This window comes from Alosa pseudoharengus, unplaced genomic scaffold, assembly GCF_046254945.1.
Source record: "Alosa pseudoharengus isolate Yale_2024_CS ecotype anadromous, Long Island Sound unplaced genomic scaffold, YU_APseudo_1.1 YU_APseudo_1.1_scf_2, whole genome shotgun sequence".
Taxonomy (NCBI): Eukaryota; Metazoa; Chordata; class Actinopteri; order Clupeiformes; family Clupeidae; genus Alosa; species Alosa pseudoharengus.
The window spans coordinates 3620118-3690715 of NW_027468663.1; the positions used below are offsets into that span (position 1 = coordinate 3620118).

A 70598-nucleotide genomic window follows, 5' to 3' on the forward strand; every position below is an offset into this window, starting at 1 on the left:
AGTACTCTGCGGGGGCTGACGCCTCAGGCACAACACCCTGCGATCCCACAGCCCTCTCTTGGTCTCCGTGACGACAGACCACAGGACCTGCCGCTTAGCAGCCAGGATGATCCCCAAACCTGCGCCCCGAACCACCAGGTCCCAGGAGAGCCAGTCTCCTCCTCCCCGCAGCCCAAAGGGCAGAAAGGGGGGCCCCTGCCCCACAACCTGTGGACCCTCTCGCGGACCGGTAAGCGATCCAGGGCGCATAACCAGTTACGAAGGCTGCAAAGCCCTCCAATCCACAGCCAGAGAACCCGGCCTCCCCGGCGCCCTCACCCCAGGGCCCCTGGCGAGAGCCTCCTTATACAGAGCCCGGTGATCTAAGACCAGGCCATCCCGGAGACACCAAGTATTCCCCCTCACAAACCTGGCGACCTCTTCGTACTGACCCGGTCGGTCCCAGGACCACGGGACCCCAGGGTCCACAGGCCGCAGCTCCCGGAAGGGGAAACCCAGCCAGAACCTGGCAAGAAAGACCGCACGGTGGTCAAACACCTCGCAATCCGGGCCTGAAACGCCACATGCAAGGACAGGGCCTTGAGCGGGAGGTAGGGCACCTCCCTCCCCCCTCCGCCATGCTCCTATACATTTCGACCCGACTCACCATTTCGGTGCTACCCCCCCAAAGGAACGAGAACACGTCCCGCTCCAGCCTCCTCCCCACTACGAAGGGGACGGGGAACACGTAAGCAAGGTGGTTTAGCCGGGGGAGAATGTCGGCCTTCACAGCCAACACTCTCCCCAGCAGCGGGAGAGGCCGGGACCGCCAGCACCAACCTCCTCTCCACCCTATCCCTCAAACCGTCCCAGTTCCTCTGTGCCGACTCCTGGTGGTGAAAGTGCACCCCCAGGACCCGCAGACAGTCTGCCACCCGGAAACCGCCCGGGAAGGCCGTCCGCCCAGCCCACCTCCCAAACCCCATCACTGCGAACTTAGCGAGGTTCACCTTCGCCCCCGCCGCCCTCCCGTACTCCGCCAAAAGGGCCGTTACCACCCCAAAGCTGGCATCAGTATAGCGAATAGCGTCACGTCGTCTGCATACGCAGCCACCCTCGCCTCCCCCCCCCCGGGCAGGTGAACTCCAGCAAACCGCTGGGCACACCTGAGCACTGACAGCAGCGGCTCGAGGGAGAGGACGTAGAGCAAAGGCAAGAGGGGGCAGCCCTGACGGACCCCCCCTGCCTGCGGAACCACGGCCGACAAGTGGCCCCCCACCCTGACCATGCTACCAGCCTGGGAGTAGAGCAGCTGCATCCAAGAAATAAAGCGAGGGCCAAAACCCATACGGCCCAGAACATTAAAAAGAAAAACGTGGCTCACGCGGTCGAAAGCCTTCTCCTGGTCCAGGCTCAGGAGGGCCAGTGGGAGAGCACGCTGCTCAACCCAGCTGACCACATCCCTCACCAGGACCAGGTTCAGGGAGCCCATGCGGCCCCTCGCGCCACAGGTCTGGTCGGGGTGTATCACAGACCCCAACACCTCCCCCAAACGAAGCGTTAGAGTCTTGGCCAGAATCTTGTAATCGGCCATCAGCAGAGTGATCGGCCGCCAGTTGGCCAAATCCTCCCTGCTGCCTTTCTTATATAAAAGTGTGACCAAACCAGACCTGAGCGAAGGGGGCAGAACACCCGCCACCAAACTCTACTCAAACACCAGGAGGAGGTCCGGTCCCACCAAAAGCCAGAAGGCCGCATAAAACTCGACCGGGAGACCATCCCGCCCGGGCGCGCTGCCCCTTTTCAGGGACCGCATGGCCGCCCCCACCTCGTCCAGGTCCAGGGGCCGCTCCAGGGAGAGGGCCTCCGTCCCCGACAAGTGCCGGTCCAGTGCAGCCAAAAACCCCTCAGCTGCCTGCCCCTCACCACCCCGGTCCTGGAACAAGTCCGTATAAAACCGGCCAGCCTCCGCCAGGACCTGGCCCCGGTCTGTAATCAGGCCCGCCGGCCCCTATATATATATAAACTGATAAGAACAGATTTTTTTTATTTTTTTTATTAGATGAAGTCAAACTCAAACATTACATAATACCAGTGACATCACCAAAACCCTCCACCAAAATCACCTGCCTCTTGGGCAACTGTTTATTACATCATAAAGTGGTGACTCTCACCCTACCCCCACACCCAATAACACATGAGGAAGTCACTGGTATCATCCACACTGTCATACACACAGGAAGATTTTTTTTCGGTTGCAGCAAAACAAAAACGACCCCTCGGGCCACATGTAGTCAACACAGACATCACTACAGAAATCACATCATACATCACTAAGAAAAACAAAACCAAAACTAAAAAGAAACCCCATCCCTCACTGCCCCCCTGCCCCCACCCTCCCCCCCACCATGGAATCCCTCAACACCAAGTCCTCAGTCAAGCTCACCTGGAGGCATCGCCGCAGGCGCAACCCCATCCAATCCCAAACCTTCTGGGCCTCAGGGCACCCCCACAGAGCATGCCCCACCGTCTCCTCTGCCCCACAGCCCATAGGGCACAGGGGCGTACGACTCATCCCAAAACGATACATTCTCTCCCGCACCGGCAGGCGACCCAATGACCCCAACCACCCAATATCCCTCCCCTGCCCATCCACATAACTGGCGTGTATGATGCTCCACTGCACCTGCCTCTGCACCCCCGACCCGACAACAGGTGGAGGCACCCTCCTGTCCACCAGCCCCCTATACACCCGTCGATGGTCGACCACCACCTCACCATCCATCAACCAGGGCTCTGCCCTTAGGAGGCTCGCCACCCGGTGGTAGTGGGGCGGCTTCTCCCATGCCCAGGGGGTCCTGGCAGACAGGGCCAACAAAGACCTGAAGTCTAACCCCATCCAAAACCTGGCAAAAAATGCCGCCGGGTGCTCAAAAGCCCCCAGCACCAGCCTTGCATGGAATGCCACTGTCAAGGACAGCAGCTTAAGAGGGCCACTCGGCAGGCCCCGCCCCCACTACCCTCCGGCTGCAGCATTCTTGCCCGCTGCACCATGTCCATCCCACCTCCCCAAATGAAACGGAAAAGGGTCTAACACCACCCCCTGCCTTGGCGGAGGGGGCAAGACATATGCTAGGTAGTTTAGAGCTGGCATGAGGTCCATCTTGACCACCAGGCACCTACCCGTGATGGACAAGGCCCTCCCCTCCACCTTGCCAGCCGGGTCGTCCCCCTTCTTATACAATAATGTGACCCTCCCTGTCAACATCGACGCTGTCAAAGAACCCAGACGAACTAGCTCCCAAAACACCTCCATCAAATCCCCCTCCAACAAATTCCAGAAAACCTGGTAGAATTCAGAGGGGAGCCCGTCACACCACGGCGCCACCCCCCTGTTCAGGGAGCGCACCCCCGACCGGAACTCCTCTACTGCCAGCGGGGCCTCCAGCTGCTCCCGCTCCTCACCAGAAAGCGCCCGACTCAGGCACTCCAAAAAGATGGAATCCCTCGGCGCCGCCCTCCACCTCTCGGAGAAAAGGTCCCCATAATACCTCTCCACCTCCGCCCTCATCCCATCCACCGAAGTCACCACCCCCGACCCCACTTTAAGCCCCTCCATGTACCCCCTACCCTGCCGGTGCCGCACAGACTGAAAAAACCACCTGGAGGGCTTCTCATCCAGAGAGGCCCTACGGACACCTGCCAATAGCTTGCGGTGCCTGGCCTGCGCCTCAAAGTGCCCCCTCAGCTGCGCCTTGACACCCTCATACGCACCCCAGTCAAAACCAGAACCCCGCACATAGTCACCCCACATGCGCTGAAGCTGCTCCGACAAGGCCTGCACCTCCTCACGCCTGGCCCACGCCAAGCCCCTCTGCCAACCCTTCCCCAGAGCCATCACCCTCAATTGAACATCTTCCCACCAGGAACCCAAGTCATCATAAAGACTCCTCAAATTCCTCCACCCCCTATAGACACTCCGGAACCTAGCACAAAAAGCCTCATCCTGCAGAAACCCCCCCCCCCCCGCAAACCCACCCGAATGGCCGTGTGGTCAGATTGCCACATCGGCCAGTTCTCAACCACCGACTCACCAGAAAATAATCTATCCTGGAAGCCATCCCCCGCGAATTGCACCAAGTGTACCCCGGCCCCCCACCCCTCACCACCTTAAAAGCATCCACCAAAGAGAACCCACTGATCAGCCCGAGGAGCTCACGGCTACCCTCCCCACTCCTCCCCCTATCCACCGACACATTAAAATCCCCACCCAACACAATGCCCCTGCTCGTGTGTAAGAGAGGCTCCAGAGCAGCAAAAAAGTCTGCCTTCTCCTCCCGCCGTGAAGGCCCATAAACATTAATAAGCCTCAAGCCCACCCCTGCCCATACACAATCAACACACAGAATTCTCCCAGGCAAAATACATAGACTGGACTCAACAGTGAAATGTCCCCCTTTAACCCTTTCATGCCCGTGCCGAACATTCCATTTTTGGTGCTGGATGACCTCCTCACACAAAAAACCTTATTTCTTGAGTATAATACATACCATCAATGGGATATACATACCATTGTAATCAGAAGGATCAGTTCTATGAAATTATGTAAAATACATATGGTAATGTTGATATAGTAATAAACAGTATTTGAAAATCCTCTCCAAATGTATATCCACAATTTGTCAAAATGTAATTTCATTCACATAAAAATCAATTTTCATCATATTTCTCTACTAGATAGAGAAAAATATAGAGTGTATGAAATGTTCAGCAAGTTGTGGGCTATTTAACAAAAAGACTGTATTGGAATATCATTAACCTTTCAAAAGTTATGATAATTTTAGTGATCAGTGTAAAAAAATGCACAAAACGGGATTTAGAATGTTGACAGAATTCACATTCACTTTCTCACCAACAACATAAAAGTATGCATAAAAACTAATAATCAAGTCAGAAACAATGGTTTAGATGTATTTGGTCTATAAGAATAAACCATTTATTTGTATATGAGCAAATGCTACAGTCAATAAGAATGACATAAAAAAAAAACATACTGTACCTTACCAGTAATACAGGAAGTAAGTATACTGTATTCATTGAAGACCATTTCGGAAAAGAGACATGAAATACATTTGATTCAACAAATACAACTTCCTTATATAAATCAGTATAATATGACAATTATATAGATATATAAAATGTATTATTATTCATGAAAAGCTAGGAATACAATCAACATCACTCAAAACTCAATGTGTCCTAAACATTTGAAAGTGGATTACATACTTAGAACAAGCCTGTAGAGAATAAACACATACACACATATACACACAAACTCATACCCACACACTTACAGAGGAGGATAGGGAAAGGTGGGGTGGGGAACCTGAAGGTTGAACACAGAAGAGCTATGACTCATTACTAAACGCATCCCCTTTTGCAGAATGACAAATCTGACAGCAATTTGTTTATCAATAAAACAAATTCGCTTACCGTTACACTCCAGGGCCATACAAGCTACTTTAGTTTTATTATGTACGTTTTTTATAACAAGCTCCTGCTGTACAGGAATATGTACTTGATGGAAAGACGACAGAGTAGTAGTTGGAGCAGCTGAAGGTGAGGCTGAAATTTCAACGGAAATGCCTACCAGCTGTTGTGATAGATTTCCTCCAAATTCTTTCTGGTTGTAGCTACCAAACCTAGGTTCAACACCAGATTCTGCATTGCATTGTCAAACTTGAAATAACAAGAAGCTACTGACAACGGCAATGTCAATGGAGAAAAAGTGCTTTCTGGTATTCTGCGTTTTTTGGAGTACACAATATGTATTCATCATTTGGTCAATGTCATCATGTCCCCTGATCCCTGCCAAGACTTGGTTCCCCAGTAACAATGGATATTAGGGAGGGAAGTGAACCCCATGTTCAATCCCAGAAACCTGTGAAACTCTTCTGGGGTCTTTGTCCCATGCCCCTGCACTGTTTGCATACGACGGCCTACTAAGCACAAGCTCCCATTACTTCCGGTTGGTAAAACCACATATGCCTGGGACAACAATGTGAGTAAAAAAGAACATAACAAGTCTATTTCACACAGTGTTTTAGTCTGCACCATCCTACGCACGGCACATAAATCTATACCTTCTTCCTCCATCCCCTCATGGTCTTCAGCATTGTGAGTGCAAGCTCATGAGCAGTCAGCTACCTTTTCAGGCTTGCGAGAAGGTCTGTGTAGGTCTTGTCATCCTCCATCTGAAACAAGAGCGAAATCATACAAATACCTTTATTAATGTAAAAAATTAAATCACAAAACTACAGATTTGTGCATGTATGCTCACAAAAGAAGAGGTAGCCTAAACTATTGAAGCATCCTCAGAATATACTCGAAATATTTCTAAGTAGCCCTATGAAAAGTCATTGTATTACACATGGGTTTAGCTACCCTAAATCTGATTGCCTGGCTGGCATCAAGATAAAGACAGATTACATTTCACCTAGTAACAAACTGCTGAATGCAATAATGACATTTCTGACAGAATATGTGATTTCACATCATGTTTTCTATAACTACATATTGAGAGGAGTTGTGCTTCATCTATTTCAAGTCATGCCATCTTAGAAAGTGTTGAGACAAGCACTTCTGATGTTTGTCATTTAGAAGTTAGCAATCTAAAATAGTTCACTACAGACTGCACTGCAGATAACAACCGGAGGAAAGTTAATCACATTTCTGACAGAATATGTGATTTCACATCTTATTTTCTACAACTACATACTGAGAGGAGTAAAAATATCGCTCAACTTATTTCATGTCAGAACGTAACGCAACTTGAAACCGAAACGCGGCGCCCATTGATTTATTCAGCTTTGGTTTGCTATACTGTCTTGCCAATATAATGCTTACCTAACAAGCAAATTGGTACTAGAAAACAAACTTACCTACAGGTTATATACTAACAGGTTTTTAAATTAAACTGTCAAATGAAAATAACTGACATCAAAGGCAAACGATAATATTGCAAGCAGTTCAGAATTATACAGTTAGTTAAAGTTACGTGACGATGCACTAGCCCCCGCTAAGCCATAATGTTGACGCTGATGAGAAAGCATATTACTGTCAAATAACATGATTTAAGGACTTCAAATTAAGATGAACCATAACTAGAACCAATGTAAAAACAATATTACCTCAGTTTATCCAGCTGTGTGGTTTCCAGTCGAGGTAAACTCCAACTTAAGTGCAGGTGGCATCCGGCTGTCCACGTCAAATACACCGACTCAAGTGAAAATATTTTTTCAAGACTCATCTTCAAGTATCCAAAACATTTCGCGCCATAAACCCCTTAACCAATCATATCAAATTGAAGCTTATGTTGTCAGCATTACGGGGAAGATTTCAGAAATAGAATCAGTCATTGGACAGCTGAGATATTAGACGATTGGCCATCGTTACTTTTGTAACGAAATTAGAACGGTCGGGCTCGTAAGGGTTAAATAAAATCCCCACCCCATCCACATTGACCCTCCCCACCCCCCAAACAGAGTCCCCCACATCCCAATCCCTAGAAAACACAGTAACATCCCCCGCCTCCTCCACCCGCCGCTCAGCCTCCTCTGCGGTCCCCGGACCCTCCTGCGCCCTGGTCTTCTTTCCAGCCATGGCCTCCTCGCCTGCCCCCTGACCCAAGTCGCTCGGCCTCTTCATCCCCGACTTCCTCTCCTCCAGTTCAGTCTCCTCGGCCCAGGACTGTGCAGCGAGCTCTCCCGACAGGGGTGTCGCCAGGTCCTGAGTAGTCGGTGCACACGCCAGCTCCAGTTCAGGGCCCGCCTTCGGGAAACCCTGCAGCAGATCCGACTCCCCTTCATCCGCGGTACCGTCAGTCGCCTGCACAGCCGGGGGGCCGCCCACACCTTCCACATCAATGAGGAGCTCTGATTGTCTCACAGGTGCCCCAATCCTCCGCCAGCACCATGCTTCACTGCATCAGCAAAGGAAAGCCGGCCACGCTTTGGACACAAATGAAAGAGATGATCCGAAGCCCCACAAGTGCTGCACCTACGTGGGGCCGGGCATGTAGCTGGAGTATGCCCAGGCCCCCCGCAGTTCCGACACAGCATGGCACGTCACAAGCTGGCCTGGAAAAAACAGGTAGCCACGGTCGGGCCCAATGACAAAGGAACTCGGCGGGTACACTCTGCTACCATCAGCATTCTTCTTGAAAGTCACAAAAAAACGCCACTTACCGTTCAAAATCTTCCTCACATTCAGCACTTTCGGCCCCACCACCACTTTAGTGCAGAAACGCTCCAAAAACAACTTAATGTCCAGTTCATGAACCCAGGGATTGAACATGTGCACGGTAACAGGCACCTTCTCCTCGTCAAACAAAGGAAAAAGCTGAAGGCCTACCAGACTAGGATGGCTCCTCCTCTCCATGAACTCCTCGAGAAACCTGGCACTCCTCCGCCCCTCATGAAAGGAAATATAAAAAAATCCAGCGTTGGAGTTGTCCTGCAGACAGAAGACGTCTCCTCCCGTCACTTGGAACAAATTCCTCAAGATGTCATCACAAACGAAGATAACATTCACCCTCCTCCTTGTCTCCAGCGTGTTCTCCACAATCAAACAGACAGTATTCCTCAGCCGCATCCCGGGGGCCGGCCCAACAGCATCTTCCATCGACATTGCCTTCTCTGTCACAAAACCACAAAACCAAAAGGCCGAGAAGCGATACCCCACAACTGCACGGGGTCCGGCGGCCCCTCTAGCGACGCCCCCCGTGCTCACATGGTTACGGGGGGAGGCGGTGCCAGCAAAAGCCAACCGCCGCCTCCGCCGTAAAACGAAACACCATGACGCTTGACTTTGGACAGGCAGGTGCAGCTCCGCCGAAACAGAGCTTCCAAAAATACCGTAAACTCTGGGCAGTTCCCCTCCACGGAAATCTTTAGTAAAAGGCGAAAGATTTGTACGAGATGAAGAGACACCCGAGCGATGGCTGCCACAGGGCACGCTGGACGGAGAGCATGAACGGCGTCGGTCGTGGACATGAGGGTGACTCCAAGGCGTTGCCCAGTGGCAACAAGACAGCAGTATCAACATCTCCTTTAAATTTAAAAAAAAAAAAGAAAAAAAAAAAGAGTAAAAGGGCGGGAAAACCCAAAAGGGGCCGAAAAGGGAGGTGGAGCGGTTGGCCAAAAGACCTGGCGAGGACTCCTGCTGTGTCTGCTGTCTGTCTGTCTGTCAAGGAGGATTTCATCAGAGTCAGTCAGTCAGTTCCACTGGGTTGGTTCTTTTCTTCCACAGTCAAAGGGATGTGCACCGTTCCTGGAGTCACTGCAATACCGGGTCGATGCGTGGAGCGGACGGAGCAAGCCCCTCTTCCGTCTCCCTGTTCCAAAAATCAGATTAATATATGGTCCTCGGGTAGAGGACGTATCAGATATTAAACTGATAAGAACAGATTTTTTTCATGTTCGTTTATTGCATGACCCAGATTAAACAACCATACAAGTACGTCCCCCTTGGACGACCAAAAAATTACCAGAAAAGAAAACCATAACAGTACGTCCCCCGTGGACGACCAAAAAGTTACCAGAAAAGAAAAACAGATACAGATGTCCCCCTGGACGCCCAATCAGCTCAAAAACATTGTACAGATAAACACAGTCACAAAACCATAACACAAAATACATACAGTCATCAAAACCAGACAATCAGGCTGCAGGTCCTCGGAGCCAAACATTTCGCTGCCATGTGCTCCGTAGAGCCACAATGGTGGCACCTGGTTACTTTACAGTCCTCTCTAACATGCCCACATTCCCCACACTTCCAGCAACCCCCAGGCCTCCCAGGGACAAACAAGTAGCCCCTGTCTGGCCCCAAAGCGAAACACTGGGGAGGCGAAGCCCCAACTTTAAAGCGCACTTTAACCCTTACAAGCCCGACCGTTCTAATTTCGTTAAAATTTTAACGATGACCAATCATCTAATATCTCAGCTGTCCAATGACTGATTTTATTTCTTATATCTTCCCCGTAATGCTGACAACATAAGCTTCAATTTGATATGATTGGTTAAGGGGTTTATGGCGCGAAATGTTTTGGATACTTGAAGATGAGTCGTGAAAAAAACTTTTCACTTCAGTCGTACATTTTGACATGGACCGCCAGATGCCACCTGCACTTCGTTGGAGTTTACCTCGACTGGAAACCACACAGCTGGATAAACTGAGGTAATATATGTTTTTACATAGTTTCTAGTTATGGTTAATCTTAATTTGTAGTCATAAAATCATGTTATTTGACAGTAATATGCTTTCTCATCAGCGTCAACATTATGGCATAGCGGGGGCTAAGTGCATCGTCATGTAACTTTAGCTAGCTGCATTACTCTGAACTGCTTGCAGTATTCTCGTTTGCTTTTGATATCAGTTATTTTCATTTGACAATTTCATTTAAAAACCTGTTAGTATATAACCTGTAAGTAAGTTTGTTTTCTAGTACCAATTTGCTTGTTAGGTAAGCATTATATTGGCAAGTCAGTATAGCATACCAAAGCTGAATAAATCAATGGGCGCCGCGTTTCTAAGTTGCGTTCTCTTACATGAAATAAGTTGATCGATATTTTTACTCCTCTCAATATGTAGTTGTAGAAAACAAGATGTGAAATCACGGATTCTGTCAGAAATGTAGTGCTAATTAACTTATTGCCTCTCCTCGGGTTGTTACCTCGCTAGGCAGTTTGTAGCACTAGTGAACTGTTTTACCTTGCTAACTTCTAAATGACAAACATCAGACGTGCTTGTCATGATGGCATGACTTGATATTCTACTCTTCTCAATATGTAGTTATAGAAAACATGATGTGAAATCACATATGTCAGAAATGTCATTATTGCATTTCAGCAGTTAGTTACTAGGTGAAATGTAATCTGTCTTTATCTTAATGCCAGCCAGGCAATCAGATTTAGGGTAGCTAAACCCATGTGTAATAAAATGACTTTTCATACTTCTAAATATTTTTGAGTTACTCAGAATGCTTCAATAGTTTAGGCTACCTCTTCTTGTGTATGTATGTGCACACACACATGCATCTGTAGTTTTGTGATTTTATTTTTTAAATTAATAAAGGTATTACATTTGTATGATTTTACTGTTGTTTCAGATGGAGGATGACAAGACCTACACAGACCTCCTTGCAGGCCTGAAGAGGTAGCTGACTGCTGATGAGCTTGCGCTCACAATGTTGAAGGAAGAAGGTATAGATTTAGGTGGCGTGCGTAGGGTGGTGTAGACTGCCACTAAAACACTGTGAAATAGACTTGTTATGTTGTTTTTTATATGTTGTTGTCCCAGGCATATGTGGTTTTACCAACCAGAACGGGTGGGAGGTTGTGCTTAGTAGGCCGTCGTATGCAAACACACAGTACAGGGGCATGGGACGAAGAGACCCCAGAAGAGTTTCACAGTTTTCTGGGATTGATCATTGACATGGGACTTCACTTCCCTCCCTAATATCCATTGCTACTGGGGAACCAAGTTTCTGAAGGGATCAGGGAGCGTTGACCAAATGAGAAATACATATTGTGTACACTTGTTTTCCTAATATCATGCAGCCCTAATTTCAAGTTTGGCAATGCAGAATCTGGTGTTGAACCTAGGTTTGGTAGCTACAGCCAGAAAGACTTTGGAGAAAATCTATCACAACAGCTGGCAGGCATTTCCGTCAAAATTTCAGCCTCGCCTTCAGCTGCTCCAACTACTACTTTGTCGTCTTTTCATCAAGTACATATTCCTGTACAGCAGGAGCCAAAGAAAAATTGTTGGCTTTGTTATAAAAACAATACATAATAACACTAAAGTAGCTTGTATGGCCTGGAGTTTAGCGGTAGGTGACTTTATTTTTTTGGTAAACAAAATTGCTGTCAGATTTGGCATTCTACAGAAGGGGATGCGTTTCGTTATGAGTCATAGGTCTTCTGTGTTTAACCTTCAGGTTCCCCACCCCACCTTTCCCTATCCTCCTCTGTGTGTGTGTGTGTGTGTGAGAGAGTTTGTGTGTATATGTGGCAGGCTTGTTCTATGTAATCCACTTTCAAATGTTTAGAACACATTGATTTTTGAGTGTTGTTGAAGTTGATTGTATTCCTAGCTTTTCATAAATAATACATTTTATAGATGTATATCATTTTCATATTACACTAATTTATATAAGGAAGTTGTATCTGTTGAATCAAATGTACTTTATGTCTCTATTCAGAATTGATCTTCAATAAATATACAGTATACTTACTTCCTGTATTACTGGAAAGGTACATGTTTTTCTTTTATATATCATTATTATTGACTGTAGCATTTGCTTATATACAAATAAATGGTTTATTCTTATGGACCAAATAAATCTAAACCATTGTGTCTGACTTCATTATTAGTTTTTATGCAAACTTTTATGTTTTTGGTGAGAAACAGAATGTGAATTCTGTCAACATTCTAAATCCCGTTTCCTGCATTTTTTTACACTGATCACTAAATTTATCATAACTTTTGAAAGGTTAATGATATTCCAATTCAGTCTTTTTTGTTAAATAGCCCACAACTTGCTGAACATGTCATACACTCTATATTTTTCTCTATCTCGTATAGAAATATGATGAAAATTATTTTTTATGTGAATGAAATCAAATTGTAACAAATTTCGGTATACATTTGGAGAGGATTTTCAAAGACTGTTCATTACTGTATCAACATTACCATATGTATCTCATCATTTGATAGAACTGATCCTTCTGATTACAATGGTATGTATATCCTATTGATGGTATGTATTATACTCAAGTAATAAGGTTTTTTGGGCACGAAAGGGTTAAACCTCCTCCTTCCCGTCCAAAAACCCCTTGAATCAGTCACTTTAGCACCTTCTCTCACATCATGGCAATACCTCTTCAAAAAAGCAACAATATCTTCTTCTAACACAAAACGATTGAACATGTGCACAAAAACATGAGTCTCTGACGAAAAAAACACAAAATCCTTCAATAAATCCACATGCTTCTTCTCAAAAATCCTCTTCTTAGCCAGTTCAAAAAACATTTCAGTCCGAAAAGTAACGTCAAACGTACCTTGAGGCCGATACTCCTGCAGGCAAAGAACCTCCCGCACTCCTAAATCCAAAATCTCCAGCAAAACCTTGTCCGAAAAGCACTCCCTCTTCATGTCCTTCCTTCTGCTCACCGGAACCACAAAGCGAACCGTGTTCCTCAATCTCAATGGACCCAGAGTCCCCATCGCCTTCCCGTCGCGTGCGCGAGATGCTACACTTGATCTTAGCCAAAAGGCCGAGAAGCGATACCCCACAACTGCACGGGGTCCGGCGGCCCCTCTAGCGACGCCCCCCGCGCTCACATGGTTACGGGGGGAGGCGGGGCCAGCTAAAGCCGACCGCCGCCGCCGCCGCCGCAAAACAAAACACCACAACGCTTGACTTTGGACAGGCAGGTGCAGCTCCGCCGAAGCAGAGCTTCCAAAAATACCGTAAACTCGGGGCAGTTCCCCTCCGCGGAAATCTTAAGTAAAAGGCGAAAGATTTGTACGAGATGAAGAGAAACCCGAGCGATGGCTGCCACAGGGCACGCTGGTCGGAGAGCATGAACGGCGCCGGTCGTGGACATGAGGGTGACTCCAAGACGTTGCCCAGTGGCAACAAGACAGCAGTATCAACATCCCCTTTAACCCGTTTAAACCCAACGGTCACTATAGTGACCGTACAAAAAAATATGGCTCTTGTGCCTTTAAAACTGTTGCTGGATGAATTATCAATACATTTCTTCCAAAAATAGAAACCTGAAAGGGTCTCAGTTAAATATGTGCAGTGCCAAATGTGTAGTGTAATTTCTAACATGGCCAGAGCTGCTTATGTTTTGGTTGCACCCTGACCAGAAAATGTCCACCCAAAAGCTCCCAAACTAAAGCTTAGAAAAGTATGTTTATGTAAACATAGGACACAGATTTTTGGCACACATCATCTTTAAGGTGTCTAGTATGGAGGGATGCAATTGAAATATATGAACTTTGTTCAGCGTTCTCATAGCATGAGTGAACATGATGACGGTCACAATTGTGACCGTTGGGAAACAACATAGTCCGATTTTAGGGATTTTCGCACATTTCATTGTACAATCATCTAATTTCCACTAAATTCCATTCAAAGATGATATGGGGACATTGTCCCTGGTCTGTTCTTTACTTTTACATTTGTATCACATGGCATTTCTCAACATGGCCTCTAAAATTCTCTATTATATTCTAAGTGTGCCAATTATTACATAGAAAATCCATTATTCTATATTGAATATATATGGTCCTCGGGTAGAGGACGTATCAGATATTAAACTGATAAGAACAGATTCGTTTATTGACATAACTCAAATCAAATACAAATCATAAATATCACAAAAACCTCCACCAGACCACTATTCCCCATTACCGCAAAAACCTTGCCGACCACCTTATAGTCCGTGGAGAGGAGGGTGATGGGCCGCCAGTTCTCCAGCCTGGTCTCCTCCCCCTTTTTGAAGAGGAGGGTGACCAGGCCAGACCTCATAGAGGCCGTCAACTGGCCCGCCCCCAGACACTCCCCCACCACAGCCAACAACCCCTCCCCAAGTACATCCCAAAACGCCTGATAAAAGTCAGCCGTTAGGCCGTCCATCCCCGGTGACTTACCACCCTTCATAGACCTCACGGCCTCCGTAAGTTCCCGCAATGTGAAGTCCCCATCCATGAAACCCCTCTCCTCCTCCCCAAAACACCCCTCACCCGTGACACCAAACCCCTCACCCGCTCCCCATCCCCAATGCGCTCCGAAAACAAAGATTCATAAAATCCCGCCGCCACCTCTGCCATCCCCCGAGGGTCAGTGACCAACCCCTGCCCTCCCTCAAGCCCCCTCATCCATACCCTCCCCTGCCTAGCCCGTGCCGATTGGAAAAAGAATTTCGACGGCCGCTCGTCCTCCCTGGCCGCCACCCTGGCCTGGAGACCCAGCCGCTTCGCCCTACCCTCAAAAAATACCTTCATCTCGGCCTTCAGGGCACTGATCCTGACCCTGAAGGAGTCAACAAATGGTTGGGGAACCGCCATCTTGGCCGCCCACTCTCCACCAAACCCACCTCCACCTCCACCCCAATGGCGCAGTGGTCGGAGAACCAGACTGGCCACACCCGGAAGCCCCGAAGAGGCACTCCCCGGCGAAAAAACAAATAGTCAATCCTTGACCTCACCCCCCTCGAGTTTCCCCATGTATCCCCGCGCCCACCATCTCCTGCCACCCTAAAAGAATCCCGCAGCCCAAAATCAGCACACAAATCCCGCAACTCCCTCCCCTCCCATGAATTGATGTCCAACTGCACATTGAAATCCCCCCCACCACCACCACCCTATTCACCATCAACAAAGGCGCCAACCCTGCAAAAAAACCCACCCTGTCCCCCCGCACACTTGGCGCGTAAACACAAATAAAACAAAAATCCACCCCTCTATACTTACAATCCATATAAAAAACCCTCCCTGGTTCCACACTCACCTCCACCTCCACCACAAAATCATAAGACCCCAACAAAATCCCCACACCATCAGAATGCACATCCCCCACCCCCCATCCCGAAGGCCCCTTCCCCCACCTCTTCTGGAAAACCCCAATGTCCCCACGATCCCGTAAATGGCATTCCTGCAGGAAAAACACATCACAGTTCAAAGTCCCCAGGTAAGCAAACACAGCTCCCCTCTTCCCACCATCCCGCATCCCCCTAACATTCAAAGAAACAAAATTCATTCAAAAGAAAAACAAAACCCAAACCCAACCACCCCAGCCCCTCCCTCCTCCCACACCCCCACATGCAAACAGCACAAAACCCACACCAACATGTCAGTATTACAAACAAACCCCCCCATCAGATCACTTTCCCCTGTTGTCCCCCTGGGCCCCCACGTCCACGCCCAGAAGCCGACCCGGCACCCACATTGCCTTTAGTTGCAGGTAGTAACCCGCCCTTACCAGCAGGGGGGGGGCGGCCTGCCCAACACGTCAGTCTTGGTGGACAGCGGGACACCCACCAGCCCTCCACACGTCGGCGCAAGCACCCCACTCCGGTCACCTGTAGACGGTGCATCCACAAGGGCCTCCGAAGCCCCAGCCGTCACCTCACCCTGCCTCTCCGCACCAAACACTGGAGACCCCGGCGAGCTGGCATCGCCAGAGACTGAACGGGGCAAGGACGGGCCGGGGACCGCCGCCACCAGCGACGCCAAAGCCTGGAGCTGCGAGCTCGGCATCTCCGCCACCTCCACCACATCTTCCAGACCCACCTCCGATGAACGCTGAGAACAGGGCCCACCATCAGCCCCGCCCTCAGCCACCACCTTTTTCGAGCACCCGGCCTCCTCGTCCTCGACCGCCGATGACTGCCACTTGAGCACCCGTGCCTCATCCATCGCCACGTCCTGCACCTCCGTCTCCGCGCCCCATCCAGCAGGGCTCAGCTGCATGTCGTCGAAATCCGGCACTGACACCTGAAGAGGGCTGAGAGGCTCAGCACCTAGCAGAGGGTGCCCCAGGGCCCCCTCACGACCATGCGGCGTCTCTCTTTGTTCTCCAGCGCTAAGGCTCCACTCCATTAGTTACCTGGACCTCCAGGCCACCCAGGAGACTGAGAGCACTCTCAGGAGGAGTCTCCAGGTCCTGTGTCGTCAGAAGAGCCGCCTCAGCCATGCCCGTCGACAAAACGTCCTCCGCCACCACACCAGCCTCCAGCACGTCCACCACCGCCTCCGCCGCCGTCTCCTCTGACTCCGCCGCTGCCACATGTGGAGGCGCTCCAGCTACCCCAGCACCCAGGTTGTCCTCCCCCCTCACCACATCCGCAAAAGTTTTCTGCCGTTCAGGGCAAGTTCGGTACAGGTGGTCAGGGCTACTGCAGAAGTTGCACCTGAGTGGAGCAGTGCACTCCCTCGCCATGTGCCCTGCCACCCCGCACCTCCGGCAAAAAATTCCCGTACATGCAGCCTTCATATGTCCCCGCTGCCCACATCTCCTGCAGTAAAGAGGCGGCCCTTGATAAGACAAAAAGCCTCTGTTCGGCCCCAACGAAAAATTCCCCGGAGGGTGAACAGTAAGTCCTGGGTTAACAGGGTCGTCTTCAAATTTAACAAAAAATTGGCGGCGGCTATTCCAAACCCCAAACTTATTCAGGCTCCCCCACGAACCTCAACACAATACAAATCCAAAAAGGCGGCAATGTCCTTTAGCTCAACCCACGGGTTATACAAATGCACATGTAGCAAGATGCTAGCATGGCCAAACAAAGGAACCAAAGAAAGTCCGCTCACCAAATCGTCGGTGAAACTCCGCAAAGAAGGCCAGGCAGTCCTTATGCTCCAAAAAACTCACGTCGTAAAATCCAACAGAAGAGAAGTCCTGAACACATAACAACCTCAATCCAGGAAACGAAAAGCCCTTATCCAACAGAACATCCATTATGAAATCCTCCGTCACCTTCCTCCGTATATCCACACCATCTTCCACGATAATCCTCACGGTATTTCGAAGTCGCACCTGGGGGGCCGACCGAGAAGCACTACTAGTCGTCATGACTCGTTACTATCACCTGATCTTAGCCAAAAGGCCGAGAAGCGATACCCCACAACTGCACGGGGTCCAGCGGCCCCTCTAGCAACGCCCCCCCGCGCTCACATGGTTACGGGGGGAGGCGGGGCCGGCAAAAGCCGACCGCCGCCGCAAAACAAAACACCACGACGCTTGACTTTGGACAGGCCGGTGCAGCACCGCCGAGGCAGAGCTTCCAAAAATACCGTAAACTCGGGGCAGTTCCCCTGCACGGAAATCTTTAGTAAAAGGCGAAAGATTTGTACGAGATGAAGAGAAACCCGAGCGATGGCTGCCACAGGGCACGCTGGTCGGAGAGCATGAACGGCGCCGGTCATGGACATGAGGGTGACTCCAAGGCGTTGCCCAGTGGCAACAAGACAGCAGTATCAACATCCCCTTTAAATGTAAAAAAAAAAAAAAAGAGTAAAAGGGCGGGAAAACCCAAAAGGGGCCGAAAAGGGAGGTGGCGCGGTTGGCCAAAAGACCTGGCGAGGACTCCTGCTGTGTCTGCTGTCTGTCTGTCTGTCTGTCTGTCAAGGAGGATTTCATCAGAGTCAGTCAGTCAGTCAGTCAGTTCCACTGGGTCGGTTCTTTACTTCCACAGTCAAAGGGATGTGCACCGTTCCCGGAGTCACTGCAATACCGGGTCGATGCGTGGAGCGGACGGAGCAAGCCCCTCTTCCGTCTCCCTGTACCAAAAATCAGATTAATATATGGTCCTCGGGTAGAGGACGTATCAGATATTAAACCGATAAGAACAGATTTTCTTTTTTTTTTACTTTTTATTTCACCCCAAACAAGACATTACAAGTGACAATACAGTACAAACCCACCACCAAAAATGGCAACCAAAACACATAAAGTCAAATAAAAGGCCCCTCGGGCTCTCACACACACATAAACCCCGCCCCCCACCCCCCCAATCAGGCATCTCCCCCTTTCCAAAACCCAAACCCAGACAAACGTCCCCCTCCCCCCAATCAAACACATCCCCAGCCTCCCAAACATACCAGGCTCCATGTCATAGAAACTTAAAAAGAAAAATCAAAAAAGGAAAGGAAAAACCCCCCCAACCCCTCACCCCACCCCCACCCTCTCCCCCAAGAAGGAAGACCACAGCCCCCTCACCACCTCACTCCCCAAAATAGCCACCTCCTGCCTGGCCACCCACCTCAACCTCCCCATCAACCTATGGCGACTACTCTCCACCTCCCTCCCCGGATCCCTACCCCGTACACACCCCGCCCTCCTCTGCCACAGGGCCTTCTTCGCCTCTGCCACCACCATCCAAAACACCCTGCGCTGATCACTATTCCGCCCACACACCCCCATTCCACGCATCACCGCGCCCTCCGTCGGCCGCACCTGGAGGCAGTGCTGCAGGCGCGTCCCCACGAAGCCCCAAACCCTCTGAGCCTCAGGGCACGCCCACAGGGCATGCCTCCCTGTCTCCTCTTCCCCACAACCCATGGGGCACAGAGGTGTACGGGCCACACCAAACCGGTACATACGCTCACGCACCGGCAGGCGCCCCAGAGCCCCCAACCACCCAATGTCCCTCCCCTGCCCATCCACGTACTTGGCGTGGATGATGTCCCACCTCACCTGCCCCAGCGCATACGGCCCAGTGGCAGGAGGCGGCACCCTCCTCTCCACCAGCCCTCTGTAGACCCGCCGGTGGTCCACCACCACCTCCGCATCCATCAACCAGGGCTCCCTCCTAAGGAGGCCCGCCACCCGGTGGTAGTGTGGCGGCTTCTCCCATGCCCACGGGGTCCTGGATGAGAGGGCCAACAGCTCCCTAAACTCCAGCCCCAACCAGAATCGCGCGAAGCACGCAGCCGGGTGCTCAAAGAGCCCCAGCACCAGCTTCGCGTGCAGAGCTAATGACAGGGCCTGGAGCTTCAGGGGGGCACTCGGGAGACCCCGTCCAACCCTACCCTCTGGCTCTATCATGCGCGCCCTCTGGACCATCTCCATTCCCCCACCCCAGACGAACCGGAACACCGCCCGCTCCAGCACCACCCCCTGCCTCGGCGGCGGGGGAAACACATACCCGAGGTAATTAAGAGCGGGCATAACGTCCACCTTTATGACCAGGCACTTGCCGGCGAGGGACAGGGCCCTGCCCCTCCACCTCGCCAGCCTGGTCACCAAATCCCGCAGTTTCGCCTGCCAGTTCAGCGCCGCACTGCCCGTCCGGTAAAACCGGACCCCCAGGACCTTCATCCCCCCTGTGCAGACACCGAATCCCCCCAACGGGGCCCTCCGTTCCCCCCACGCCCCACAATAAAACACAGAGGACTTCCCATAGTTAACCTTGGCCCCGGAAAGCTCCCCGTATCTACGGAATATCCCACTCACCACCCTCCCTTCGCAGTCATCCGTCAACAGCACGGTCAGGTCATCTGCATACAGGGACACCTTCACGTGCTCCCCCCCTCCCCCTGGCAGGTGCAACCCCCTGAGCCGTGGCTCCCGCCTCAGCCGTGCAGCCAACGCCTCAAACCCCAGAACATAGAGGAGTGGCGACAGCGGACAACCCTGCCGCACCCCCCCTACCTGCTGCACAGGCGCCGACAGGTGTCCGTTGACAGACACCCTGCTGACCGCCCCCGTATAGAGGAGCCTTATCAGCCCCTGAAAATACTCCCCGAACCCCATCCTCCCCAACACCGAGAACAGGAAGGCGTGGCTCACCCTATCAAACGCCTTCTCCTGATCCACCCCTAGCAATGCCAAGGGCAAACCACGCTCCTCCACCCAGGCAATGGCATCCCGAATCAGAACGTGGTTGAGGCTGGCCATCCTGCCCCTCACCCCACACGTCTGATCTGGGTGCACAACAATGGGCATCACCGTGCCCAGCCGAGCGGTAATGACCTTCGTCAGCAGCTTGTAATCGGCGTTCAGGAGGGTTATGGGCCTCCAGTTCGCCAGAGACAGCCTGTCCCCCTTCTTAAAAAGTAGGGACACCTTCCCCTCCAACATAGATCCCGTCAGGGAGCCCTGACAGATCCTTTCACTAAAAACCTCAAACAGGTCCCCCTCCAATATGTCCCAAAAGGACTGATAAAATTCGGAGGGGAGCCCACCACCCGGAGCTACCCCCCCGATTCAGTGCTCTCACCGCCGCCCTCAGCTCCTCCACCGCAACCGGGGCCTCCAAACGGCCCCTCTCCCCTTCCGGAAGCACCCGGTCACCACCCCCGTCCCCACCCGCAACCCCTCCAGGAACCCCCGCTGCTGTCGACACCGCACGGAGCGGAAAAACCACCCCGACGGCCTTTCATCCAGCGTGGCCCGCCTCACCCCCGCCAACAACATCCGATGCCTGGCCTGCGCCTCGAAGTGCCCCCGCAACTGGGCCTTGACCCCCTCAAAGGCGCCCCAGTCAAAGGCGGGACCCCGCCCCACATCCCCCCACATGCGCTGCAGCTGGGCAGACAGAGCCTGCACCCGCTCCCGCCTGATCCTTCCCCTGACCCGCTGCCACCCCTTCACAAAGCAGGACGTCTTCCATTTGACGTCCTCCCACCACACCCCCCACTCCCCATAAAGCCCCCGCAGGTTCCTCCACCCCCTGTACATCCACCGAAACCTGTCACAAAAGCCCCCATCCTGCAAGAGCTCAACCGGAAACCTCCAAGGTCTCCTCCCAACACCCCGGCCCCCCACCCGCAGAACCACCCCGATCACCACGTGATCCGACTGCCACGCCGGTATGCTAAAAAAGGAGGCACACCCCCACTGCGCACCAACCAGCAGGTAGTTAATCCGTGACGCCATGCCACGAGAATTGCACCACGTATAACCTGGCCCACCATCCCCCACCGCCTTTAAGGCATCGACCAGCCCATACGCCGCCATCAGCCTATTGAGCTCCAGCGCCCCCTCCCCCACCCTCCCTCTATCCAGAGAGATATTAAAATCCCCACCCAAAACAACCCCCCTACCCGTATGCAACAGAGGCTCCAGGGAAGCCAGGAAATCCACCCTGTCCTTCCGCCTCGCAGGCCCGTATATATTAACTAGCCTCATCCCCACCCCACCCCACACACAATCAACACACAACACCCGCCCAGGCAGCACACACACAGAAGACTCCACAGTAAACCCCCCTCCCGAACAGAACACCCACCCCACCCTCAGTCACACCACCCACCCCCCACACAGAATCCCCCCATCCCAGTCCTTGGCAAACACACAAACATCCCCCATATCCCGCAAATGACATTCCTGCAAAAACATAACATCAAACTTGACAGTCCGAAGAGAGGCAAAACAGGCCTTTCTCTGCAACCCATTCTGCAGCCCCCTGGCATTCAGAGAACAAACAGTAAAATCATCATTCTGACATCCCCCCATCAACATAATCCCATATGAAACAAAAAACCAAAACACAAACCAAAGCAAGACCCACTCACTGCCTCCCACCCTTCGCCTTACTCAACCTCGTCAATTTGCCCACAGCCTGCCGCAGCACAGGCAACCCGTCCTCCCCCGCCCCCCCAGTCAAACCCCCCGGGCTCCGACTCCGGTCCCTCACCCCCCGTGTCTTCCCCCTTCTACCCCCCTTCCCCCCCCACCCCAGATGGCCCTTCCCCTGGGCTCCCCCGAAAGTCCACAGTCTCAGAGTCCACCCCCCCAAAATCTCGCCGGCCAACCACCAGACCCCCCCCCTCGTCCTGCCCGCTTACCTTCGCCTCAAGAGGCCAAGACTGGGAGTCCTCCACCTGACTGGCGCTCACCGTCCCCGCCAACGAAAGGTCCACCACCAGCCCGGTGGACTCGATAACCTGCTGGGTGAGCAGGTCCCCAGCCGGAGGACCCAATATCTGCTTCCCGTCCAACGACGCGAGCCGCTTCACCGGTCCCAACGCCCAAACAGGCACCTCTGAAGCAGACCCACCGAAGACAATGTCGGCCCAGTCACTCTCGCCAGACCCAGAGCCAGAAAAGGCGTCCGGCGTTGTCACTACCATGTCAGCACCCTCCAGCAGCTCCGTCTCCGACCCGGAGCCAAGAAAGGCATCCTGCGTCGCCAGCGCCATGGCGTCCTCCAAGCCCGCAGACAGAGGCAGGGGAGTCCCCCTGTCATCAGCCAGCAGCTCACCTGCCGAAGCACCACCGCCGCTCACCACCGGGGGAAGCACCACCTCACCAGCCAAAGACGATCGCTCCACCCCCTCCTCGACCAGGCCACTCCCCTCCATCTCCACCAGGGGGGTCCCATCCGCTCCTCCGTCAGCCGGGGTAGTCCCCACCGTCACCACCGGAGGCGCCTCCGCACCCCCGCTGCCATGCGTCTTAGCACTAGCCGCCGTGCCGTTAGCCTTTTGTTCTGCCACAGGCACGCCGTCCGCCTCAGCCCCCTGCTCCCGTCCTCTCTCAGTCACTGCCAGGCCATCCGCAACTTCCGCCGCCGCCTGCCCCCCCTGCCAGTCACCATCTCCGCGAGCAGCCCCAGCATATGAACGCGCTCTCGTCGGGCAGGCCCTGTACAAATGCGAGGCGCTGCCGCACAGAGAGCAGGTCTTGGGCACCGGGCACGACGCAGCAAAGTGCCCCTCACCAGAGCACAGCCTGCACCTTCCACCCGCGCACGTGAGCTTTGTGCGGCCCAGTCCTCCACATCGGCGACAGTACTCCGGCTGGCCCGGGTAGGAGAGGTGCCCCCGATGCGGGCCGATGGAAAACGACCCCGGGGGATGGCAAACACCCCCGGGGACCCCAGCATCTCTCCTCAGCCGCACGGCAAACCTCCGTCTCCCCGTCCAAATACCGTGCTTGTCCAACAATTTAAACCCAAGCCATGATCTCCCCCTCCTCCACATAGGGATTGTAAACATGCACAATCAACGGCACAAACTCCAACAGGTGGAGACTCACCAGTCGCAATCCCGCCAAACGAGCGTCACCCCGCTTCTTGGCCTTGTCCCACTCCGACTCCATGAACACGCAAGAACCGTGACCGTAGAACGAAATATCCAAAAAGCCCCCACCCGGAAAATCCTGCAGGCAGTAGACCTCTGCCGATGTAAATGTCAGCCAATCCTTTAAAATCTGATGCACCACGTAATCCCGTCCAAACCTCCTCTTATCCTCGATACCGGCATCCTTCTCCAATCCAACCCGAACTGTATTGCGCAATCGCGTCACTGGGACCGATTCCATCACACTCCTCGTAGATCCAACCGTATTTTTTTTTTATATCTGTTTATTACACCAAAACATCAAATCATACACAAAACACAATCAACACAAAAACCACCACCAAACCACACCCCTTTATTTACACATCATCATAACCAACGCCCAGAAGATACAACCCCACTAGCCCACTCCCACCCTTGGCAACCCCCCCCAAACCTCCCTGGCCTTCTCAACCCCATGCACTTGAATATATTCCTGAACATGCCTCCCCACCTTCCCCAAAAACCACCCAAACACCACATGTGGCGCCAAAGCTGGTGCCTTTTTCCTGACACATCCCCTCCCCCATTCCCACAAGGCCAACTTCACAAAAGAAATTAAAACCATTAAAAAATGCCGCCGGGTGATCAAAAGCCCCCAGCACCAGCCATGCATGGAACGCCACTGATAGGGACAGCAACTTTAGAGGGCCACTCGGCAGGCCCCGCCCACCACTGCCTTCAGGCTGCAGCATGCTGGCCCGCTGTACCATTTCCGGCCCACCCCCCCAAATAAACCGGAAGAATATCCTCTCTAAAACCACCCCCTGCCTCGGCGGAGGGGGGAAGACATATGCCAGGTAGTTTAAAGCCGGCATCAGGTCCATCCTTACCACCAGGCACCTACCTGTGATGGACAGGCCCCTCCCCCTCCACCTCGCCAGCCGGGTTGTCAGTCCCCTCAGCTTCTCCCTCCAGTTCCGCCCAGCACTCCCCTCCCTGTAAAAGTTCACCCCCAGAACCTTCATCCCGTCCGGGCACAAATTAAAATCCCCCAACGGGACCCCCCTCCCTGCCCACGCACCACAAAACATCACCTCCGACTTCCCCTCATTCACCCTGGCCCCAGACAGTTCCCCATACTCCTGAAAGATGCCCCTCACCACCCCCACCTCACAGTCTGCCGTCACGAAGATGGTCAGGTCGTCCGCATATGCAGATACCTTCACTCCTTCACCCCACCTGGCAGATGAATTCCACTAAGGCGCGGCTCCCATCTCAAGCGCGCGGCCAGCGCCTCTAAAGCCAACACGTATATGAGCGGCGACAACGGGCACCCCTGCCGTACCCCACCCTCCTGCCGCACCGGGCCAGACAGGTGGCCGTTAACCGCCACCCTGCTGACAGCTCCGTTGTATAGCAGCCTGACCAACCCCACCTTCCGCCCACCAAAATTCATTTTCTCCATTACGGAGAACAGGAAAGCGTGGCTTACCCGGTCAAACGCCTTCTCCTGATCGACCCCCAACAAAGCTAGGGGCAAGCCACGCTCTCCTGCCCAGGCCATGACGTCCCTAACCAGAGCGTGATTCAGGCTCGCTGTCCGGCCACGCACCCCGCATGTCTGGTCCGGGTGCACCACCGACGGCATCACTGCACCCAACCGCGTCGCCACGACCTTCGCCAGGATCTTATAGTCCGAGTTAAGGAGAGTGATTGGCCGCCAGTTTGCCAGGGACAACCTCTCCCCCTTCTTGTACAACAATGTGACCCACCCTGTCAACATCGATGCCGTCAGAGAACCCCGTCGAACTAGCTCCCCAAACACCTCCACCAAATCCCCCTCCAACACATCCCAGAAAACCTGGTAGAAGTCAGAGGGGAGCCCGTCACACCCCGGCGCCACCCCCCTGTTCAGGGAGCGCACCCCCTCCCGGAACTCCTCTACTGTCAGCGGGGCCTCCAGCCGCTCCCTCTCCTCCCCAGAAAGCGCACGACCCAGGCACTCCAAAAAAATGGAATCCCCCGGCGCCGCCCGTCCCCTCTAGGAGAAGAGGTCCCCATAATATCTCTCCACCTCCACCTTCATCCCATCCACTGAAGTCACCACCCCCGACCCCACTTGAAGCCCCTCCATGTACCCCCTACCCTGCCGGTGCCACACGGACTGGAAAAACCACTTGGAGGGCTTCTCATCTAGAGAGGCCCTACGGACACCCGCCAGCAGCTTGCGGTGCCTGGCCTGCGCCTCAAAGTGCCCCCTCAGCTGTGTCTTGACACCCTCATACGCACCCCAGTCAAAACCAGATCCCTGCACATAGTCACCCCACATGCGCTGAAGCTGCTCCGACAAGGCCTGCGCCTCCTCCCGCCTGGCCCGCGCCAAGCCCCTCTGCCAACCCTTCCCTAGAGCCATCACCCTCAATTTAACATCCTCCCACCAGGATCCCCAGTCATCATAAAGACTCCTCAAATTCCTCCACCCCCTATAGACACTCCGGAACCTAGCACAAAACGCCTCATCCTGCAGAAACTCCACAGGTAGCCGCCAGGGCCCCCTCCCCAACTTCTGCCCCCCCCCCCCTGCAAACCCACCCGAATGGCCGTGTGGTCAGATTGCCACATCGGCCAGTTCTCAAAGGACACACACCCCAACCACCGACTCACCAGAAAATAATCTATCCTGGAAGCCATCCCCCGCGAATTGCACCAAGTGTACCCCGGCCCCCCACCCCCCGCCACCTTAAAAGCATCCACCAAAGAGAACCCACTGATCAGCCCGAGGAGCTCACGGCTACCCTCCCCACTCCTCCCCCTATCCACCGACACATTAAAATCCCCACCCAACACAATGCCCCTGCTCGTGTGTAAGAGAGGCTCCAGAGCAGCAAAAAATTCTGCCTTCTCCTCCCGCCGAGAAGGCCCATAAACATTAATAAGCCTCAAACCCACCCCTGCCCATACGCAATCAACACACAGAATCCTCTCCGGCAAAACACATAGACTGGACTCAACAGTAAAATGTCCCCCTTTAAATAAAATCCCCACCCCAGCCCCTCCGCCGACATCTTCTCGCCCGCCATTGCCGCACCAGCACCAGTCCTCAGCATCGGCTGCCCGTCCTGACCATACGCGGGGTTCGAAATGTCTTCCCCCACCACGGTCCCAGAGGAGGCGTCACTCTCCTCCCCAGAAGTCGTCTCGTCCACAAACTCCAGACCCCCAGACCCCGACGAGCTGACCATCCCCCGCAACATGGGCTCACTGTCGCTCTCCTCGGCCACTTCCTCCACTCGCCGCGCAGCACCCTCTGCGGTCCCCGGACCCTCCTGCGCCCTGGTCTTCTTTCCAGCCATGGCCTCCTCGCCTGCCCCAAGTCGCTCGGCCTCTTCAGCCCCGACTTCCTCTCCTCCACTTCAGTCTCCTCAGCCCAGGACTGCGCAGAGGAACCTCCCGACGGGGGCGTCTCCAGGTCCTGAGTAGTTGCTGCACACGCCAGCTCCAGGTCAGGCCCTGCCTCCGGGAAACCCTGCAGCAGATCCGACTCCCCTCCACCCGCGGTACCGTCAGTCGCCTGCACAGCCGGGGGGGCGCCCACATCTTCCATATCAATAAGGAGCTCTGATTGTCTCACAGGTGCCCCCAATCCTCCGCCAACACCATGCTTCACTGCTTCAGCAAAGGAAGGCCGGCCACGCTTCGGACACATACGAAAGAGATGATCCGAAGCCCCACAAGTGCTGCACCTACGTGGGGCCGGGCATGTAGCTGGAGTGTGCCCAGGCCCCCCGCAATTTCGACACAGCAAACCAACATAGTCAGCCTTCGTGTGGCCTACGGCCGAGCAACGATGGCACGTCACAAGCTGGCCAGGAAAAAACAGGTAGCCACGGTCGGGCCCAATGACAAAGGAACTCGGCGGGTGCACTCTGCTACCATCAGCATTCTTCTTAAAAGTCACAAAAAAACGCCTCTTACCGTTCCAAATCTTCCTCACATTCAGCACTTTCGGCCCCGCCACCACTTTAGTGCAGAAACGCTCCAAAAACAACTTAATATCCAGTTCATGAACCCAGGGATTAAACATGTGCACGGTAACAGGCACCTTCTCCTCGTCAAACAAAGGAAAAAGCTGAAGGCCTACCAGGCTCGGATGACTCCTCCTCTCCATGAACTCCTCGAGAAACCTGGCACTCCTCCGCCCCTCGAAAAAGGAAATATAAAAAAATCCAGCGTTGGAGTTGTCCTGCAGACAGAAGATGTCTCCTCCCGTCACTTGGAACAAATCCCTCAAGATGTCATCACAAACGAAGATAACGTTCACCCTCCACCTGGCCTCCACCGTGTTCTCCACAATCAAACGGACAGTATTCCTCAGCCTCAGCCCGGGGGCCGGCCCAACAGCATCTTGCGTCGACATCGCCTTCTCCTTCACGAAACCAACTTGATCTTAGCCAAAAGGCCGAGAAGCATTACCCAACAACTGCACGGGGTCCGGCGGCCCCTCTAGCGACGCCCCCGCGCTCACATGGTTACGGGGGGAGGCGGGGCCAGCAAAAGCCGACCGCCGCAAAACAAAACACCACGACGCTTGACTTTGGACAGGCAGGTGCAGCTCCGCCGAAGCAGAGCTTCCAAAAATACCGTAAACTCGGGGCAGTTCCCCTCCACGGAAGTCTTTAGTAAAAGGCGAAAGATTTGTACGAGATGAAGAGAAACCCGAGCGATGGCTGCCACAGGGCACGCTGGTCGGAGAGCATTAACGGCGCCGGTCGTGGACATGAGGGTGACTCCAAGGTGTTGCCCAGTGGCAACAAGACAGCAGTATCAACATCCCCTTTAAATTTAAATGAAAAAAAAGAAAAAAAAAAAGAGTAAAAGGGCGGGAAAACCCAAAAGGGGCCGAAAAGGGAGGTGGCGCGGTTGGCCAAAAGACCTGGCGAGGACTCCTGCTGTGTCTGCTGTCTGTCTGTCTGTCTGTCAAGGAGGATTTCATCAGAGTCAGTCAGTCAGTTCCACTGGGTCAGTTCTTTACTTCCACAGTCAAAGGGATGTGCACCGTTCCCAGAACACTGCAATACCGGGTCGATGCGTGGAGCGGACGGAGCAAGCCCCTCTTCCGTCTCCCTGTTCCAAAAATCAGATTAATATATGGTCCTCTGGTAGAGGACGTATCAGATATTAAACTGATAAGAACAGATTTCCTTTGGAAAAACTTTTATTGTCACCAAACATATTATTTTACATTACATTTTGTGTTTAGTTTCAACAATTCAAGGACTCTTCTTTTTGTCTCAGTACATTTTTTCCTTTTGCATTAAGGTTACATCACTTTGTTACTTGTTTTTTTTTCCACATGGTTTTACATTTCACATTTTCACATGGTTTTACATTTCACTTTTCCATTTTTTCCACAGCACATTTTTTTAACAATAAAATCATGTGTTACATTTTTGTTTTAAAACTGTGTCTGTGTGTGTGAAGTCCATGTGTGTGTTTAAAAGTCCATGTTTATGTAAAAGGATGTTAAAAGTCCACGCTTTTTTAAAAGAGTTCCAAATGTGATAAAAAGCCAGTAAAAAGTCTCTGTCGTGCAGGACCGGGGTGAGCCACTAGCAAGAGGCTCCACCCCGCTCTCCAGAAGAGCGAGGCAAGCGCGGATGCGCCCAGTGGAGGTCCTCCCCTCCGCCCGCTGCTCCGTCCCGTGATGTTGATGGTGGGGGTGCGTCGGCGGGAGCCAGCAGCCGTGGGGGGGGGGGTTTAATTTGGAATTAAAAACTTTTTGATAAAAACGTATTGCGGGGGCAGGTTAAAAGCAACTGGACGTTTAAGATCTGTTTTTAAAACTTTTAGTTTTCTCAGGTACGACCCCATCCAGAACTGGGCTAAGGCCGCTGTCTTGCTGTCTCCGGATGGGGTCGTCGCGTAGCTGATGTGGAGGGCGGTGAAATGGGCTCCTAAAAACAGGTGGGGGTCTGGGAGGCCCTTTCCTCCATTCTCCTTCCTCTTCTTTAGGACTTCCCTCCTCAATCTCTCCCATTTGGACCCCCACAGGAAATAAAACACCGCCCGGTCCAGACCTAAAAGAAAAGTTTTGGGGGGGTAAAGACAGAGCAGAGAAGTAAAAACAAGGGTAAGATTACGGCTTTAAAAATTAAAACCTTGCCTTCAAACGTCAAATGTCTCAGCCCCCAAAAGCCCAGTCGTTGTCTAACTTTCCCTAACATGTCAGTCCAGTTACCCCGTCCACCACCCTCTTTGTCAAATTTGATAACTAAAATTTTTATGTCTGTCTGTTTAAAATCTACTGCCAAATCTGGTCTTACGTCACCCCACGGCCCAAAGAGCTGGGCCTCGGACTTGCTCCTATTGAGCTTGGCGCCCGAGGCCCTTCCGTACCAGTCAGTCAAGTCGAGTGCTCTTTGGGCCGATAAAATGTCATTCAATAAAAGGGTCACGTCGTCCATGTAGAGAGCACATGTCGCGGTCAGTCCACCTGGCAAGTCAAGTCCTTTGATCCATTTGTCCCTTCTCAAGAGCTGTGCCAGCGGCTCGATGCACCAACGAACAGGAGTGGGGATAACGGACACCCCTGGCGGACGCCAGAGCGCACACTAAGCGCATTTGTAAGGTGCCCATTTACACGAATTCTGCTGTATATTTCCGTATACAGCAAACCCACCCACTTTAAAAACCTCCCTGGAAATCCCATTTTTTGCAGTACCTTTAAAAGGTACTGGTGCGAGACCCGATCAAAAGCTTTCTCAAAATCTAAATTTAGTACTAAAAGCCTAATATTTCTGTCTCTCGCAAAACAGATGGCGTCTCGGACCAGCACTAGGCTGTCCGTGATCCTCCTTCCAGGGACGGCACAGACTTGATCCGGGTGGATCACGTCCTCTAAAACAGTCGACATGCGTAGTGCTAAAAGTCTGCTAAAAAGTTTACAATCAAAATTTAAAAGTGTGATCGGTCTCCAATTCTTTAAGTCAGTCCTGTCACCTTTTTTATGTAGTAAAGAAACTATCCCTGATTTAAAGCTGTCTGGAAGTCGGTCGAGTTCGTCAAATTCTTTAAAAACAGTCAGCATGTCATTGGCTAAAATGTCATAAAAGGTAACATAAAATTCTACGGGGAGTCCGTCCTCTCCCGGGCACTTTCCTGTTTTAAAACCTTTAAGACATTTAAAAATGTCAACCAATGTAAAATCTTCCGTTAAAAACTTCTGATTTAAAACTGATGAACTTAAGAACTCTAAAACCTCTTCCATTGTTTCCGAATGTACATTTTTTCCCTCCCTTCTTCTTTTAATTTCATTATCCCACCCCCTCTAGAAATTATTTTCTTAAAAAAATTTCTCGTACATTTCTCACCCCTTTCCATTTCTCTTTCTTTGCTTCTTAAAATCATTCCTTTACTTACCTGTTCGGTTAAAACTGACATTTCATTTTTAACTCTTTTTATTTCTTCACTAAAATCCAATCCTTCGTTTAAAAGGTTAACATATCTCTGTAGTCTCTTTTGCAGCCCCAACATGCACCTCCTGTCTTGGTCCTACCCTTCACCATTTCCCACCAGTGTGCTTGTGAGTCGTATAAGTCCTGGAGGGTCTGCCAGAGGCTGAACTGCTCCCTGTATTCTCTAGCTATCTCCTCATCTTGTAACAGGGAGCAGTTCAACCTCCACAGCCCTCCACCTACCGTCACACCTGTGGGGAGTGAAAGGGTGCAGGAGAGCATGCAGTGATCGGAAAAAAACATAGGGGTCAATGTAGCATCCGTGGGCGGGCAATATCTTGTTAAAACATAGTCGATACGGGAGGCTCGGGCGCCGTCACCACTGTGCCAGGTGAAGCCCTCCTCCCGTGGATGCACTTTTCTGTAACAGTCGACTAAGTTAAAATCTTTAATTATATTGTTTAAAACCCCGGATGTTTTGTCTAATTTAAAATCCTCCCCTACCTTCTTTCTGTCTTTTTTATTTAAAACACAGTTAAAATCCCCTCCGACCACTAGGGGAGCCCTCCCTATCAGAATCTGATCAGAAAAAACCCCACATCCCAATGAGCACAGCAAAACCACAGTCCCCATCACAGTCCAGACACTTCCCCATCCCACCCAACCAAGTCCAGCACAACAAAGAACAAGCCATCAGCTACTCACAGTCAAGAAGGGCCGACGTCCCTCCCGCCATCAGACACCTGTCCCAGCTGAGGCCGGTCGCGCGTAGAAACAGCCCTCCTGAGGAGTCCCGGCAACGGGCTCTGGCTCCCCTCCTCCGTCTCCCGCTCCTCACCACCACTGGAAACGACCTCCAGGCTCCCAGGAGACGACTGGCCATCCTCAGATGAGGAGTACAGCACAGGCGACAAGCCGCCCCCCCCCATCCGGGGGGTCGCCAGCAAGCAGATCCACCACCTCCGCCTCCATCTGGTCCACGATCACCTCCAGCTCCGGGAAAGGGGAAACCGGCTGCTCCATGACCGGCACGTCCCCAAGCCGCTGCCAAGACGAACTGGCCCGCTCCGCCGAAGACGCCTGCAAAGACTGCTGCAGCTCCGCCGGGACCACCTTCACCTTTGACGCACCTCCGGTCCCTTCTCCCAAAGCTGCCTGCCTCTTTGACCCACGCGGGCCTTCCCCCATCTGCACGTCGTCAAACTGCAAAGAGTCCGCGAAGACCCTCGAGGCTTCCGGATCCTCACTCCTCCCACCAGGTGGCGCCACCTCCGAAGACGACTCCGCAACCTCCAGGCCCACCTCCCGAGGAAGACGCGAGCCGCCATCTTGGCCATGCGGTCCCCCGCTTGTAGCCGTAGCCGCGACCTCCTCCCGACGCGAAATGCCTTCAGCTCCGTCCACCTCACTCCCCCCCGAATCAGGCAACGGCACACGCTCAGCAAAGGACAGCTCCATCTCCGTGTCCAGCGACGCCGGTGCCCCGCGCTGGTCCTCCACAGGCTCCACACCGCCGTCAGCATCGACCTGCTCATCCCCCACACACGGCCTCCGCTCCTCCAAACGCTCCTCAGCCACCACCTCTCGGAACACAGCCTCCTGCCACCCAACCACCGCCGCAAACGACTTCTTCCCTTCTGGACACTGCCGAAACAGATGATCCCCACCTCCGCAGATCGAACAGGACTTCGGCACCGGGCAAACCCTCGCCTCATGGGCCTTGCTCCCGCACCTCCTGCAGCCGGAACCCGTATACTCTGCTTTCATGTGGCCATGTCCTCCACACCTCCTGCAGTACACCGGCTGCCCCCGGTACGATAGAAAACCCCGGTTCGGCCCCAGGGAGAAAGACCCCGGCGGGTGCAGGAGTCCGTCCTCACCGTCTGGATCTTCTTTAAATTTAACGAAGAACTGGCGCCTCCCGTTCCACACTCCAAAACGATTAAGGCATTTCAAACCCCCCCGGACCTCTGAACAATACCGCCGCAAAAAGGCCTCCACCACCTCCAATTCCACCCACGGGTTGTACATTAGCACATACAACACCGTGCTAGCATGTCCAAACAAAGGAGTGATAGAAATGCCCCTCACCTCCTCCCGCGACCGCTCCAGCTGGAAATGCCGGAAGAACTCCAGACAGTCCGCCTGCTCGAAAAAGCTGATGTCATAAAGTCCAGCAGCCGGAAAATCCATCACGCAGTGCAGCTTCTCCACTGCCACCTTAAACAGCCCATCCAGCACAATCCGAATAACATAATCCAAATCGACCTTCATCCGCAGCTCCCGAACGTCATCCACTGTCAGCCTTACTGCATTCTTCAGCCGCACCTGAGGGGCCGGCCCGTACATAGTTGTACTCGCCATCGCAACTCCCTAAGCTATACTTGATCTTAGCCAAAAGGCCGAGAAGCGATACCCCTCTAGCGACGCCCCCCGCGCTCACATGGTTACGGGGGGAGGCGGGGCCAGCAAAAGCCGACCACTGCCGCCGCCGCAAAACAAAACACCACGACGCTTGACTTTGGACAAAAAAAAAAAAGAGCAAAAGGGCGGGAAAACCCAAAAGGGGCCGAAAAGGGAGGTGGCGCGGTTGGCCAAAAGACCTGGCGAGGACTCCTGCTGTGTCTGCTGTCTGTCAAGGAGGATTTCATCAGAGTCAGTCAGTCAGTTCCACTGGGTCGGTTCTTTACTTCCACAGTCAAAGGGATGTGCACCGTTCCCGGAGTCACTGCAATACCGGGTCGATGCATGGAGCGGACGGAGCAAGCCCCTCTTCCGTCTCCCTGTTCCAAAAATCAGATTAATATATGGTCCTAGGGTAGAGGACGTATCAGATATTAAACTGATAAGAACAGATTTTTTTTTATTTTTTTTTATTAATCACAATAAGCCACACCAAAACCACACAGGAAAGCACAGGCATGCCATGTCAACAACCAAAAAACATAAGAACACACAGAATATCAATCAATCAGAAACAACAAAATAAAACACTACAGGCCACACCAGCCTTTTTTTTTTTTTTTTTCTCGTTGTTGATCCTATGCGGCACAAAAGCAAAGTCCAGTAAATAGCCTGTGGGGAGCAAAGAACACAAAACCCCACCGCCTGTCATACATCCACCAACCACCCTACGCACCCACAAGTACAGTCAGGCAAAATACATTTTTTTTTTTTTTTTTTGCCGTAAATCACATCACATCAACACCAGACCCAATACCTTGTTAAAACCCCAAACCCAAACAAAAACAACCAAACAAAAAGAAAACCCAAGACCCCTCTCAGAACCCCTCCCCCAAGGCCACCATCTCCCGCTTGGCCTCCCCAGCCCCTCTACCCACCCAACACTCCTTCACAGCGGACCGCACCAGCTCTCGAATTTTAAAAAAGAGCTCCGCCGCAGTACTCTGCAGGGGCTGACGCCTCAGGCACAACACCCTGCGGTCCCACAATCCTCTCTTGGTCTCCGTGACGACCGTCCACAGGACCTGCCGCTTAGCAGCCGGGACGGTCCCCAGACCTGAGTCCCGAACCACCAGGTCCCGGGAGAGCCAGCCACGGTACCCCCGGCCCACCCATTCCGCCACCAAGTCCCACACTCTCCCCGCCTCCCTGCACTCCCAAAACGCGTGGGCGGCAGTCTCCTCCTCCCCGCAGCCCAAAGGGCAGAAAGGGGGGCCCCTGCCCCACAACCTGTGGACCCTCTCGCGGACTGGTAGGCGATCCAGGGCGCACAACCAGTTCAGGTCCTTGCCCCCTCGCCGCAGATAAGAAGGCTGCAAAGCCCTCCAATCCACAGCCAGAGAACCCGGCCTCCCCGGCGCCCTCTCCCCAGGCCCCCTGGCGAGAGCCTCCTTATACAGCGCCCGGTGATCTAAGACCAGGCCATCCCGGAGACACCAAACATTCCCCCTCACGAACCTGGCGACCCCCGCGTGATGACCCGGCCGGTCCCAGGACCACGGGAGCCCAGGGTCCACCGGCCGCAGCTCCCGGAAGGGGAACCCCAGCCAGAACCTGGCAAGAAAGACCGCGGGGTGGTCGAACACCCCCGTCGCGATCCGGGCCTGAAACGCCACATGCAGGGACAGGGCCTTAAGGGGGAGGCGGGGCACCTCCCTCCCCCCCTCCGCCATGCCCCTATACATTATGGCCCGACTCACCATTTCGGTGCTGCCCCCCCAAGTGAACACGTCCCGCTCCAACCTCCTCCCCACAACGAAGGGGACGGGGAACACGTAGGCGAGGTGGTTCAGCCGGGGGAGAATGTCGGCCTTCACAGCCAACACTCTCCCCAGCAGCGGGAGAGGCCGGGACCGCCAGCACCCCAACCTCCTCGCCACCCTATCCCTCAAACTGTCCCAGACCCGCAAGCTGTCTGCCACCCTGAAACCACCCGGGAAGGCAGCCTGCCCAGCCCACCTCCCAAACCCCATCACGGCAGACTTGGCGAGGTTCACCTTAGCCCCCGCCGCCCTCCCGTAGTCCGCCAAAATGGCCTCTACCACCCCAAAACTGGCATCCGACGTGGCGAAAAGCGTCACGTCGTCTGCATAAGCAGCCACCCGCGCCTCCCTCCCTCCACCCCCGGGCAGGTGAACCCCAGCAAACCGCTGGGCCTGCCTGAGCACCGTCAGCAGCGGCTCGAGGGAGAGGAGGTAAAGCAAAGGCGAGAGGGGGCAGCCCTGACGAACCCCCCCAGCCTGTGGAACCATGGCCGACAAATGGCCCCCCACCCTGACCACGCTACCAGCCTGGGTGTAGAGCATAAAACGAGGGCCAAAACCCATACGGCCCAGTGGCTCACGCGGTTGAAGGCCTTCTCCTGGTCCAGGCTCAGGAGGGCCAGTGGGAGAGCACGCTGCTCAACCCAGCTGACCACATCTCTCACCAGGACCAGGTTCAGGGAGCCCATGCGGCCCCTCACGCCACAGGTCTGGTCGGGGTGTATCACCGACCCCAACACCTCCCCCAAACGAAGTGTCAGAGTCTTGGCCAGGATCTTATAATCGGCCGTCAGCAGAGTGATCGGCCGCCAGTTGGCCAAATCCTCCCTGCTGCCTTTCTTGTACAAAAGTGTGACCAAACCAGACCTGAGCGAAGGGGGCAAAACCCCCGCCACCAAACTCTCCTCAAACACCAGGAGGAGGTCCGGGCCCACCAAAGGCCAGAAGGCCGCATAAAACTCAACCGGGAGACCATCCCGCCCTGGCGCGCTGCCCCTTTTCAGGGACCGCATGGCCGCCCCCACCTCGTCCAGGTCCAGGGGCCGCTCCAGGGAGAGGGCCTCCGTCCCTGACAAGTGCCGGTCCAGTGCAGCCAAAAACCCCTCTGCTGCCTGCCCATCACCACCCCAGTCCTGGAACAAGTCCGTATAAAACCGGCCGGCCTCCGCCAGGACCTGGCCCCGGTCAGTAATCAGGCCCGCCGGCCCCTGCAAGGCCCCAAGGGCCGTCCGCTGCTGCCTAGCCCTGGCTGCCGCAAAAAAAACCTTAGACGGAGTCTCCTCCGTCAGCCGCCCCCGTAGCCCCGCCGTGAGGAGGACGGCACTGGCCTCCCCCACATAGCGGTCCCTCAGCACACCCTGGAGCACCTGTGACCGCTCCAAGCCAGGCCGAGAGGCCACCGCCCCCGATCTCCACAGCGCTCCCAGCTCAGCCGACCAGCCTTTAACGGCAGCCCGTCTAGCTCCCGCCGCCCTCCAGCCCCACACCTTGCAGAATGAGGCAATGCGGTCCTTGGTGGCCTCCCACCACTCGCCCCAACACCCATACAGGGGCCGCATACCCCGCCAGCCCCTATAAAGAGACCGCAACGCAGTCGTGAACGCCCCATCCTCCAAGAAAGCGACGTTCAGCCGCCACATCCCCGGATGCCGCTCCCAGCCCCCCACCTCCACCCAAACCCCAGTCAGACAGTGGTCTGAGAGCCACATGGGCGAGGTGGAAAAACCACGCACCCCCACCTTCGCTGTGATAAAAAAATAGTTCAGACGAGAGCTGGCCCCCCGGGAGTTAGCCCAGGTATGGCCCGCCGACCCGTCACCCGCCACCCGGAACACATCCCTCAACCCATAACCCGCCACCAGCGCCCCCAAACCCCTGTCAGGGAGACATTAAAGTCCCCCCCGACCACCACCACCCGATTAGTAATCAGGAGTGGGGCTAGGAGCTGGAAAAACCCCCGCCGCTCCGCCGGCACGCTGGGGGCGTATACGCACACCAGCCGCACCAGCACACCCCGCCAGGACACATCAGCGCATAAAATGCGCCCCCCCACCACCTCCCACGTGGACTGGATAGACACATCCCACCCCCTAAATAAAATCCCCACCCCATCCGCCCGCACATTCCCACCCCCCCACACAGAGGGTCCCCTCACCCACCCATCCTGCAGGGCCCGAATGTCCTCTCCCCCCCACATGCACCTCCTGCAAAAACAGGACATCAAACATACGCTGCTCAATTGACAGAAAAAAGGCCACCCGCCTACCCGGCATTTTAAGCCCCCGGACATTCAGGGACTCCACTAACATGTCCCCCATTATACAAGACACAAATAAACCCAGACACCCGCCACCACAACACCACACATAAGCATAAATACAAGCATAAGCATAAATACAACATCAAGGCCCTAGGAGCCGATCCCGTGCCGCCACCGACTTCCGCACGGGATCACCAGCAGTCTCACCGGACCCCGCAGAAGGCGAGGCGGCGGGTTCACTCACCCCGTCAGACGAAACAGTCCACGCGACCAACGCCGCGTCGCTATCCCTCAACTCCTCAGGCGGAACGTCGTCCTCAATGGAGACAGGGGAGAAGGGGCCGCCCTCAACCCGAGGGGAGTCCAGCGATGGCCCCGCTCCCCCATCCGAAGACCCGTCCGGACCGTCCTCCAGCCACGAATAGGGGCACCCCTGCCGCTCCCGACTCTCCCGAACTGCCAGGCCGCCCCCCCCCCCCCTCGGGACACGGGGAGGGAGAGGGCTCAGGAGACCCCGAGCTCCCAACCGCCTTCAGCTTTCCACCCCCAGACAGTCCGTCTGGCTGGCCGTCCGCCGTCGCCGCTCTCTTCGAAGCCGCTCTCCCCCTCGGCAGGCCAGCCCCCGCGCCGCCTGAGACTGTCGCCAGCAGCGGAGCGAGGAGGTGCTTCGGAATCCCAGCGACCACCGGAGAGGACGCCTCAGCCTCCCCCTCGGCCTCTTCCACGACCACACAATCGCCCCACTCCGGCGAAACAAGACCAGCAGCTGCACCGCAGACTTCGGCACAGGTCACGTCGATGGCATCCAAACGGGCCCCCTCGCCTGCAATTCCACTCCGGTCCAGCGGGGACCCCACAGCAGAGGAAGCCGAGCCAGGCGCAACTCGACCTCCCACCACCGGGGGAGCCGGCGAGTCCGGAGCCGGACCATGCGGCGCACTGGGCGCCGCCATCTTGGCAGCCAGGGAGCTATCAGCTGCCAAGCTAGCCGCCACAGCCTGCCGCTCCAACTCCGCAGCCAAATCCACCTCCTCCTGCTCCCGAAACACGTCCTCAGAGCCGGCCGCAGCAGCGTACGACTTGGCCCTGGCAGGACAGCTCCTAGACAGATGTGAATCGGAACCACACAGCGAGCAAAGTTTCGGCGCAGTGGACTTACCCGCCGTGTGGTCCCTCCCGCCACAAAAGCGGCAGCGGCTCCCCTCACAATCCTTTTTTCCGTGGCCCAGCCCTCCACACCGCCGACAATATTCCGGCTGGCCAGGGTAGTAAAGGAACCCCCTGTTTGTCCCGATCGCAAACGACCCTGGCGGATGACGCTGCTTCCCCGGTGCCCCCGGCTCCTGGTGAAACGAGACCAGGTATCGGCGTATCCCCGTCCAGACGCCGAAGTTGTCCCTCAGCCTGGTCCCGCCCTTCACCACCCGACAGTGACGCCGCAGAAAGGCCTCGACGTCCCGATCCTCCACATAAGGATTGTACATATGTACAACCAGAGGGAGGTGCTCCAACATATACAAAAGCTTAATGCCCAACCCGCCCAAGAGAACATGTCCTACCTTCTGCTCCCACTCCGACGCCAGTTTGTGGCAGTCTTGCAGCGTGTGGAACGTAACGTCCGCAAATCCACTAGCAGTGAAGTCCTGGAAGCAAAACAGCTTCCCAGGGTCCAGGCCAAAAACCGTCTTCAGAACCGACGACATAACAAAAATCCTCCCAAACCGTGCCTTCTGCTCCACCGACGCAGTACCGAGAAATCCTGACCGAATTACGCAACCGCACCACAAGGGCCGGCACCGAGTCGTCTTCCGCACTCATCGCAACGATCTACACTTGATCTTAGCCAAAAGGCCGAGAAGCGATACCCCACAACTGCACGGGGTCCGGCGGCCCCTCTAGCGACGCCCCCCGCGCTCACATGGTTACGGGGGGAGGCGGGGCCAGCAAAAGCCGACCGCCGCCGCTAAACAAAACACCACGACGCTTGACTTTGGACAGGCAGGTGCAGCTCCGCCGAAGCAGAGCTTCCAAAAATACGGTAAACTCGGGGCAGTTCCCCTCCACGGAAATCTTTAGTAAAAGGCGAAAGATTTGTACGAGATGAAGAGAAACCCGAGCGATGGCTGCCACCTCACCCGCACTCCCCTCCATAACCCATCAACAGACAGTACCCTCCCCGGCACTACACATACACTGGACTCCACAGTCACTGAGTGCCTAAACAAAATTCCCACCCCATCCTCCCTCACAGATCCCACTCCCCATGCAGAATCCCCCTCCTCCCAATCCCCAGCAAACCTGGAAATATCCCCCCATCCCTCAAATGACATTCCTGCAAAAAGAAAACCTCAGCAGGAACAGACTTAAAAAAGGAAAACATAGCCCTCCTCTTCAGGGCATCCCCCAAACCCCGCACATTCACAGTTGTCACTGTCAACCCCCCCATAACAAACCCCAGAAAAAAGAAAGCAAAACTCCCCAAACACACAGCAGATAACAAGAACCAACACAACCCCACACAGTCAAAGTCCAATCTATTACATAGAAGTTCATTTTCAAAATAAAAACTCACGATTCGCCATCCCGTCCATCACCCGGCCGACCTCGGTCCTGTCCAACAGTAGTCCCAGCGGCAGTAGCTTCCGGCGGGCGGGACATGGGCCGAACCGCCACCGTAGACTGCCGCACAACATTCGGACTCTGGCTTTCCAGCGCTGATGGGCCGCTATCACTGGACACAGTCACCAGCCCCTCCTCCGAGTCCTCGTCGTCCGACTCCGCCACCGAGGACCCGTCCCCAGACGAGCTGAAAAGGGCCGGCGACGAGACGGCCCCCTCCACCTCCTGAGTCGTCCGGTCCAACAACATGCGGCCTCCTTTGTTCCTGGGAGAGCGCAATGGCCGCCTCAGCTAGCAACGAGTCGCTAGCTTCTGGCCCTTCCATCCCTCCAGCCTCTCCTAGTTCGCGCCGTTCGACCACCTCCTGTTCCTCCTCACCAGCCTGCCGACCAACTGTCTCCGCATAAGTGCGTCACCGCCACGAACAGTCCCGAAATAGGTGGGAAGCAGAGCCACAGAGCGAGCAGAGCTTGGGCTCCCGACACTCCGCAGCCTGATGTCCATTTTTGCCACAAAACCGGCAGCGCAAACCCGGACACTGCTGTTTAGCATGCCCCCGCGCTCCACACCGTCTGCAGTACTCAGGCTGCCCAGGGTAAGTCAAAAACCCCCTATCCGGGCCCAAAGAAAAAGAACCCGGAGGGTGCATTAACTCACCCAGGCTCCCAGGCACCACCCGCAGCTTCACTAAGTAGCGCCGCTTGCCGTTCCACATCCCAAACGTCTGTAGGCGAGTCCCTCCAACAACCTCTGAGCAATAGCGATGCAAGAAAACTTCCACGTCCTGATCCGCCACCCAGGGATTGTACATGTGCACAATCAGCGGCAAACGGTCCTGCGCGAAAAGTGGCCGCACCTGGAGCCCCTTAATCCTCTCGTCCTCTGCTTTGTCCGCCCACGCCGTCAGGAAACGATGGCACGTCGGCAACGCACCAAAGGATATATCCACGGATCCTGAGCTGGAAAAGTCTTGAAAGCAATATACCAGGTCCGGGTGCAGCCCCAACGCTCCTTCCAATAACTCCACTGCCACATACCGTCCAGAAAAACGACTCCTTACATCCACTGAAGCATCCTCCGCCAACTCCACTCGAACTGTATTCCTTAGTCGCACCCAACGGGCCGACGAGTCTCGATCTGTCTCTCTTCTCATTGATCCAATTTTACTTGATCTTAGCCAAAAGGCCGAGAAGCGATACCCCACAACTGCACGGGGTCCGGCGGCCCCTCTAGCGACGCCCCCCGCGCTCACATGGTTACGGGGGGAGGCGGGGCCGGGAAGGGCGGGAAAACCCAAAAGGGGCCGAATAGGGAGGTGGCGCGGTTGGCCAAAAGACCTGGCGAGGACTCCTGCTGTGTCTGCTGTCTGTCTGTCTGTCAAGGAGGATTTCATCAGAGTCAGTCAGTCAGTCAGTCAGTTCCACTGGGTCGGTTCTTTACTTCCACAGTCAAAGGGATGTGCACCGTTCCCGGAGTCACTGCAATACCGGGTCGATGCGTGGAGCGGACGGAGCAAGCCCCTCTTCCGTCTCCCTGTTCCAAAAATCAGATTAATATATGGTCCTCGAGTAGAGGACGTATCAGATATTAAACTGATAAGAACAGATTTCCTTTGGAAAACTTTTATTGTCACCACACATATTATTTTTACATTACATTTTGTGTATAGTTTTCACAATTCAAGGACTCTTCTTTTTGTCTTAGTACATTTTTTTTTCCTTTTCCATCAAGGTAACATCACTTTGTTATTTTTTCACATGGTTTTACATTTCACATTGTCATAAGTTTCACACTTTTCCATTTTTTTCACAGCACATTTTTTTTTTTTTTTCCAACAATAAAATCATGTGTTACATTTTTTGTTTTAAAACTGTGTCTGTGTGTGTGAAGTCCATATGTGTGTTTAAAAGTCCATGTTTATGTAAAAGGATGTTAAAAGTCCACGCTTTTAAAAGAGTTCCAAATGTGATAAAAAGCCAGTAAAAAGTCTCTGTCGTGCAGGACCGGGGTGAGCCACTAGCAAGAGGCTCCACCCTGCTCTCCAGAAGAGCGAGGCAAGCGCGGATGCGCCCAGTGGAGGTCCTCCCCTCCTCCCGCTGCTCCGTCCCGTGATGTTGATGGTGGGGGTGCGTCGGCGGGAGCCAGCAGCCGTGGGGGTCGGGACCCTCCTGCGTGTGACCCCGGCCCCCTCCTCCGATTGGCGACGCGCGGCGCCTCCTGCCGCGTGGATGTCACCAGCCGCCGTAACGCTGGCAGGGGCACCGTCACGTGCTTCCCTACCAGCAGGTTGCGGGAGGTCCACAATGCGGCTTTGACACTGTTGAGGGTGAGCCAGAGCGCAGCGAAATCGGCGGCTGGAATGGTGTTGGCGCCCTGGCCCACCCCGCTAGCCGCTAGCCGGTAGCTCAGTTGGACCTCCCCTGCTGGCAGGCTTGGGCATTGCAGGGGGCCGGTATCAGCCCACAGGTCCCTCGCCACGCTGCACTCCCAGAGCAGGTGCCGCACGGTCTCAGGTTGGCCACATCCTGGACGTGGGCAGGTGTTGATTTTCCCCATGCCCCGGGAGTGCATCACGGCTCTGACCGGGAGGACCTCATGGAGCGCCATCCATGCCAGATCCTTCAGCTTGTTCTGGAGGGCCGGGTGGGCAGCGTTCCTCCAAGCCTGTTGGGCCTCACTAAGTGTGAGGCCAGGAACGGGGCTCACTGCTTCCCGGTCCTGCACAAGAGAGACAAGAGATTTGGCTTTGGTTAAAATAGTGACATCCTGCCCCTCTAAGTCAAATTGAATTAAAAACTTTTTGATAAAAACGTATTGCGGGGGCAGGTTAAAAGCAACTGGACGTTTAAGATCTGTTTTTAAAACTTTTAGTTTTCTCAGGTACGACCCCATCCAGAACCGGGCTAAGGCCGCTGTCTTGCTGTCTCCGGATGGGGTCGTCGCGTAGCTGATGTGGAGGGCGGTGAAATGGGCTCCTAAAAACAGGTGGGGGTCTGGGAGGCCCTTTCCTCCATTCTCCTTCCTCTTCTTTAGGACCTCCCTCCTCAATCTCTCCCATTTGGACCCCCACAGGAAATAAAACACCGCCCGATCCAGACCTAAAAGAAAAGTTTTGGGAGGGGTAAAGACAGAGCAGAGAAGTAAAAACAAGGGTAAGATTACGGCTTTAAAAATTAAAACCTTGCCTTCAAACGTCAAATGTCTCAGCCCCCAAAAGCCCAGTCGTTGTCTAACTTTCCCTAACATGTCAGTCCAGTTACCCCGTCCACCACCCTCTTTGTCAAATTTGATACCTAAAATTTTTATGTCTGTCTGTTTAAAATCTACTGCCAAATCTGGTCTTACGTCACCCCACGGCCCAAAGAGCTGGGCCTCGGACTTGCTCCTATTGAGCTTGGCGCCCGAGGCCCTTCCGTACCAGTCAGTCAAGTCGAGTGCTCTTTGGGCCGATAAAAATGTAATTCAATAAAAGGGTCACGTCGTCCATGTAGAGAGCACATGTCCGCGGTCAGTCCACCTGGCAAGTCAGGTCTGTGCCAGCGGCTCGATGCACGCAACGAACAGGAGTGGGGATAACGGACACCCCTGGCGGACGCCAGAGCGCACACTAAGCGCATTTGTAAGGTGCCCATTTACACGAATTCTGCTGTATATTTCCGTATACAGAAAACCCACCCACTTTAAAAACCTCCCTGGAAATCCCATTTTTTGCAGTACCTTTAAAAGGTACTGGTGCGAGACCCGATCAAAAGCTTTCTCAAAATCTAAATTTAGTACTAAAAGCCTAATTTTTCTGTCTCTCGCAAAACAGATGGCGTCTCGGACCAGCACTAGGCTGTCCGTGATCCTCCTTCCAGGGACGGCACAGACTTGATCCGGGTGGATCACGTCCTCTAAAACAGTTGACATGCGTAATGCTAAAAGTCTGCTAAAAAGTTTACAATCAAAATTTAAAAGCGTGATCGGTCTCCAATTCTTTAAGTCAGTCCTGTCACCTTTTGTATGTAGTAAAGAAACTATCCCTGATCTAAAGCTGTCTGGAAGTCGGTCGAGTTCGTCAAATTCTTTAAAAACAGTCAGCATGTCATTGGCTAAAATGTCATAAAAGGTAACATAAAATTCCACGGGGAGTCCTTTCCTGTTTTAAAACCTTTAAGACATTTTAAAATTTCAACCAATGTAAAATCTTCCGTTAAAAACTTCTGATTTAAAACTGCTGAACTTAAGAACTCTAAAACCTCTTCCATTGTTTCCGAATGTAAATTTTTTTCTGCATAGAGGTCCCCATAAAATTGTTCTATCGTGTTTAAAATTCCCTCTATGCAGGTTTCTTCCCTCCCTTCTTCTTTTAATTTCATTATCCCACCCCCTCTAGAAATTATTTTCTCAAAAAAATATCTCGTACATTTCTCACCTTCTTCCATTTCTCTTTCTTTGCTTCTTAAAATCATTCCTTTACTTACCTGTTCGGTTAAAACTGACATTTCATTTTTAACTCTTTTTATTTCTTCACTAAAATCCAATCCTTCGTTTAAAAGGTTAAAATATCTCTGTAGTCTCTTTTGCAGCCCCAACATGCACCTCCTCTCTCTCTCTTTTTTATCCTTACCTTTAATCTTAAAAAACGTCTTTGTCCTACCCTTCACCATTTCCCACCACTGTGCTCGTGAGTCGTATAAGTCCTGGAGGGTCTGCCAGAGGCTGAACTGCTCCCTGTATTCTCTAGCTATCTCTAGCTATCTCCTCATCTGCTCCCTGTATACTCCTCTATGTCTGTCTGGTTGTTTAAGAAGGCAGCCACTTACAACAACCAGACAGACATAGAGGAGTATACAGACACTGTAACCTCTTACATCACCAAGTGCATCGATGATGTGACCCACACAAAAGACATCATCACTCGGGCTAACTGGAAGCCATGGCTGACAGGGGATGTCCTCAGGCTGCTGAGGGCCAGAGACAAAGCCTACAGAGCTGGGGATGAAGCTGGCATGAGAACAGCGAGAGCCAACCTGTCCCGTGGCATCAAGGAAGCAAAAAAGGAATACACTCACAAGATAACCACCCACTTCAAAGACAGCAGGAACGCACAAAGCCTATGGCAGGGCATTCAGGCCCTCACGGACTACAAGCCCGCGCCACAGAGCTGCGAGAGCAACATCCCTCTGCTCAACAACCTGAACCGCTTCTTTGCTCGCTTTGAAGCACAAAACAGCACCTGCCCACAGAAGACCCATCCCCCTCTACATGAGCAGCCCCTGTGCCTCTCTGGCGACAGCGTGAAGAGGACACTTGCTGCTATCAACACCCGTAAGGCAACAGGTCCAGACAACATCCCTGGTCGTGCGCTGAAGGACTGCACAGGGGAGCTTAAGGATGTCTTCACAGACATCTTTAACACTTCCCTGAAGCAAGCCATCGTCCCATCTTGTTTCAAAGCTGCCACCATCATACCTGTGCCGAAGAAAACTGCTCCATCCTGCTTCAATGACTACCGCCCTGTGGCACTGACACTGCTTTGAGCGGCTTGTCATGTCACATATCAAATCCATTCTCCCCCCCACCCTGGACCCCTTCCAGTTTGCATACCGAGCCAAACGGTCTACTGAGGATGCAATCTGCTCTGCCCTCCACCCAGCCCTCACCCACCTGGAAAAAAGAGACTCATATGTGAGATTGCTGTTTATAGACTTCAGTTCTGCATTCAACACCATAATACCACAACAACTCATCTGCAAACTTGACAAACTGGGACTCAGTACCTTCCTCTGCAACTGGCTACTGGACTTCCTCTGTCAGAGGCCTCAAGTAGTACGTGTTGGCAACAATACCTCAAGCAGCATCACACTGAGCACAGGGGCCCCCCATGGCTGCGTGCTCAGTACGCTGCTCTTCACCCTGCTGACGCATGACTGCACTGCAACCTACAGCAACAATCACATAGTGAAATTTGCTGACGACACAACTCTGGTGGGTCTCATCACCAAGGGCGACGAGACTCAATACAGGTTGGAGGTCGACCATCTGACCACGTGGTGCAGGGACAACAACCTCCTGCTGAACGTCAGCAAGACCAAAGAGATTGTTGTTGACTTCCGGAGAGGTCACACCCAACACCTGCCACTGACCATCGATGGTGCTGTGGTGGAGAGAGCGAGCAGCACCAAATTCCTGAGGGTGCACATCAGTGAAGACCTCTCCTGGACCACCAACACTGCATCACTGGCGAAGAGCTCAGCGCCGCCTGTACTTCCTGCGGAAACTCAGGCGAGCAAGTGCTCCACCAGCCATCATGACCACATTCTACCGAGGCACCATTGAGAGCATCCTCTCCAGCTGTATCGCTGTGTGGGGTGGAAGCTGCACTGAATACAACAGGAAAGCCCTGCAGCGCATAGTGAACACAGCTGGAAGGATTATTGGTGCTTCACTCCCCTCCCTGAAGGACATTTACACCACCCACCTCACCCGCAAGGCGACCAAAATTGTGAGTGATGCAAGTCACCCCGCTCACAATCTGTTTGATCTACTGCCCTCTGGGAAGAGGTACAGAAGCCTGCGCTCCCGCACTACCAGACTCACCAACAGCTTCATACACCAAGCTGTTAGGATGCTGAACTCTCTCCCTCCTCTCCCCCCTCCACCCTCAGCTACATAACATCCTGGACATTGGACCCACAATGGCTGCCTGCACCACTCCACTTGCACACTTGTACACTTTGCAACTTGTTGTTGTTGTCCTGAAAACACAACACTTCTGCTGCTCTTACATAACTTGCACCACTATGCCACTTTATTTCTTACTTAGGTCAAACAGAACTACCTCAGCCTTTTATTGGCCTGACTTTGCACTAGTATTTTATTTTATTGACTGTCTATGCACAATTTCAACCAAATTTTGCTGCTCTTATTTTTTCATTATATGTGCCCTCTTATTTACTTATTTACTTACTTTTTTGTTTACTTGAATGTTATGTTTGTCTGTGGACTTAAAATTGGTAAAATATGTCTTGTCTCCACCGTGGGATAGTGAGAAACGTAATTTCGATCTCTTTGTATGTCTGGAACATGTGAAGAAATTGACAATAAAGCTGACTTTGACTTTGACTTTGATCTTGTAACAGGGAGCAGTTCCACCTCCACAGCCCTCCACCTACCGTCACACCTGTGGGGAGTGAAAGGGTGCAGGAGAGCATGCAGTGATTGGAAAAAAACATAGGGGTCAATGTAGCATCCGTGGGCGGGCAATCTCTTGTTAAAACATAGTCGATACGGGAGGCTCGGGCGCCGTCACCACTGTGCCAGGTGAAGCCCTCCTCCCGTGGATGCACTTTTCTGTAACAGTCGACTAAGTTAAAATCTTTAATTATATTGTTTAAAACCCCGGTTGTTTTGTCTAATTTAAAATCCTCCCCTACCTTCTTTCTGTCTTTTTTATTTAAAACACAGTTAAAATCCCCTCCGACCACTAGGGGAGCCCTCCCTAGCATGTGGGGCTGCAGTTCGATTAAAAGGTCGTGTCTGTCATGTTTGTCATTAAAACCATACACATTAAGAACATTAAAATCCCTGTCTAAAACGGTCAAGTGGGTTAAAAGGGCCCGCCCGGGTCTCACCACCGTGCTGCCCTTCACCTGAAAGTGTGGATTTTTTATTAAAATGGCGACCCCGTCAGCCTTGTTGAAGTTGGACCCGCTCCATATGGAGGGTCCTGGGGTCCACATCTGTTCCCACTTGCTGTCATTTTGTAAAAAAGGCAAGGAGCACTCTTGAACAAGGCAGTCGCCCTTGCCGGTAAGCAAGGTACTGCCCTGCCCCCCCCGCCACCTTCCTGTACATCACCTCCCTCGCCACCAGCTCCGTCCTCCCACTCCACACAAAGGAAAACACTTCCCTCTCCAACCTCCTCCCCCAAAGAAAGGGCATGGGGAAGACCACAGCCAGGTGGTTAAAGAGTGGCAAGATGTCCACTTGCACCGCGACCACCCTCCCTGTCAATGAGAGGTGCCGCGCCCTCCACCTCCCCAACCGCTGTTTGATCTTCCCATACATCCCCTCCCAGTTCCTCCCCGCCCTATCCCCCCTCCCAAACCACAACCCCAGCACCTTCAGGCCATCCGCTGCCATCGTAAAACCCCCTGGTGCCAACCCCCTACCCTCCCATGCCCCAAAAAAAGCCACTGACGATTTGGCCATATTGACCTTCGCCCCCGACGCCTGCTCGTAGGCCTCTAAAGCCCCCAAAACGCACCCGAAACCCCTGTCGGAGGTCAGGAATAAGGTCATATCGTCCGCATATGCAGAGACCTTTGCTGCCTGACCCCCGCCACCCGGGAGGTGTACACCCAGGATCCCCCCATCCCCCCTAATCCGCTCTAGCAACGGCTCCAGGACCATGACGTACAGGAGGGGAGACAAGGGGCACCCTTGCCTCACCCCCCCAGCCTGTGCAACCCACCTGGACCGTACCCCATTCACCCCGATCTGACTCCCCACCCCCCTGTACAGTGTCTTGATCCACCCCACAAACCGGGGCCCAAAGCCCATTTGCTCCAGGACCAGGAAAAGGAACCCATGACTGACCCTGTCAAAGGCCTTTTCCTGGTCCAGGCTCAACACCGCCAACGGCAGCCTCCTCTGCTCCGACCAGCAGATGACGTCCCTTACCAGGGACAAGGACAGCCCGGCCGACCTACCCCGCACCCCGCAAGTCTGGTCCGCACCGATTACCAGCGGCATCACCCGCCTCAGCCGAATCGCCAAGACTTTAGCGACCAACTTATAGTCCGTGGAGAGGAGGGTGATGGGCCGCCAGTTCTCCAGCCTGGTCTCCTCCCCCTTTTTAAAGAGGAGGGTGACCAGGCCAGACCTCATAGAGGCCGTCAACTGGCCTGCCCCCAGACACTCCCCCACCACAGCCAACAACCCCTCCCCAAGTACATCCCAAAACGCCTGATAAAAGTCAGCCGTCAGGCCGTCCATCCCCGGTGACTTACCACCCTTCATGGACCTCATGGCCTCTGTAAGTTCCCTCAATGTGAAGTCCCCATCCATGAAACCCCTCTCCTCCTTCCCCAAAACACCCCTCACCCGTGACACTAAGCCCCTCACCCGCTCCCCATCCCCAATGCGCTCCGAAAACAAAGATTCATAAAACCCCGTCGCCACCTCCGCCATCCCCCGAGGGTCAGTGACCAACCCCTGCCCTCCCTCAAGCCCCCTCATCCACACCCTCCCCTGCCTAGCCCGTGCCGATTGGAAAAAGAACTTTGACAGCCGCTCGTCCTCCCTGGCCGCCACTCTGGCCTGGAGACCCAGCCGCTTCGCCCTACCCTCAAAAAAAACCTTCATCTCAGCCTTCAGGGCATTGATCCTGACCCTGAAGGACCCCCGCCCCTGTGCCTGCAGCCCCCACAGGAACTCCAGCTCCCACGACAGGCCCCTAATCTTCTCCCTCCGCCGCAGGTTTTCGGCCGCCACCCACCCCTTACAAAAACAGGCAACCTGCCCCTTCATGGCCTCCCACCACCCAGCTGCCGAAGAGAAACCGGGCCGACTCTGCCTCCACCCACGCAGCAACTCCCCACACTCCCGCCGAAACAGCTCATCCCCCAACAAATGGTTGGGAAACCGCCATCTCGGCCGCCCCCTCTCCACCAAACCCACCTCCGCCTCCACCCCAATTGCACAGTGGTCGGAGAACCAGACTGGCCACACCCGGAAGCCCCGAAGAGGCACTCCCCGGCGAAAAAACAAATAGTCAATCCTCGACCTCACCCCCCTCGAGTTTCCCCATGTATCCCCACGCCCACCATCCCCTGCCACCCTAAAAGAATCCCGCAGCCCAAAGTCAGCACACAGATCCCGCAACTCCCTCCCCTCCCATGAATTAATGTCCAACTGCACATTGAAATCCCTCCCCACCACCACCACCCTATTCACCATCAACAGAGGCGCCAACCCTGCAAAAAAACCCACCCTGTCCCCCCGCACACTTGGTGCGTAAACACAAATAAAACGAAAATCCACCCCTCTATACTTACAATCCATATAAAAAACCCTCCCTGGTTCCACACTCACCTCCACCTCCACCACAAAATCATAAGACCCCAACAAAATCCCCACACCATCAGAATGCACATCCCCCACCCCCCATCCCGAAGGCCCCTTCCCCCACCCCTTCTGGAAAACCCCAATGTCCCCACCATCCCGTAAATGGCATTCCTGCAGGAAAAACACATCACAGTTCAAAGTCCCCAGGTAAGCAAACACAGCTCCCCTCTTCCCACCATCCCGCATCCCCCTAACATTCAAGGAAACAAAATTCATTCAAAAGAAAAACAAAACCCAAACCCAACCACCCCAGCCCCTCCCTCCTCCCACACATACAAACAGCACAAAACCCACACCAACATGTCAGTATTACAAACAAACCCCCACATCAGGTCACTTTCCCCTGTTGTCCCCCTGGGCCTCCACGTCCACGCCCAGAACTCGACCCGGCACCCACATTGCCTTCAGTTGCAGGTAGTAACCCGCCCTTACCAGCAGGGGGGGGCGGCCTGCCCAACACGTCAGTCTTGGTGGACAGCGGGACACCCACCGGCCCTCCACACGTCGGCGCATCCACGAGGGCCTCCGAAGCCCCAGCCGTCGCCTCACCCCGCCTCTCAGCACCAAACACTGGAGATCCCGGCGAGCCGGCACCGCCAGAGACCGAAAGGGGCAAGGACGGGCTGGGGACCGCCGCCACCAGCGACGCCAAAGCCTGAAGCTGCGAACTCGGCGTCTCCGGCACCTCCACCACATATTCCAGACCCACCTCCGATGAACGCTGAGAACAGGGCCCGCCATCAGCCCCGCCCTCGACCACCACCTTTTTCGAGCACCTGGCCTCCTCGTCCTCGACCGCCGACGACTGCCGCTTGAGCACACATGCCTCATCCATCGCCACGTCCTGCACCTCCATCTCCGCGCTCCATCCACCAGGGCTCAGCTGCATGTCGCCGAAATCCGGCACCGACACCTGAAGAGGGCTGAGAGGCTCAACGCCCAGCAGAGGGCGCCCCAGGGCCCCCTCACGACCATGCGGCAGCCCTCTTTGTTTTCCAGCGCTGAGGCTAGCATTAGCCTCAGCTCCACCTGCTACCTGGACTTCCAGGCCACCCAGGAGACTGAGATTACTCCCAGGAGGAGTCTCCAGGTCCTGCGTAGTCAGAAGAGCCGCCTCAGCCATGCCCGTCGACAAGACGTCCTCCGCCACCACACCAGCCTCCAGCACGTCCACCTCCGCCTCCGTCACCGCCGACTCCGCCGCTACCACATGTGGAGGAGCTCCAGCTTCAGGAGCACCCAGGCTGTCCTCCCCCCTCACCACATCCGCAAACGTTTTCTGCCGGCTAGGGCAAGTTCGGTACAGGTGGTCAGGGCTACTGCAGAAGTTGCACTTGAGAGGAGCAGTGCACTCCCTTGCCATGTGCCCTGCCACCCCGCACCTCCGGCAAACAATTCCCGTACACGCAGCCCTCATGTGTCCCCGCTGCCCACATCTCCTACAGTAAAGAGGCTGCCCTTGATAGGACAAAAAGCCTCTGTTCGGCCCCAACGAAAAATTCCCCGGAGGGTGAACCGTAAGTCCTGGATTAACAGGGTCGTCCTTAAATTTAACCAAAAATTTCCGGCGGCCATTCCAAACCCCAAACTTGTTCAGGCACTTATCTCCCCCACGAACCTCAACACAATATAAATTCAAAAAAGCAAAAATATCCTCTAACTCAACCCACGGGTTATACAAATGAACATGCAGCAAAATGCTAGCATGGCCAAACAAAGGAACCAAAGAAAGTCTGCTCACCAACTCCAAATCGTCATCCTTTCGCCTGTGAAAATCAGCAAAGAAGGCCAGGCAGTCCTTATGTTCCAAAAAACTCACGTCGTAAAATCCAACAGAAGAGAAGTCCTGAACACATAACAACCTCGATCCAGGAAACGAAAAACCCTTATCCAAAAGAACATCCAATATGAAATCCTCCGTCACCTTCTTCCGTATATCCACACCATCTTCCACGATAATCCTCACGGTATTTCGAAGTCGCACCTGGGGGGCCGACCGAGAAGCATTACTAGTCGTCATGACTCGTCACTATCACCTAATCTTAGCCAAAAGGCCGAGAAGCGATACCCCACAACTACACGGGGTCCGGCGGCCCCTCTAGCGACGCCCCCCGCGCTCACATGGTTACGGGGGGAGGCGGGGCCAGCAAAAGCCGACCGCCGCCGCCGCTAAACAAAACACCACGACGCTTGACTTTGGACAGGCAGGTGCAGCTCCGCCGAAGCAGAGCTTCCAAAAATACCGTAAACTTGGGGCAGTTCCCCTCCACGGAAATCTTTAGTAAAAGGCGAAAGATTTGTACGAGATGAAGAGAAACCCGAGCGATGGCTGCCACAGGGCACGCTGGTCGGAGAGCACGAACGGCGCCGGTCGTGGACATGAGGGTGACTCCAAGGCGTTGCCCAGTGGCAACAAGACGGCAGTATCAACATCCCCTTTAAATTTAAAAAAAAAAAAAGTAAAAGGGCGGGAAAACCCAAAAGGGGCCGAAAAGGGAGGTGGCGCGGTTGGCCAAAAGACCTGGCGAGGACTCCTGCTGTGTCTGCTGTCTGTCTGTCGAGGAGGATTTCATCAGAGTCAGTCAGTTCCACTGGGTCGGTTCTTTACTTCCACAGTCAAAGGGATGTGCACCGTTCCCGGATTCAGTGCAATACCGGATCGATGCGTGGAGCGGACGGAGCAAGCCCCTCTTCCGTCTCCCTGTTCCAAAAATCAGATTAATATATGGTCCTCGGGTAGAGGACGTATCAGATATTAAACTGATAAGAACAGATTTTTTTTTTTTTATATTCGTTTATTGCATAACATAAATCAAACAATCATACAAATACGTCCCCCATGGACGTCCAAAAAATTACCGGAAAAGAAAAACACAGCCGCACTTACACAGTCCCACCACCAGCAACCCACTATTCCATACCCATAGTACGTTTCAAACTGTCCACATCCCACCCAGCAAGCCGGGCAGGGGGGGGGCGACTCCCCCCACCCACAGACAGCACCTCCTTCACTGATTCCACCGAATCCGCCGTCTCATCCGACTCCGACTCCACCATCTCACCCGCAGTCCCCGACTCGGCCACCAGGGGCAGGGAGCGATCAGAGGCCGCCTCCCCCTCCCCCGGCTGACGCCGCACAGGAACACTCTCCAGTCCTCCACCCTCCAGGGGGCGCTTCCCAGACACCATCGCCAGCTCCGCCATCTCCTCCTCCTGGGAGGCCGTTGCCTCCGCCCAGCTCAACTCCCCGACCCTCTCCACGGCCACGCCCAGCCTGCCCTTCGACCCTGCCGACCCTCCGACCTCAGGACGGCCATCTTGGCAGCCATGCGGCCTAGCGGTAGCCGTAGCCACCAGGCAGCCGCCATGCGGCCCAGCTCCCACACCAACAGCAGACACAGCAGCTCCCGTCACTCCACTCGCACCAGCCGCCGCCGATCCAGTCGACACCCGCTCCCGCACACCAGACACCAAAGGAGCCCCTGCAAGGGAAACCGAAGCCCCCCCACCACCCGATTGCCCCACCACTGCTCCCGCGTAGCTCTGTCTCCTGGGGCACCTCAAAAAGAGATGATCCTTAGCCCCACACAGTGAACACTCCCTCCTCTCCCCACAGTCCCTCACCACATGCCCCACCACCCCACAACGAACACACCGCTGCCCAGTGCATTCGCTCCTCAAGTGTCCCTCTTCCCCACATCCCCAACAAACTGACGGCAAGTCCGGCAAAAACACCCTCCCCCGATCAGACCCCAGAGCAAACAAATGCGGGGGCCGCAGCTGGCGGCCCTCCCCAGAGACACAAAAACTCACACGGTACCTCCACTTTCCAGTCCAAAATCCATTGCCGTCCACGATCTTCTCCCCTGCAGACATCGCGCTGCAGTACCGGGCCAAAAACATCCGCACATCCGGCTCCAACACGTGCGGGTTGAAGACTTGCACCACCACCACGCTGGTCGAATTCCACATCGCCTGCCTAATTCCAGCAGCCCGGGCGTCGCCTTTCCCCATCCCGAACGCCCTGCGCATGGCCTCCTCCGTCCTGAAGGTGACATCGTGCCACCCCGCCGCCGAGTAGTCCTGCAGACACAGCACGTCGGATCCCATCAATCCAAGCACGCCCTTGAGAATCACCGCTCCGAAACCATCCCGATCCAACTCCGCCCTCCTCGACTCCGGAATCAAGTACCGGATCGCATACTTCGGAATACCCTTCCACTTGTCCCCCGCATAGTCCACCATCGCCACCTCGGGTAGTCCAACTGATAAGAACAGATTTTTCCTTTGGAAAACTTTTATTGTCACCAAACATATTATTTTTACATTACATTTTGTTTTTTGTTTGATTTTCACAATTCAAGGACTCTTCTTTTGTCTCGGTATATTTTTGTCTTTTCCATCAAGGTTACATCACTTTGTTGCTTATTTTTTCACATGGTTTCACATTTCACATTATCATAGGTTTCACACTTTTCCATATTTTTCACAGCACATTTTTTACAACAATAAAATCATGTGTTACATTTTTGTTTTAAAACTGTGTCTGTGTGTGTGAAGTCCATGTGTGTGTTTAAAAGTCCATGTTTATGTAAAGGGATGTTAAAAGTCCACGCTTTTTAAAAGAGTTCCAAATGTGCTAAAAAGCCAGTGAAAAGTCTCTGTCGTGCAGGACCGGGGTGAGCCACTAGCAAGAGGCTCCACCCCGCTCTCCAGAAGAGCGAGGCAAGCGCGGATGCGCCCAGTGGAGGTCCTCCCCTCCGCCCGCTGCTCCGTCCCGTGATGTTGATGGTGGGGGTGCGTCGGCGGGAGCCAGCAGCCGTGGGGGTCGGGACCCTCCTGCGTGTGACCCCGGCCCCCTCCTCCGATTGGCGACGTGCGGCGCCTCCTGCCGCGTGGATGTCACCAGCCGCCGTAACGCTGGCAGGGGCACCGTCACGCGCTTCCCTACCAGCAGGTTGCGGGAGGTCCACAATGCGGCTTTGACACTGTTGAGGGTGAGCCAGAGCGCGGCGAAGTCGGCGGCTGGAATGGTGTTGGCGCCCTGGCCCACCCCGCTAGCCGCTAGCCGGTAGCTCAGTTGGACCTCCCCTGCTGGCAGGCTCGGGCATTGCAGGGGGCCGGTATCGGCCCACAGGTCCCTCGCCACTCTGCACTCCCAGAGCAGGTGCCGCACGGTCTCAGGTTGGCCACATCCTGGCCGTGGGCAGGTGTTGGTTTTCCCCATGCCCCGGGAGTACATCACGGCTCTGACCGGGAGGACCTCATGGAGCGCCATCCACGCCAGATCCTTCAGCTTGTTCTGGAGGGCGGGGTGGGCAGCGTTCCTCCAAGCCTGCTGGGCCTCACTTAGTGTGAGGCCGGGAACGGGGCTCACTGCTTCCCGGTCCTGCACAAGAGAGACAAGAGACTTGGCATTAGTTAAAATGGTGACATCCTGCCCCTCTAAGTCAAATTGGATTAAAAACTTTTTAATAAAAACGTATTGTGGGGGCAGGTTAAAAGCAACTGGACGTTTAAGATCTGTTTTTAAAACTTTTAGTTTTCTCAGGTACGACCCCATCCAGAACCGGGCTAAAGCCGCTGTCTTGCTGTCTCCGGATGGGGTCGTCGCGTAGCTGATGTGGAGGGCGGTGAAATGGGCTCCTAAAAACAGGTGGGGGTCTGGGAGGCCCTTTCCTCCATTCTCCTTCCTTTTCTTTAGGACCTCCCTCCTCAATCTCTCCCATTTGGACCCCCACATGAAATAAAACACCGCTCTCTCCACACCTAAAAGAAAGCTCCTGGGGGGACTAAAAACAGAGCACAATAATAAAAGCAGGGGTAAGATGACGGCTTTAAAAATTAAAACCTTACCTTCAAAAGTCATCTGTCGTAGTCCCCAATATCCCAGTCGTTGCCTGACTTTCCCTAGCGTGTCAGTCCAGTTGCCCCGTCCACCACCCTCATTGTCGAATTTAATGCCTAAAATTTTCATTTCTGTTTGTTTAAAATTTACTGCCAGATCTGGTCTTACGTCACCCCACGGCCCAAAGAGCTGGGCCTCGGACTTGCTCCTGTTGAGCTTGGCGCCCGAGGCCCTTCCGTACCAGTCAGTCAAGTCGAGTGCTCTTTGGGCCGATAAAATGTCATTCAATAAAAGGGTCACGTCGTCCATGTACAGTGTGCAAGTCGCAGTCAGTCCACCTGGCAAGTCAAGTCCTTTGATCCATTTGTCCCTTCTCAAGATCTGTGCCAGCGGCTCGATGCACGCAACGAACAGGAGTGGGGATAACGGACACCCCTGGCGGACGCCAGAGCGCACATTAAGCGCATTTGTAAGGTGCCCATTTACACGAATTCTGCTGTATATTTCCGTGTACAGTAAACCCACCCACTTTAGAAACCTCCCTGGAAATCCCATTTTTTGCAGTACCTTTAAGAGGTACTGGTGCGAGACCCGATCAAAAGCTTTCTCAAAATCTAAATTTAGTACTAAAAGCCTAATATTTCTGTCTCTCGCAAAACAGATGGCGTCTCGGACCAGCACTAGGCTGTCCGTGATCCTCCTTCCAGGTACGGCACAGACTTGATCCGGGTGGATCACGTCCTCTAAAACAGTTGACATGCGTAGTGCTAAAAGTCTGCTAAAAAGTTTACAATCACAGTTTAAAAGCGTTATCGGTCTCCAGTTTTTAAGATCAGTCCTGTCGCCTTTTTTATGTAGCAAAGAAACTATCCCTGATCTAAAGCTGTCTGGAAGTCTGTCAAGTTTGTCAAATTCTTTAAAAACAGTCAGCATGTCGTTGGCTAAAATGTCATAAAAGGTAGTATAAAATTCCACGGGGAGTCCGTCCTCTCCCGGGCACTTACCTTTTTTAAAACCTTTAAGACATTTTAAAATTTCCAACAGTGTAAAATCTTCAGTTAAAACATGTTGACTGTTAAGAGTTTTATCTAAAAACTCTAAAACTTCCTCCATCACTCCCTCATGCACCTCTTTTTCTTCGTACAGGTCTTGGTAAAATAGTTGAATTATGTCTAAAATCCCCTCTGTACAGTTTTCTTCCCTCCCGTCATTTTTTAGTTTCGTTATCCCGCCCCCTCTTGATGTTATTTTCTTAAAAAAGTACCTGGTGCATTTTTCTCCTTCCTCTAGTTCTCTTTCTTTGCTTCTTAAAATTGTTCCTTTACTTTTAATTTCGGCTAAAACTGACATTTCATTTTTTACTCTTTTTATTTCTTCACTAAAATCCAATCCTTCATTTAAAAGGTTAAAATACCTCTGCAGTCTCTTTTGCAGCCCCAACATGCACCTCCTCTCTCTCTCCTTTTTGTTCTTCCCTTTAATCTTAAAAAACGTCTTGGTCCTACCCTTCACCATTTCCCACCAGTGTGCTCGTGAATCGTAAAGGTCCTGGAGGGTCTGCCAGAGGCTGAACTGCTCCCTGTATTCTCTAACTATCTCCTCATCCTCTAACAGGGAGCAGTTCAGCCTCCACAGCCCTCCACCTACCGTCACACCTGTGGGGAGTGAAAGGGTGCAGGAGAGCATGCAGTGATCGGAAAAAAACATAGGGGTCAATGTAGCATCCGTCGGCGGGCAATCTCTTGTTAAAACATAGTCGATACGGGAGGCTCGGGCGCCGTCACCACTGTGCCAGGTGAAGCCCTCCTCCCGTGGATGCACTTTTCTGTAACAGTCGACTAAGTTAAAATCTTTAATTATATTGTTTAAAACCCCGGATGTTTTGTCTAATTTAAAATCCTCCCCTACCTTCTTTCTGTCTTTTTTATTTAAAACACAGTTAAAATCCCCTCCGACCACTAGGGGAGCCCTCCCTAGCATGTGGGGCTGCAGTTCTATTAAAAGGTCGTGTCTGTCATGTTTGTCATTAAAACCATAAACATTAAGAACATTAAAATCCCTGTCTAAAACGGTCAAGTGGGTTAAAAGGGCCCGCCCGGGTCTCACCACCGTGCTGCCCTTCACCAAAATGTGTGGATTCTTGATCAAGATGGCGACCCCGTCCGCTCTGTTAAAATTGGACCCGCTCCACACGGAGGGTCCCGGGGTCCACATCTGTTCCCACTTGCTGTAATTTTGTAAAAAAGGCAAGGAGCACTCTTGCAGCAGAAATATATCTGCATTCAGAGTGCTCAACAGGGATAAAATGCTCTGAGCTCTCACTTGAGTCTTCACACTTCTTACATTTATGGTAGAGATTGTGAGACTCATGAGCAGTATGGTAAAAAGGAACATGACAGAGTTAAAACTACAGAGGCATATTTTTTAAAACAAGTGGAGATCAACTTTCGTTGATCTCCTGTGACACCTGCTCCTCCTTTATGACCATTGAATGTGGTTCAGAAGAGTCACTGGTGTCTCCAGCTTCGGGCTCGGCAGAGGAAACCTCTTGCGTTGCCGTTGGCGTTGATGCTCTGAGCGCTATGCGCATAAAGGACACTTCACGGTTAGGATCGTCGGGCCACATTCTATTCAGATCTTCCGATCCGGAACTATCTGAAAACTGTATGACCCGATTTTTCTTCTCTGTCATCTCTGACAGAGGAGATCCCAAAGGTCTCTTTTGCGGTTGCGCATTGGGGAGTGAAGCAGGTGCTTCAGACCCCTCAGAGGCCACACTCACCTCCTCAACGGTGTCGGGAGGCGGGGCTTCTGTCTCTCTTTCAGGCTCCTCCTCCGCCTGCTCCATCTCCTTGTCCAGTTGGGAGGGTGTGGCCTCCGATCCTTGCTGTGACTCTGCCTGGGTGTTAGCTTCGCTCGTAGCCGCCTGGCTAGTCCCTGAAGCTGGCTGGAGGTTTCCCTCCAAAACTTCAGGGACCGCCCCTTCCTCCATTTTGTCCTTCTCTTCCTGTTCACTTTCTGTGCCATGCGGCCGGGCGGCCATGGCGGCCATTTTGTTAGCTTTAAGCTTGTTGGCAAAAGAATTAGGGCAATCTCTGTAAAGATGGGAGGAAACTCCACAGAGGTTACACTTTCTGCCATTAGTGCAATCTTCGAAAAGATGCCCAATTTCTCTACATTTCCTGCATACAGTCTCTTGGCACGCTTCGGCTAAGTGCCCAAACTGGTTGCACTTGCGACACAGTTTGGGCATTCCTTGATAGTGAATGTAGCCTCTGTTCTCTCCCAACACAATCATAGACGGTATTTGACGGAGGCCTAGGTAACTGCTCGGGTCTTCCCATTGTTTAATGGGAACTCGCCACGAGCAGTTCCAAATGCCATCCTCGTCTAACACCTTAACCGGTGGGATTCGAACCGTGCAAAATCTAGCCAGCCATGTACAAATGTCCTCTCCAGTCACAGTCTCATTGAACATTCGAACAATCACCACTTTCTGTGAATTATCCGAAAGTTTCTCAACCTCAAACATGGAGAGCTGGTCCTTGCAAGTCACAAACCGTTGCCAAAAACTATTAAGCAGTGAAGCCGAGCGAAAGCTAACATCGAATCCCTTGTTTCCAGGCAGAGTCATCAAACAATTCAATTCTTCTATTTTAAAACCAAGCATTTGTTGGACACACTTCCTTGAGAAGTCCAATCTGGACATCTCCATGAGCTTTCCATTTTTTGTGGCAAAATTAAAACGCACGCTGTGGTGCCTCCGCATGCCGGCACGGGCAGCCGACATGGTGGAGACACCACCAGCCTAAACCTAGACTAAAACAACTAAGACTATAATTACTTAAAACAATAAATAGATAAATTAACTAAAAGCTAGGCTAATACAAACTAAAAATCCCACACAAAACACAAAACAGGAGCTAAACTGCTCTTACCTGGGCAAGATGTTCGATGGTACTCCAGTAACAGCTAGCTTAGCCCTGAAAAGAAAGACACAAAGACAAGACAAGACAAAAAGGACAAAACGCAAAAAACACTACAAATAAGTACAAATATATCTCTCTGGCGAAAGGGTCCAGACCACGAAAAGGGTAAGGACCACAAACTCACCAGCGAGTCGACCGCATGTCTTAGCCAAAAGGCCGAGAAGCGATACCCCACAACTGCACGGGGTCCGGCGGCCCCTCTAGCGACGCCCCCCGCGCTCACATGGTTACGGGGGGAGGCGGGGCCAGCAAAAGCCGACCGCCGCCGCTAAACAAAACACCACGACGCTTGACTTTGGACAGGCAGGTGCAGCTCCGCCGAAGCAGAGCTTCCAAAAATACCGTAAACTCGGGGCAGTTCCCCTCCACGGAAATCTTTAGTAAAAGGCGAAAGATTTGTACGAGATGAAGAGAAACCCGAGCGATGGCTGCCACAGGGCACGCTGGTCGGAGAGCACGAACGGCGCCGGTCGTGGACATGAGGGTGACTCCAAGGCGTTGCCCAGTGGCAACAAGACGGCAGTATCAACATCCCCTTTAAATTTAAAAAAAAAAAAAAAAAAAAAAAAAAAAGAGTAAAAGGGCGGGAAAACCCAAAAGGGGCCGAAAAGGGAGGTGGCGCGGTTGGCCAAAAGACCTGGCGAGGACTCCTGCTGTGTCTGTCTGTCTGTCTGTCTGTCTGTCTGTCTGTCTGTCTGTCTGTCTGTCTGTCTGTCGAGGAGGATTTCATCAGAGTCAGTCAGTTCCACTGGGTCGGTTCTTTACTTCCACAGTCAAAGGGATGTGCACCGTTCCCGGAGTCACTGCAATACCGGGTCGATGCGTGGAGCGGACGGAGCAAGCCCCTCTTCCGTCTCCCTGTTCCAAAAATCAGATTAATATATGGTCCTCGGGTAGAGGACGTATCAGATATTAAACTGATAAGAACAGATTTTCCTTTGGAAAACTTTTATTGTCACCACACTTATTATTTTTACATTACATTTTGTGTTTGGTTTTCACAATTTCAAGGACTTTTCTTTTTGTCTCAGTATATTTTTTCTTTTCCATCAAGGTAACATCACTTTGTTTTTCACATGGTTTTACATTTCACATTGTCATAAGTTTCACACTTTTCCATTTTTCACAGCACATTTTTCCAACAATAAAATCATGTGTTACATTTTATTTTAAAACTGTGTCTGTGTGTGTGAAGTCCATGTGTGTGTTTAAAAGTCCATGTTTATGTAAAAGGATGTTAAAAGTCCACGCTTTTTAAAAGAGTTCCAAATGTGCAAAAAAGCCAGTAAAAAGTCTCTGTCGTGCAGGACCGGGGTGAGCCACTAGCAAGAGGCTCCACCCCGCTCTCCAGAAGAGCGAGGCAAGCGCGGATGCGCCCAGTGGAGGTCCTCCCCTCCGCCCGCTGCTCCGTCCCGTGATGTTGATGGTGGGGGTGCGTCGGCGGGAGCCAGCAGCCGTGGGGGTCGGGACCCTCCTGCGTGTGACCCCGGCCCCCTCCTCCGATTGGCGACGTGCGGCGCCTCCTGCCGCGTGGATGTCACCAGCCGCCGTAACGCTGGCAGGGGCACCGTCACGCGCTTCCCTACCAGCAGGTTGCGGGAGGTCCACAATGCGGCTTTGACACTGTTGAGGGTGAGCCAGAGCGCGGCGAAGTCGGCGGCTGGAATGGTGTTGGCGCCCCGGCCCACCCCGCTAGCCGCTAGCCGGTAGCTCAGTTGGACCTCCCCTGCTGGCAGGCTCGGGCATTGCAGGGGGCCGGTATCGGCCCACAGGTCCCTCGCCACTCTGCACTCCCAGAGCAGGTGCCGCACGGTCTCAGGTTGGCCACATCCTGGCCGCGGGCAGGTGTTGATTTTCCCCATGCCCCGGGAGTACATCACGGCTCTGACCGGGAGGACCTCATGGAGCGCCATCCACGCCAGATCCTTCAGCTTGTTCTGGAGGGCGGGGTGGGCAGCGTTCCTCCAAGCCTGCTGGGCCTCACTTAGTGTGAGGCCGGGAACGGGGCTCACTGCTTCCCGGTCCTGCACAAGAGAGACAAGAGACTTGGCTTCAGTTAAAATGGTGACATCCTGCCCCTCTAAGTCAAATTGGATTAAAAACTTTTTAATAAAAACGTATTGTGGGGGCAGGTTAAAAGCAACTGGACATTTAAGATCTGTTTTTAAAACTTTTAGTTTTCTCAGGTACGACCCCATCCAGAACCGGGCTAAAGCCGCTGTCTTGCTGTCTCCGGATGGGGTCGTCGCGTAGCTGATGTGGAGGGCGGTGAAGTGGGCTCCTAAAAACAGGTGGGGGTCTGGGAGGCCCTTTCCTCCGTTCTCCTTCCTTTTCTTTAGGACCTCCCTCCTCAATCTCTCCCATTTGGACCCCCACAGGAAATAAAACACCGCTCTCTCCACACCTAAAAGAAAGCTCCTGGGGGGACTAAAAACAGAACACAATAATAAAAGCAGGGGTAAGATGACGGCTTTAAAAATTAAAACCTTGCCTTCAAAAGTCATCTGTCGTAGTCCCCAATACCCCAGTCGTTGCCTGACTTTCCCTAGCGCGTCAGTCCAGTTGCCCCGTCCACCACCCTCATTGTCGAATTTGATGCCTAAAATTTTCATGTCTGTTTGTTTAAAATTTACTGCCAGATCTGGTCTTACGTCACCCCACGGCCCAAAGAGCTGGGCCTCGGACTTGCTCCTGTTGAGCTTGGCGCCCGAGGCCCTTCCGTACCAGTCAGTCAAGTCGAGTGCTCTTTGGGCCGATAAAATGTCATTCAATAAAAGGGTCACGTCGTCCATGTACAGTGTGCAAGTCGCAGTCAGTCCACCTGGCAAGTCCAGTCCTTTGATCCATTTGTCCCTTCTCAAGATCTGTGCCAGCGGCTCGATGCACGCAACGAACAGGAGTGGGGATAACGGACACCCCTGGCGGACGCCAGAGCGCACACTAAGCGCATTTGTTAGGTGCCCATCTACACGAATTCTGCTGTATATTTCCGTATACAGTAAACCCACCCACTTTAGAAACCTCCCTGGAAATCCCATTTTTTGCAGTACCTTTAAGAGGTACTGGTGCGAGACCCGATCAAAAGCTTTCTCAAAATCTAAATTTAGTACTAAAAGCCTAATATTTCTGTCTCTCGCAAAACAGATGGCGTCTCGGACCAGCACTAGGCTGTCCGTGATCCTCCTTCCAGGTACGGCACAGACTTGATCCGGGTGGATCACGTCCTCTAAAACAGTTGACATGCGTAGTGCTAAAAGTCTGCTAAAAAGTTTACAATCACAGTTTAAAAGCGTTATCGGTCTCCAGTTTTTAAGATCAGTCCTGTCGCCTTTTTTGTGTAGTAAAGAAACTATCCCTGATCTAAAGCTGTCTGGGAGTCTGTCAAGTTTGTCAAATTCTTTAAAAACAGTCAGCATGTCGTTGGCTAAAATGTCATAAAAGGTAGTATAAAATTCCACGGGGAGTCCATCCTCTCCCGGGCACTTACCTTTTTTAAAACCTTTAAGACATTTTAAAATTTCCAACAGTGTAAAATCTTCAGTTAAAACATGTTGACTGTTAAGAGTTTTATCTAAAAACTCTAAAACTTCCTCCATCCCTCCCTCATGCACCTCTTTTTCTGCGTACAGGTCTTGGTAAAATAGTTGTATTATGTCTAAAATCCCCTCTGTACAGTTTTCTTCCCTCCCGTCATTTTTTAGTTTCGTTATCCCACCCCCTCTTGATGTTATTTTCTTAAAAAAGTACCTGGTGCATTTTTCTCCTTCTTCTATTTCTCTTTCTTTGCTTCTTAAAATTGTTCCTTTACTTTTAATTTCGGCTAAAACTGACATTTCTTTTCTTACCTGTTTGATGTCTTCATTAAAATCCAAACCCATGTTTAAAAGGTTAAAATACCTCTGTAGTCTTTTTTGCAGCCCCAACATGCACCTCCTCTCTCTCTCCTTTTTGTTCTTCCCTTTAATCTTAAAAAACGTCTTGGTCCTACCCTTCACCATTTCCCACCAGTGTGCTCGTGAATCGTAAAGGTCCTGGAGGGTCTGCCAGAGGCTGAACTGCTCCCTGTATTCTCTAACTATCTCCTCATCCTCTAACAGGGAGCAGTTCAGCCTCCACAGCCCTCCACCTACCGTCACACCTGTGGGGAGTGAAAGGGTGCAGGAGAGCATGCAGTGATCGGAAAAAAACATAGGGGTCAATGTAGCATCCGTCGGTGGGCAATCTCTTGTTAAAACATAGTCGATACGGGAGGCTCGGGCGCCGTCACCACTGTGCCAGGTGAAGCCCTCCTCCCGTGGATGCACTTTTCTGTAGCAGTCGACTAAGTTAAAATCTTTAATTATATTGTTTAAAACCCCGGATGTTTTGTCTAATTTAAAATCCTCCCCTACCTTCTTTCTGTCTTTTTTATTTAAAACACAGTTAAAATCCCCTCCGACCACTAGGGGAGCCCTCCCTAGCATGTGGGGCTGCAGTTCTATTAAAAGGTCGTGTCTGTCATGTTTGTCATTAAAACCATAAACATTAAGAACATTAAAATCCCTGTCTAAAACGGTCAAGTGGGTTAAAAGGGCCCGCCCGGGTCTCACCACCGTGCTGCCCTTCACCAAAATGTGTGGATTCTTGATCAAGATGGCGACCCCGTCCGCTCTGTTAAAATTGGACCCGCTCCACACGGAGGGTCCCGGGGTCCACATCTGTTCCCACTTGCTGTAATTTTGTAAAAAAGGCAAGGAGCACTCTTGCAGCAGAAATATATCTGCATTCAGAGTGCTCAACAGGGATAAAATGCTCTGAGCTCTCACTTGAGTCTTCACACTTCTTACATTTATGGTAGAGATTGTGAGACTCATGAGCAGTATGGTAAAAAGGGACATGACAGAGTTAAAACTACAGAGGCCTATTTTTTAAAACCAGTGGAGATCAACTTTCGTTGATCTCCTGTGACACCTGCTCCTCCTTTATGACCATTGAATGTGGTTCAGAAGAGTCACTGGTGTCTCCAGCTTCGGGCTCGGCAGAGGAAACCTCTTGCGTTGCCGTTGGCGTTGATGCTCTGAGCGCTATGCGCATAAAAGACACTTCACGCTTAGGATCGTCGGGCCACAGTCTATTCAGATCTTCCGATCCGGAACTATCTGAAAACTGTATCACCCGATGTTTCTTCTATGTCATCTCTGACAGAGGAGATCCCAAAGGTCTCTTTTGCGGTTGCGCATTGGGGAATGAAGCAGATGCTTCAGACCCCTCAGAGGCCACACTCACCCATTTGGTTTTCTGGGGGTTCCCAACTAGAGGGATTTTGAAAGGGGCAGATTTCACCAGAGTTATTAAAATCAAAAAAATCCAATAATTTGAGTCTTCTGTGATAGGTGTGAAGGTCTTTGCGAAGTCTATTCTTGTCTAAATGTAGGGGCGTAGGAATGAAACTGAGGCCCTTGCTAAGCACTTCAATTTCTGACTGATTTAAGACAAAATGAAGTGATAAATTCATAATATTGTTAACAACTACTGGGGCTGTAGGGCACCTAGTCCCCCTGTGCAGTTTAAATGTTGAAGCCAATGGTGAAGCATCCTCTCAGCTGTCTTTTTATGCCAGTGAATCCTATCCTGGGAGTTAACATAAAACTGTTGACTATCTAAAGTAGGTAAGAAGTACTTATCCTTCTTCTCCACTCTACGGTTGAACTCACAAATGCGTTCGATGGAGCTGACATCCAATAATCGGGAGTAGGTAATCTGGGCAACATAAACTAACGCATTTGGAAACCTAGCAGTGCAGGTCCGAAAAAGCTCTAAAAATTGCTTCCAAGTAGTTAATGGTTCATTCCAGTTGGTACAATTGATGATACCTGCCGAGATGATAACCACCTCAACCTGATCGTGTAAACCAAGCGGTTTGACTAGTTCCGTAAGGTGATGGAAAGCCGCCCCCGGGAAACTATCTATTTGTATACTGGAATTTTGGAACGATGGTATCCGGCTCAAATTGGAGTCTCCAAAAAGTACTATAGGTTTCCTAATGGTTAAGGCCCAATCCCGACCCTTCATGTGTCTAGTAGGATAGAACAAAGGAGAGGTCTCAGGAGGACAAAGACCCGTGCTTAGAGGCAAGGAAGTGGACTCAGATTGGCCTCTGATTGTGGTGTCATTAATGACATTTGTTCGTGGCTCAATCATCCTAGTCCCATTATCCAAACCCTGTATTGCAGTAGGTCTCCGTCCAGAGTACTCTCCCCCACTAGCATCTATAGAGGAAGAAGAAAGGACATTATCCACAAAATTGCTTTTTCTCTTACTACAAGATAGTCTGTTTTGAACAGTTTTCGGGGGCACAGGATTAATTACTAAAGGAGAAGGAGAGACCGCCGCTGGCACAGAGGCGGCCTTCACCATTCCAGGTCTTAAAGACTCGTCAGTAGTCTGTTCTATATGGTCAGTCACAGTAGGGTCAGGGGATGTAACAGTTGCCAAGTTGGAAAGAGGCAGAGGGGCATCAAGTTCGAGGTCTGATAAATCCAAAGGAGAAATCGCCTCTGGTCCAATGATCTGTGCTATGACGGGTCTCTGTTTAGGGACCACGTCTATGACTGGAGAAGATGTCAAGGGTTCAATGTTATTAACTGGTTGTAACCTCTCTTGAGGTGCAATGACCTGTGCTGTAACAAGGGTCTGTTGAGGGACCATACCTAGAGATGGTGTCAAGGGCTCAATGTGTGATAAGAACAGATTTTCCTTTGGAAAACTTTTATTGTCACCACACTTATTATTTTTACATTACATTTTGTGTTTGGTTTTCACAATTTCAAGGACTTTTCTTTTTTGTCTCTTTTTGTATTTTTTCTTTTCCATCAAGGTAACATCACTTTGTTTTTCCCATGGTTTTACATTTCACATTGTCATAAATTTCACACTTTTCCATTTTTCACAGCACATTTTTCCAACAATAAAATCATGTGTTACATTTTTGTTTTAAAACTGTGTCTGTGTGTGTGAAGTCTATGTGTGTGTTTAAAAGTCCATGTTTATGTAAAGGGATGTTAAAAGTCCACGCTTTTTAAAAGAGTTCCAAATGTGCTAAAAAGCCAGTGAAAAGTCTCGGTCGTGCAGGACCGGGGTGAGCCACTAGCAAGAGGCTCCACCCCGCTCTCCAGAAGAGCGAGGCAAGCGCGGATGCGCCCAGTGGAGGTCCTCCCCTCCGCCCGCTGCTCCGTCCCGTGATGTTGATGGTGGGGGTGCGTCGGCGGGAGCCAGCAGCCGTGGGGGTCGGGACCCTCCTGCGTGTGACCCCGGCCCCCTCCTCCGATTAGCGACGTGCGGCACCTCCTGCCGCGTGGATGTCACCAGCCGCCGTAACGCTGGCAGGGGCACCGTCACGCGCTTCCCTACCAGCAGGTTGCGGGAGGTCCACAATGCGGCTTTGACACTGTTGAGGGTGAGCCAGAGCGCGGCGAAGTCGGCGGCTGGAATGGTGTTGGCGCCCTGGCCCACCCCGCTAGCCGCTAGCCGGTAGCTCAGTTGGACCTCCCCTGCTGGCAGGCTCGGGCATTGCAGGGGGCCGGTATCGGCCCACAGGTCCCTCGCCACTCTGCACTCCCAGAGCAGGTGCCGCACGGTCTCAGGTTGGCCACATCCTGGCCGTGGGCAGGTGTTGGTTTTCCCCATGCCCCGGGAGTACATCACGGCTCTGACCGGGAGGACCTCATGGAGCGCCATCCACGCCAGATCCTTCAGCTTGTTCTGGAGGGCGGGGTGGGCAGCGTTCCTCCAAGCCTGCTGGGCCTCACTTAGTGTGAGGCCGGGAACGGGGCTCACTGCTTCCCGGTCCTGCACAAGAGAGACAAGAGACTTGGCATTAGTTAAAATGGTGACATCCTGCCCCTCTAAGTCAAATTGGATTAAAAACTTTTTAATAAAAACGTATTGTGGGGGCAGGTTAAAAGCAACTGGACGTTTAAGATCTGTTTTTAAAACTTTTAGTTTTCTCAGGTACGACCCCATCCAGAACCGGGCTAAAGCCGCTGTCTTGCTGTCTCCGGATGGGGTCGTCGCGTAGCTGATGTGGAGGGCGGTGAAATGGGCTCCTAAAAACAGGTGGGGGTCTGGGAGGCCCTTTCCTCCATTCTCCTTCCTTTTCTTTAGGACCTCCCTCCTCAATCTCTCCCATTTGGACCCCCACATGAAATAAAACACCGCTCTCTCCACACCTAAAAGAAAGCTCCTGGGGGGACTAAAAACAGAGCACAATAATAAAAGCAGGGGTAAGATGACGGCTTTAAAAATTAAAACCTTACCTTCAAAAGTCATCTGTCGTAGTCCCCAATATCCCAGTCGTTGCCTGACTTTCCCTAGCGTGTCAGTCCAGTTGCCCCGTCCACCACCCTCATTGTCGAATTTAATGCCTAAAATTTTCATTTCTGTTTGTTTAAAATTTACTGCCAGATCTGGTCTTACGTCACCCCACGGCCCAAAGAGCTGGGCCTCGGACTTGCTCCTGTTGAGCTTGGCGCCCGAGGCCCTTCCGTACCAGTCAGTCAAGTCGAGTGCTCTTTGGGCCGATAAAATGTCATTCAATAAAAGGGTCACGTCGTCCATGTACAGTGTGCAAGTCGCAGTCAGTCCACCTGGCAAGTCAAGTCCTTTGATCCATTTGTCCCTTCTCAAGATCTGTGCCAGCGGCTCGATGCACGCAACGAACAGGAGTGGGGATAACGGACACCCCTGGCGGACGCCAGAGCGCACATTAAGCGCATTTGTAAGGTGCCCATTTACACGAATTCTGCTGTATATTTCCGTGTACAGTAAACCCACCCACTTTAGAAACCTCCCTGGAAATCCCATTTTTTGCAGTACCTTTAAGAGGTACTGGTGCGAGACCCGATCAAAAGCTTTCTCAAAATCTAAATTTAGTACTAAAAGCCTAATATTTCTGTCTCTCGCAAAACAGATGGCGTCTCGGACCAGCACTAGGCTGTCCGTGATCCTCCTTCCAGGTACGGCACAGACTTGATCCGGGTGGATCACGTCCTCTAAAACAGTTGACATGCGTAGTGCTAAAAGTCTGCTAAAAAGTTTACAATCACAGTTTAAAAGCGTTATCGGTCTCCAGTTTTTAAGATCAGTCCTGTCGCCTTTTTTATGTAGCAAAGAAACTATCCCTGATCTAAAGCTGTCTGGAAGTCTGTCAAGTTTGTCAAATTCTTTAAAAACAGTCAGCATGTCGTTGGCTAAAATGTCATAAAAGGTAGTATAAAATTCCACGGGGAGTCCGTCCTCTCCCGGGCACTTACCTTTTTTAAAACCTTTAAGACATTTTAAAATTTCCAACAGTGTAAAATCTTCAGTTAAAACATGTTGACTGTTAAGAGTTTTATCTAAAAACTCTAAAACTTCCTCCATCACTCCCTCATGCACCTCTTTTTCTTCGTACAGGTCTTGGTAAAATAGTTGAATTATGTCTAAAATCCCCTCTGTACAGTTTTCTTCCCTCCCGTCATTTTTTAGTTTCGTTATCCCGCCCCCTCTTGATGTTATTTTCTTAAAAAAGTACCTGGTGCATTTTTCTCCTTCCTCTATTTCTCTTTCTTTGCTTCTTAAAATTGTTCCTTTACTTTTAATTTCGGCTAAAACTGACATTTCATTTTTTACTCTTTTTATTTCTTCACTAAAATCCAATCCTTCATTTAAAAGGTTAAAATACCTCTGCAGTCTCTTTTGCAGCCCCAACATGCACCTCCTCTCTCTCTCCTTTTTGTTCTTCCCTTTAATCTTAAAAAACGTCTTGGTCCTACCCTTCACCATTTCCCACCAGTGTGCTCGTGAATCGTAAAGGTCCTGGAGGGTCTGCCAGAGGCTGAACTGCTCCCTGTATTCTCTAACTATCTCCTCATCCTCTAACAGGGAGCAGTTCAGCCTCCACAGCCCTCCACCTACCGTCACACCTGTGGGGAGTGAAAGGGTGCAGGAGAGCATGCAGTGATCGGAAAAAAACATAGGGGTCAATGTAGCATCCGTCGGCGGGCAATCTCTTGTTAAAACATAGTCGATACGGGAGGCTCGGGCGCCGTCACCACTGTGCCAGGTGAAGCCCTCCTCCCGTGGATGCACTTTTCTGTAACAGTCGACTAAGTTAAAATCTTTAATTATATTGTTTAAAACCCCGGATGTTTTGTCTAATTTAAAATCCTCCCCTACCTTCTTTCTGTCTTTTTTATTTAAAACACAGTTAAAATCCCCTCCGACCACTAGGGGAGCCCTCCCTAGCATGTGGGGCTGCAGTTCTATTAAAAGGTCGTGTCTGTCATGTTTGTCATTAAAACCATAAACATTAAGAACATTAAAATCCCTGTCTAAAACGGTCAAGTGGGTTAAAAGGGCCCGCCCGGGTCTCACCACCGTGCTGCCCTTCACCAAAATGTGTGGATTCTTGATCAAGATGGCGACCCCGTCCGCTCTGTTAAAATTGGACCCGCTCCACACGGAGGGTCCCGGGGTCCACATCTGTTCCCACTTGCTGTAATTTTGTAA

General features: G+C 52.5%; 11 non-coding genes and 3 pseudogenes across 11 annotated transcripts; all 14 read right to left on the minus strand.

Annotated features, from left to right (window-relative positions):
• Nucleotides 1–8863: 8863 nt before the first annotated feature.
• LOC143135753 (U5 spliceosomal RNA) lies at nt 8864–8977 on the minus strand. Its single transcript, XR_012989186.1, has one exon. It is a non-coding gene; the product is annotated as a U5 spliceosomal RNA (small nuclear RNA).
• Nucleotides 8978–9293: 316 nt separating this feature from the next.
• On the minus strand, nt 9294–9480 carry LOC143135534 (U2 spliceosomal RNA). Its single transcript, XR_012989025.1, has one exon. It is a non-coding gene; the product is annotated as a U2 spliceosomal RNA (small nuclear RNA).
• Nucleotides 9481–13480: 4000 nt separating this feature from the next.
• LOC143135758 (U5 spliceosomal RNA) lies at nt 13481–13594 on the minus strand. The gene has a single exon (XR_012989191.1). It is a non-coding gene; the product is annotated as a U5 spliceosomal RNA (small nuclear RNA).
• Nucleotides 13595–17816: 4222 nt separating this feature from the next.
• Nucleotides 17817–17930, minus strand: LOC143135757 (U5 spliceosomal RNA). The gene has a single exon (XR_012989190.1). It is a non-coding gene; the product is annotated as a U5 spliceosomal RNA (small nuclear RNA).
• Nucleotides 17931–18253: 323 nt separating this feature from the next.
• LOC143135550 (U2 spliceosomal RNA) lies at nt 18254–18449 on the minus strand. The gene has a single exon (XR_012989037.1). It is a non-coding gene; the product is annotated as a U2 spliceosomal RNA (small nuclear RNA).
• Nucleotides 18450–28172: 9723 nt separating this feature from the next.
• LOC143135756 (U5 spliceosomal RNA) lies at nt 28173–28286 on the minus strand. The gene has a single exon (XR_012989189.1). It is a non-coding gene; the product is annotated as a U5 spliceosomal RNA (small nuclear RNA).
• Nucleotides 28287–28607: 321 nt separating this feature from the next.
• Nucleotides 28608–28778, minus strand: LOC143135539 (U2 spliceosomal RNA; annotated as a pseudogene).
• Nucleotides 28779–33719: 4941 nt separating this feature from the next.
• On the minus strand, nt 33720–33910 carry LOC143135555 (U2 spliceosomal RNA). Its single transcript, XR_012989042.1, has one exon. It is a non-coding gene; the product is annotated as a U2 spliceosomal RNA (small nuclear RNA).
• A 5598-nt stretch (nt 33911–39508) lies between these two features.
• Nucleotides 39509–39622, minus strand: LOC143135611 (U5 spliceosomal RNA). The gene has a single exon (XR_012989050.1). It is a non-coding gene; the product is annotated as a U5 spliceosomal RNA (small nuclear RNA).
• A 1952-nt stretch (nt 39623–41574) lies between these two features.
• On the minus strand, nt 41575–41745 carry LOC143135500 (U2 spliceosomal RNA; annotated as a pseudogene).
• Nucleotides 41746–52446: 10701 nt separating this feature from the next.
• LOC143135755 (U5 spliceosomal RNA) lies at nt 52447–52560 on the minus strand. Its single transcript, XR_012989188.1, has one exon. It is a non-coding gene; the product is annotated as a U5 spliceosomal RNA (small nuclear RNA).
• A 295-nt stretch (nt 52561–52855) lies between these two features.
• On the minus strand, nt 52856–53047 carry LOC143135540 (U2 spliceosomal RNA). The gene has a single exon (XR_012989030.1). It is a non-coding gene; the product is annotated as a U2 spliceosomal RNA (small nuclear RNA).
• Nucleotides 53048–60382: 7335 nt separating this feature from the next.
• On the minus strand, nt 60383–60496 carry LOC143135612 (U5 spliceosomal RNA). The gene has a single exon (XR_012989051.1). It is a non-coding gene; the product is annotated as a U5 spliceosomal RNA (small nuclear RNA).
• Nucleotides 60497–60849: 353 nt separating this feature from the next.
• On the minus strand, nt 60850–61021 carry LOC143135498 (U2 spliceosomal RNA; annotated as a pseudogene).
• Between the last annotated feature and the right edge of the window lie 9577 nt (nt 61022–70598).